At 36.1% G+C, this 72,089-nt stretch overlaps 3 protein-coding genes and 1 non-coding gene across 5 annotated transcripts; 3 read left to right on the top strand and 1 right to left on the bottom strand.

The window, feature by feature from the left end:
- The first annotated feature begins 17,782 nt into the window (after nucleotides 1–17,782).
- LOC127128673 (protein DETOXIFICATION 54) lies at nucleotides 17,783–21,981 on the top strand. Of its 2 annotated transcripts, XM_051058048.1 has the most exons (4): nucleotides 17,783–17,931; nucleotides 18,081–18,154; nucleotides 18,282–19,178; nucleotides 21,209–21,981. In XM_051058048.1, the coding sequence occupies exons 2-4, from the start codon at nucleotides 18,098–18,100 to the stop codon at nucleotides 21,785–21,787; spliced, it is 1,533 nt and encodes a 510-aa protein (XP_050914005.1). In that variant the 5' UTR covers nucleotides 17,783–17,931; nucleotides 18,081–18,097; the 3' UTR covers nucleotides 21,788–21,981. The 2 variants fall into 2 exon arrangements, with proteins under 2 accessions (XP_050914005.1, XP_050914011.1); XM_051058054.1 differs by having other exon boundaries at nucleotides 17,889–18,154.
- Nucleotides 21,982–26,808: 4,827 nt separating this feature from the next.
- Nucleotides 26,809–31,418, top strand: LOC127128666 (uncharacterized). The gene is made up of 2 exons (XM_051058037.1): nucleotides 26,809–27,349; nucleotides 30,657–31,418. The coding sequence occupies exons 1-2, from the start codon at nucleotides 26,964–26,966 to the stop codon at nucleotides 31,291–31,293; spliced, it is 1,023 nt and encodes a 340-aa protein (XP_050913994.1). The 5' UTR covers nucleotides 26,809–26,963; the 3' UTR covers nucleotides 31,294–31,418.
- A 20,245-nt stretch (nucleotides 31,419–51,663) lies between these two features.
- Nucleotides 51,664–51,770, bottom strand: LOC127116211 (small nucleolar RNA R71). The gene has a single exon (XR_007801182.1). It is a non-coding gene; the product is annotated as a small nucleolar RNA R71 (small nucleolar RNA).
- Nucleotides 51,771–61,816: 10,046 nt separating this feature from the next.
- Nucleotides 61,817–63,646, top strand: LOC127100994 (uncharacterized). Its single transcript, XM_051038306.1, has 2 exons — nucleotides 61,817–62,698; nucleotides 62,744–63,646. The coding sequence occupies exons 1-2, from the start codon at nucleotides 61,817–61,819 to the stop codon at nucleotides 63,644–63,646; spliced, it is 1,785 nt and encodes a 594-aa protein (XP_050894263.1).
- The last annotated feature ends 8,443 nt before the right edge of the window (nucleotides 63,647–72,089 follow it).

The raw sequence follows: 72,089 nt of genomic DNA, 5'->3' as shown, positions 1-72,089 counted from the left end.
GCCATAATGTGTTTCAACAAAACTGGATCTTTTACTGACACAGTAAAATGTTTGATATAAAATGATCAATAACAAAACCAGAGCTCTGATTCCAATTGAAGGTTCAAGAAACACAAGAAAAAGGGGTTTGAATTAGATTTCTAGATAAAAAACTTTTTCTCAACCCAAAGACACAAACAACAAATGAACAACAAAAAGAAAGAACACAAATATTTTTATCCTAGTTCGTTGTTAACGAAGTTACGTCCAGTCCACCCGTCTGAGTGATTTGTCCTTCAACAAGGACTTAATCCACTAATCAAAGAATTTATTACAACCTCAATGACAAACTATCAAAGACCATTTGAGAATTTTGACTATACCCTAGTCTCTCAATGAATTTAACCAAAGGTTAATAATAAAGATTTATATTTACAAGATGCTTCTAAAAGAGCAGATACACAAGTTAAAATCAAATAATACACTTAAGAAAAAATATTCAAAGAAGATGTTCTTGGTGTATGAGTGTGAGTAACACTTCTTTTCTTTTTCTTTTTCACGTATGATTTTTGTGTGTATGTGTTGTTATGCAAATCAATAGTTTTCCAATCTTCCAATACCTCTTTATATATGTGAAATAAATTTATTGGAGGGTGAAATTGGAATATCCTTAAATATCTTAGTTCTAAGTAGGTAACTTGTTTCTACAACAATAGAGTGGCACTTGCAGAAGATAGTGGGTGAGGATGAGACGTCAGGAATGACATTGATAGAATAGTACACTCTTATTCCTGATCTTCAGGGTAGTGGAAAGGATATTTTCTTTTTGTACTGATTATACCTTCCAAGTGTTCGTTTACTTTAGATCAATAAATTTTAGTCAGAGGCTTCACATTAAAGTTGATGAAGCTTTAGTAGAGTTTAGAGCCAATCTATAGAAGCTGGTGACAATGAGACTTTAGAGTCTTTGGAGTTCAGTCTTCGGAGATTTCATAGGCTTGAATTATCATAATCTTTATCAGAGTCATTTTGGATGGTTTCTTTGCATAAGCGTTTGACTTGGTAATCCATAAGCTTGACTTTCATGTAAACACGCTTTTTATAGTTCATTTGGTTCATAATGTGTCTTTAGTTCATAGTCTGGCTTGCTCAGAATTGACTTCTTCAGAGTCATAATCTGTTTTCTATAGTTTGCACACTTAACAAAAATAGTTAGAGTATAAAAGTGTTCTCTACACATATTAAGCTTTGTTATCATCAAAACTAAAGAATAATTGCAAAACTAAACTTGTTCCGACAACATTGATTTCCATAGTTGTTCCTTCCCCTCGATCCCTCTAGAGCGCATGATCTATCTTTTTTGCTGCTTCAAGGTCGACACACAAGACATATGGTTCTCCATGTAGGTTTGATTTTTGAGCTTTAAGTCCACGGGTGAGGCTACGACACCCAATGTGGAAAAGAAGGTCCTACCCAAGATGCAATTATAAAGGGTCTTGCACGGGATGACCAATAATTGAGTGTTGATGGATTGGAGGTCTATTCTCTATCCTATAAATACCATGAAATTCATATATCCTCAAGGATGAGTGGTCATTCCAATGAACACTTGTAGATCTGAACCATCATATGGTATTAAGCTCCCTTTGTCTTAACCCGTTTTTTTCAAATAGATATGAGTAAAGGATATTATCACATGAACTTCCCCCATGAATTAAAATTCACGAGAAGTTGAACTATCATATGATAGCCATGATTACCATGGTAAACAATTCATTAGAGATGCCATCAACCTTATCAGGCTGTCAGAATCCCAACATAGGTCGGTCGGGGACCTTCGATGATGAACTATCTTTGTTTATATAGACATCCATCATTTTGGAGATTTTCCTTTTGACTGTCCCTTGGAATGGAGGTTCATCCATGTCGATGATGGCAACAATATACATGTGTTTGCCTTTGTCAATTTCCCTTCTTTTGTTGTTGGGTCCGGCTTCGGAGGTCTTTGTAAAGGACTTGGTTTTTGGAGATTCCTCTCGCTCTCATTTTCCCTCCTTGACATATTCGGACAACCATCCTTTTTTTATCAGTGCTTCAATCGTTTCTTTAAGTTTGATGCAATCATCTCTATTATGATCGTGTCCTTCGTGGAAGCAACAATACTTTGATTTATCCATCCGAGCTGACTCCCTGATAGGGTAAGGAGATTAAATCTCGACTTTCCTGAACTTAGTGTTATAACATTCTTGGTAAAAAAATTCCCAGTAAGTGTTTAAAGGCGTGTATTTATTGCATCTATTGTATGCCTTCCTAGAAATGTTCTTTTTTTCCTACAGGATTCCTTCCCTGGAGTACGGTCAAAACTTGCTTTGGCAACTGAGGTTGGGTTGTTGAAGCAAGTATTTAGCTTCTCTTCCAACATGATGTAAGTTTGGGCCAGGTTAAGCATCTCCTAAGTCATTATTACCTTCTTGTTTCCTAGATTGGTGTGGAAAGGATGGTCGCCGAGGAGGCCATTTTTGAAGATCTAGCACTGTAGGGATTCTTCGCCTCCCTTTACCTCTAGCGCATCCTGAGTGAATCGATCGATGTAGGACTGTATGATTTCATTCTCTCCTTACATGAGTCTACTCACGACTGCTATAGTATTTGGTTGCCTCTTCCGGGCGGTGAGGCGATCACAAAAATTCGCCCATGATTCGATAAAACCATTGAAGATACCATTAAACCATAATCTAGATGGTATGACCAAGGTTAACACTAACATCTTGCACTTGGAAGTGTCATCAGCATTGTATTAATTGAGTCAGTCATTGACAAGTTAGATGTGTTCGTCGGGGTCTTCCTTTCCATTGTACTCTTCCAATTTGGGAGGTTTTTGCATTGACTTGGGGATCTTTCTTTCTAAGATCTGGGCATATAAGGGATCTTTAGACTCACCTTGATCAACTAGTGTTCGTCACATAAGGGATTATATATCATATAGGTTAAACTATGCTTATAATGATTTAATGTATAAGCTTAGGTCGTTGGTGTATTAAATCTTAAGGAATCATCATGAAGTCAATTATGCATTATTAAGAACATCCAAGTAATTTGTTTTTAAATTGCCTTGTTTAAAGCGACTTTGGTTGTCATGTAAATGATTTGCACTAGAAGTGATCTATCTCATGGTTACTTCATGTATCATTTCATGTGGCTTGATTCATTGAGATGCTTCCAAGTTCTCGTTTTAATGTATTGCTTACACTCCTTTTTTTTTTAAATCTCTGATTTCGTTATTGTTAGTTCTAAGAGTTGACAGTAATTTTGGTAAAACAAAGAGTGTTCACAAGATGTTGCATGTGATGTCTTAACATAAGATACCCTTGTACCTGCTAGAGGTTTAAAAACATAATTATGCAGGATTGTTTCAGGATGTCATACACGATGTCATGACATCTAATATTATGTATCTGCTGAATATTTAAAATGGAATTATGCAGGATTGTTCCAGGATGTCAGACCCGATGTCATGACATCTGTACACATAACATTCAGTGTGAATGTTATGTGTTATGTGATTGCGCTTTTAATGGCAATCTATGTATGATTGAAGATCTAATTTGCAAACGCATTCAATCATTAATTACAACGTGATTTAACTTATTTTCCAAAAAGATCTAACCAGCTGTCGTAAGAAGATTTGATTGGAAGATAGTTTTAGGGTTTTATGATGTCCAAGCCCAGCTGAATGCTTCTATAAAAAAGGACATGGAAAACCTGATTTGATACACAAGAAATACTGAGCGAAATATTGAGAGAGAATAAGGGTTTGTGTCTTGTGTGGTCGTGTGACTTGTAAGCCATTCAATTCATCCATAGATGATTGAATTAGTTTGATTTTTGAGTTGTAATTTGTCACTCAAAGCTTTTAAGCATGAGTGTGTGTCTACTTGATTGAAGCTGCTAAGTAAGATCAAGTGTGTGTCTACTTGATTGAAGTTGCTAAGTAAAATCAAGTGTGTGTCTTTGAAGAGTGTCTTCTTTTCATAAGGAATTATTGTTTAATATCACTGGTGTGATTGAGGGGGAGTGAGTGGGATCTCATATCTAAGAGTTCTTAGGTAGAAGTCATACGGGTAGAGATTAGGTGAAAAAGACTGTAACTTGTGGAGTTTACTAAAAGTCTTTGAACTGATTCTATTTAGTGGAATTCCTTCCTGACTTGGTAGCCCCCAGACGTAGGTGAGTTGCACCGAACTGGGTTAACAATTGCTTGTGTCTTGCTTTACTATTATTTATCTTTATCCTGTTTGTATTATTCAGATATTAGTGTCGTGACATTACCTTCGACATCTCATATCTGATACCAGAATTTCAATTGGTATCAGAGCAGGCATCCTGCTCTGGTTCTGGGTGAGATCTAGGGACAATACTTTCTGGTACTATGGAGAGAGATGGAGGATCTATTCACAGGACACCAATTTTGGATGGATCTAACTATGACTATTGGAAACCTCGAATGGTAGCTTTCCTAAAATCTCTTGATAATAAGGCTTGGAAGGTTGTGTTAACAGGCTGGGAACCTCCAGTAATTACTAAGGAAGGAGAAGCCACAACTGATAAGAAGCTTGAAGAACAATGGTCCAAGGAGGAGGATGATCTAGACCTTGGTAATTCTAAAGCATTGAATGCCATATTCAATGGAGTAGACAAGAATATCTTCAGATTGGTAAACAACTGTGAGGTGGCTAAAGATGCTTGGGACATTCTCAAAACCACTCATGAAGGCACCTCTAGAGTGAAGATGTCTAGACTACAGCTGCTCACCACCAAGTTTGAAAATTTAAGGATGCAAGAAGATGAAAATATTCATGAATTCCATATGAGTATCCTTGAAATTGCTAATGCCTCAGGAGCCCTGGGAGAGAAGATGTCAGATGAAAAATTAGTAAGAAAAATACTCAGGTCACTCCCTAAGAGATTTGCTATAAAGGTGACAAACATAGAAGAGTCTCGAGACATCTCCAATATGAGAGTTGATGAGCTAATTGGTTCCCTCCAAACATTTGAGATGGGAATGTGTGATGGATATGAAAAGAAAACCAAAAGCATAGCCTTCATGTCAAACACAGAGGAGGAAAGTAGTCAGGAGGTTGATGAAGATCTGGCAAATGATGTAGCAAGGCTGGGAAGGCAGTTCAACAGACTGTTGAAAAAGATGGATGTAAGTTCTAAGGCTAATGTCAAGAACATTTCATCTGACATCAGTAAATCCAATAATGCTGGAAGAAGAACAAGGCCAGATGATAAGCCCAAAGAAGGAAAAGGAGTACAGTGCCATGAATGTGATAGGTATGGACACATTAGAACTGAATGTGGAACCTACCTCAAGAAACAGAAGATGAGTCTTGATGCCACTTGGTCTGATGAGAGTGAAACAAAAGAGTCTGCAAATCTGGTGACTGCCTTGACAGGAAGATGGGATTCTGATGAAGACTCAAGTGATGATGAAGTAACCTTTGAAGAGTTGTCCACTACCTATAGAAAGTTGTGTCACAAAAATGCAGAGGTGTGTAAATAGGTTGAAAGCCAGAAGAAGGTAATAACTCAACTTGAGAATGAGAAGGCAGAACATGTGGAAACCATCTCCAAGTTAAAAACTGAAGCTGTGTTCTTGAATTCTAAACTGGAAGAGATGACCAAGTATGTAAGAATGTTAAACAATGGATCTGACTCCTTAGACAAGATTCTCCAGACTGGACAAATAACATGAGACAAATCGGGTATTGGGTTTAATGAATCTAAGCCTGAGTGCAGTTACACTGGTGGCAAACCTAAATCCAAACTTAAGTGCAGCCATATTAAAAGCAAACCTGAGATGTCACATCATATGTCACAACATCAAAAAGGAAGACAACAGAAAGGGAAACACCAAAGATGGAGATGCCATTACTGTGGAAGATTTGGCCACCTGAAGCCCTTCTGCTATAAGCTGTATGGTTATCCTAGCCATGTTCATCATCAGACTCACTATCAAACTAGACCCAAACATCACAGGCCTGTCAACAAAAAGCAATGGGTTCCCAAGACTAATGTTGCAAGTTTAATAGCTCACACTTCCTTTAGAGTTTCAGCCAAAGAAGATTGGTATTTTGACAGTGGTTTTCTCCAGACACATGACTGGAAACAAAAACCTACTAACTGGCCTTCATCCTCATGCCATAAGTTATGTAACCTTTGGTGATGGAGCAAAGGGTAAAACCAAGGGGATTGGTAAGCTTGATTACCCTAGAGTTCCTGACCTTGACAATGTCTTACTGGTTAAGGGATTAACTGCTAATCTAATAAGCACCAGTCAACTGTGTGACCAAGGTCTAAATGTTAACTTCACTAAAACTGAATGTCTGATTACTAACAAAGAAAGTGAAGTGATCATGAAAGGAGTCAGGACCAAAGACAATTGTTACATGTGGAGTTCTCAAATTGGTTATTCTTCAAAGGGTACCTTAGTCAAAGAAGAAGGAGTAAAGACATGGCATCAAAGAATGAGCCATCTGCATCTTAAAGGTATGAAGATGATTATAGCTGCTGAAGTTATTAGAGGAACTCCCAAATTGAAGATTAATGAAAGAAAAGTCTGTGGGAAATGTCAGACAAGGATGTCACACCAGAAACTCAGACATGACATCACTTCCAAGGGTTTGAAACTTCTCCATATGAATTTGATGGGACCCATGCAGGTGGAAAGCCTTGGTGGAAAGAAGTATGCAGTGGTGGATGACTTCTCCAGATACACCTGGACCAAAAATAAACCTGATGTGGTTGAAATCTTCAAAGATTTTTGTCTGAAACCTCAAGGAGAAAAGCTCATGGTGGCTCAAACAGATGTGGATAATATTGGGTTTGGTAGGAAGTCAGATTAGATGGTAGAACATGTTGCTAGTCAAAAGCAGTCTGAAGTTGGGAAGAGCTTTGTTGGACTTGGGCTACAAGTCAAGCAGATAGAAGAGTCTATTTGTCTATCTCAAAGCAAATGTGCCAAGAACAATGTTAAGAAGATTGGCATGGAGAGTGCAAGGACTCCTTCTCCTACACATTCGGAAGTATTCAAAGATGAAAATGGTGTTTGTGCTATATATCAAGCTGAATACATAGCAGCTGGAAGTAGCTGTTCTCAACAAGGTCAGTTGAAACTAATGTTGACTGAATATAATCTCACACACGATGTCATGATATTGTACTATGAAAACCTGAGTGCTATAACTATTTCCAAAAATCCTATTCAGCACAGCAGGACTAAGCACATTGATATTTGTCATCACTTCATTAGAGAATTTGTGGAAGAAAAAATCATAGCACTAAAGCATGAAATGCAATTAGCTGACAAATTTGCAAGGGCTCTGAATGTTAATCAGTTTAAATATTTAAGAGGGAAATTGGGGATTGTTATTCATGAGAAGTTATAGCAATTAAAGTGGAGTGGAAAAGGTAATAAAAATATTGTCTGTCCACTTAAAAGAAAGTGCCACATTTATGGTAAATCATTACCTAGTATTGGAACTAGTATCTATGTCATTTCCACACGCTACCTCAACACAACCATTTCCATCTTCATCCAACTTCTCAGACAACCTCTGTTAGGGCAAAAAGATTTCTTTCAAAAGTCCAACAAAATGTCATAACATCCCTCATCCTCAGGATCAAAACCCACTCACAAGGCCAGGACTCCCTCCATGGAGTTTCTAGATGAAGATATTTTGGAGGTCATTCCCCTCTCTGTTATTCCAGGCGACGCCCCTGGCCCTTCTTTCACGACTGGAAATAATCAAGGTAACATTCCTGATAACCCTCCTCCTAAGGATGACATGCACTATACAGATCGTGTCATTAGGAACCCGGTAACTAGGATTCTTAATGAAGGTCATGCAGTCAAGGGTGTTTCAACCCCTCTGTCTAGAAGGTACCCCTCTCTTGAGGTGGAACCTCAAACTAAGAAAGATGATGATTCATCTAGATCAGAAAAAGACATTGCTGCTGAGGGACTATGCTCTCTAAGAAAAAACATGTCTAGCAAAGATCCTATAGATGTTTCTCATTCTAAGAAGCCTAACACTGCTGAGAGAGTAATTGATTTGGAGGAAGAGAGTTCAGAAGAAGAAGATGACACCTTGGTTCATCATTTGAAACCAAGTGTTGCAAGGAAAATGAAGACCAGGAAAGGTAAGACTGTGGTTGAGATGTTGACAGCCAGAACTAGGAAGATGACTGCTGGTGTAGGACCCTTTAAATCATGGAGTAAAGTAGAGGTCAAGAAGAGGAAGATCAGAGAAAGCTCTGATTCTGAAGATGATGTCGAAGACGATGTCCCAGACATCTCTCCTGCTAAAAGGCATACTGTTAAAAAGTCTCCAGCTAAGGTTGCAGCTGTACATTTGGACAACATTTCTTTCCATCTGGAAGATGGTGCTTCCAAGTGGAAGTTTGTTATGCAAAAGAGAGTTGCTGTTGAGAGGGAGCTAGGGAAGGAGGCTGTAGAAGTGAAGGAAGTCATGGAACTAATCAAGATTGCTGGTCTGATGAAAACTGTTGTTGCTTTGCCCCAATGTTTTGAAGGATTAGTAAAAGAGTTTGTGGTTAATATCTCAGAGGATATTTCTGACAAGAGTAGCAAGGAATTGTGCAAGGTCTTTGTGAGAGGTAGATGTGTAAGGTTTTCCCTAACCATAATCAATAAGTTCCTAGGGAGAGGAACTGAAGGAGGTGTGGGGTTAGAGGCTACGGACAATGAAGTCTGTAGGCCTATTACTGCTGGCCAAGTCAAGGAATGGCCTAGCAAGAAGCATCTTTCAGCTGGCAAATTAATTATTAAATATGCCATCTTGCATAAGATTGGTTCAGCCAACTGGGTGCCAATAAACCATATCTCAACCATCTCTAATGGTCTTCGAAGAATCATCTATGCTATTGGAACCAGGCTCAACTTTGATTTTGGAAGGTTCATGTTTAAACAAATTGTTAGACATGCCTCCACTAATGCAGTAAAGATGCCTATTGCCTTTCCATCTATCATTTGTGGAATTATTTTAAGCTAGCAACCTGGCATTCTCAACACAAGTGATATTCCCAGCAGAAGGAAGTCTCCACTGTCCATTCACTACAAGTTATTTGAAGGGAGCCATGTCAATGATGTTGTCATGACATCTGCAAGGAAAGAGCCAGCCTCTCAAGGTGGCTTGATTTCTCAATTGAAGGAAACTTGTAAGGAGCTGGATACTGGTATTAGGGTTGCCAAGGCTAGGAAGGAGGCTTTAGAGGTTCTCATTAGTAGCTTGGAGCAGGAAGAGATGGATAAGGTTAGTACAACCAAGGAGTCAGATGCCCATACCTCAAGTGAGAGGTCCAATTCTCAATCTAGTGGCAGTTCTGAATCTGAAGGTGAAGAAGATGCTACTTCCTCAGACTAAGCTGTGATGGTCCCCCTGTTATGAAGATTGTGTGTGATGTGTGCCGTTATGAAGACGGGTCCCCCTGTTGGTTTGGCTGTTCTGGATGCTGTTATGGATGTTTTGGAAGCTTGGATGTTTTGTTGTGTTTCTGTTGAAATGTTTGTATTTTGTGGCAGTCCTTACTGATGCCTTGATGTAATATTTGGGCTCTTTATGAGTTCCATGGATTTCTAATTATCTCAGCTATTGCACCTGTGTATAATTATGGTTTGTATCTCTTAACATTTATGTTTTAACATTTTATATGTTATAATATCTCTTGTGACATTCTCTGCTAGGGTGATTGACATTTATTTTGTCTAATTGGTCACCTTTGGTCTATTTTGACTAAAAAGGGGGAGAAGTGAATATGTGGAGAGTTGCAGTTAAATATGTGGAGTTGTGTGGAGATGTATGTATGTGCTGGTGTACAGCTAATGTTGAAGGAGATGTTTGATGTAAGACAGAATGTTGTTTTGTTTACAGATGTTGGAGGAGATGTCTGATGTGGTGCACAGGTGATGTTGAAGCAGATGTCAGAGGGTGACTCTGATTGTTATAGGTGTTGTTATTACAAATGCTGTTATTGTTAAAGGAGATGTATGTGTTGTACAAACTTAGGGGGAGAAGAAGTACCCTCATGTGCATTTGTGTGTTTTACTAGTTGCTAATATAGCTAGTAATTCTGTTTGCTTCTGCTGCTTCTTAAACACTGTTATGTTGTTTAACTACTAATGTGTTTTTCTTGTGAACAAAATGGACAGATATATGTTTTAGTCAAAACTTTGCCAAAGGGGGAGTTTGTTGGTTCTAAGAGTTGGCAGTAATTTTGGTAAAACAAAGAGTGTTCACAAGATGTTGCGTGTGATGTCTTAACATAAGATATCCTTGTATCTGCTGGAGGTTTAAAAACATAATTATGCAGGATTGTTTCAAGATGTCATACACGATGTCATGACATCTGATATTATGTACCTGCTGGATATTTAAAATGGAATTATGCAGGATTGTTCCAGGATGTCAGACCCGATGTCATGACATCTGTACACAGAACATTCAGTGTGAATGTTATGTGTTATGTGATTGCGCTTTTAATGGCAATCTATGTATGATTGAAGATCTGATTTGCAAACGCATTCAATCATTAATTACAACGTGATTTAACTTATTTTCCAAAGAGATCTAACCAGCTGTCATAAGAAGATTTGAATGGAAAATAGTTTTAGGGTTTTATGATGTCCAAGCCCAGCCGAATGATTCTATAAAAAGGGACATGGAAAACCTGATTTGATACACAAGAAATACTGAGCAAAATATTGAGAGAGAATAAGGGTTTGTGTCTTGTGTGGTCGTGTGACTTGTAAGCCATTCAATTCATCCATAGATGATTGAATTGGTTTGATTTTTGAGTTGTAATTTGTCACTCAAAGCTTTTAAGCATGAGTTTGTGTCTACTTGATTGAAGCTGCTAAGTAAGATCAAGTGTGTGTCTACTTGATTAAAGTTGCTAAGTAAAATCAAGTGTGTATCTTTGAAGAGTGTCTTCTTTTCATAAGGAATTATTGTTTAATATCACTGGTGTGATTGATGGGGAGTGAGTGGGATCTCATATCTAAGAGTTCTTAGGTAGAAGTCACACGGGTAGAGATTAGGTGAAAAAGACTGTAACTTGTGGAGTTTACTGAGAGTCTTTGAACTGATTCTATTTAGTGGATTTCCTTCCTGGCTTGGTAGCCTCCAGACGTAGGTGAGTTGCACCGAATTGGGTTAACAATTGCTTGTGTCTCTTGCTTTACTATTCTTTATCTTTATCCTGTTTGTATTATTCAGATATTAGTGTCGTGACATTACCTTCGACATCTCATATCTGATACCAAAATTTCAGTTATATGGGACCTAAAAAGTTTTCAAATTATCTAAAAGGATTTTGGGTCTATTCAACCCCTCTTCTAGACATTGTTGTTTCCATATTATCACCAAAAACCTCAAGGTTAGCACTCCAACACTCAAGTCAGTATGTGAAAGAGTAGAGAGTATTCAAATTGTGTTTGAAATTTGTTACTTGAAATTGAGTCATTGCCTCTATATAGAAGGAAGAATAACGACATCGCTATCTTTCATACGTGGAATATGGAGGACTATTAGATGTGCCTGAGTCGTAGATCCCCTACAATGAGGTGAAAAATAGTCTTGTGGTAAGGAGAAATTTATATAACAAAACAGTATGGTCAGTTGATATGTTATAGCCCCAAGGTGGCCTATCTTTAGATGGTCGGTCCTAGTGAGATGTGGTCAGCCCAAAACATAATCCAACAGAGTAAAATCAAGTTCATCTTCTAAGTGCTAATCAAGAAAAATCTAGCTACTCATATCGATACAAATAATTACCATGAGTTTAGATGAAAACTACATAAACATCAATGAAGAATATGGTCTCCAATGCCTCCAAAACTCTAAAAAAACATTGTTGTAGAACTCCTTGCCGCCACTTTCTATGCAGAAATCAAGAACCCTTTGAAAAATGGCCTCCTTTTCTATTTAAACAGCAAAAAACATGTATGACAAGTGAGCCATTGCAGCAACTATCAACAGCTTCGCGGTCGTGATAACTCTTTATTGCAACCATGATAGTGGCATCGCAAACTCGAGAAATCCAAGGGGTAATTGCTTAATTTTACTTATGTTTCTTCTTTTTTTTTTATTAGTCCATAATTCCTTTCTCTTCTTCTATTATTATCATTTCTTTTTCACTTTAGCTCATGTTTTGGTTGAAATTACATCCATTCTATCGAAAATGCTCGTAAACATTATGAAATAACAGAGTGTTATCATAGGTCCACACCGTGCCGCTGTAAAGGAGATCGTCACCACAGTTCAAGATCTTCAAATCTCCAACTGTATCCATTTCTGGTTCTTGGATGGAAAACCATGGTATGACAAAACTTAGCATCTGAATAACGATGTATGAATATCATCCTAATGGATGGATTACCCCAAAGTATTGTATTGTGTGAATGATCACATGTATTTTACCTTTTCCATGTATAGGAATTTTACGGCTTCCCACACCTTGTATAGCCCAAGATCAGATGTAAGTCTTACCTTGTACTAGTAGGGTCAAATATCTCATAATACTAGACATAATTTGTGTGGTTCTAAGAGTTCATTAACTATATCATGATACTAGACTTGACTTGACCTAAGAGGTACTAGTAGGATGTTAACAGGCCTGGTGTTAGACATTAGTAGAGGTGTACATAGGTGTAGGAGATAGCCCTTAGAATATCATATGCATGTACTATGTGGATGATCACATATATGAGATAAAAATGAGAATTGGGCACTGTTAGGGAAAACTTGGATTATTTCAAGATAGGAAAATCATGAGTGATGAGTTATGAGGACATGTATTGTCATGGAAAACCTAAATTAAGCATATCAAATATAGGCAAATCTTGATAAATCGGTCAACGAGATAGGCTATTGTATCTCCTTATTTATTCTAGTCTGCCTAAGTCCCATAACTACGTTGGGTTATAGTTGAGGTGAATCAAATATGTGAAGTGTAGTAAATCTTATCTTGGACTAGTTGTTGTTTATCTAACCATGTGTGAGACCATAGAACTACGCTAGATGTTCATTGATTAGATAAACAGTAGCTAGTGGCTATGTTGTGGCATCAAAGAGTTGTCACTTTTTGGTTTTCAGTTCAAGATGTTAAGTATCTCTGATACCCTTAGGACTTCTTAGCAACTTGAGAATACTTTTATGGTCAGTGAGATGTTTCGAGCTAGTTAGCTGATACTCTTCTGTATGGGATGGGTGTGAGGTACCATAATGAACATTTCAAGTAGACCTTGACCTAGGTATAAGGGTAACGAGAGACTAAATGGTTTAGATTGGGAAGCTCACTAATATTAGTATCTCATCCTACATAGTTGTTTATATTTTCAAGCAAACATGTACTTGGATTGAATTTGTAGTGATTGATCTGGCACTAAAGACTAGATGAAACGTCCTTCTTCTATGTTGAAAATTTTGTCTAGATGTTGATACATTAGTTTATTTGTTATATTATTCTGAATTTTAATCTGGCCCACTTTCATATATTTGCATTGATGTATCAATATATGTAATCTTATATTTGTGAAAGTCACCAATCAAGGGAGACACAAGGGTTCCCACCCCCATAAAATGATGGCTGGCACTACCTTTATAATATGGGGGCTCGCCTTCCTAATAAGACACGTGTAAAATGCCATTATCTCTCTATCAGATATGCATATTAAGTCATACCACGACTCTTGAAGAATAGGTATCATCAACTTTCCTCAGTCAAAGGGGAGCAATTACCACTTTTAAGGGTTTCCCAAGTATTAGGCTCAAAGACCTCTATAAATACCTATTCCCATAACGGGAGACCAAGATCTCATAACTTACACAAAATACCTAAAGTAACATGCTTGTATAAATAGCCTCTCACCTCACGTAATTTTTTCTCTCATATCACTGTAAACACTATAACACCACCTTACAGGGCTTTCCGCTGCTGTGGGCAAGTCCTTACCACCCTAAAATTTTACATACCTACTAAGGCTTATGACTATCCCCTACCCTTGTAGAGATACCTCACATAACTGTAATTGTTTTCCAGTATAGTGGCGCCCACCATGGGCCCCAATGAAACTAACATGGGCTACACCTTCTTCTACAATCATCATACTCAGTGTTACCCTCCATTCATGTACCTAGCATTCTCATCCATGGTCAACAAGAGATCCACATTACCTACGCTAGACGGTACCGGTGGTAGTGATGGCTCTAATTCCTTGGCGGAGATGCATGCTACCATGGACAAATTAGACTGTCATAACAAATCCTGAAAGACAGCGTCTTCAACATCCAACATCACCAACAAGAGACCAATCCCATATAGGAGATGAAAGTGATGAATCCTTAGACACTCTCAAATGAAATATGGGAAGGACCTGCCTCTGAAGCATTCAATCCCCCCTCTTTGGAAAAGTTTGATGAGCGAACTACCTCATACGAGCATGTCACATCCATTAACACTCAAACGACCATCATTGGAGCGTCTGACTCCTTGAAGTGCAAATTACTATCCGACACCTATGTGGATGCCGCTCGACGCTGGTATATGGGTCTACCCCGATCTTCCATCACCAATTATCAGGAGTTGGCGAGGAAACTAGTACACCAGTTCGCTGTTAGCCGCCACAGAAAAATGTCTACCACCAAATTGTTCAACATAAGATAGGGTCCCTTAGAATCATTGAGAGACTATCTCGCACATTCTAATGAAGCCACCATGAAGGTTGTCCCACCAAACCAAGAAATGTTTATGGGAGTATTTCATAGTGGAGTTAAGGCGGGATAATTTAATAAGTCTCTCACCTAGAAGACAACATTATCGCCAGTAGATGTGATCACTAGGGCATAATGTTACATAAAAGGATATGAGAGTAACATTTAGAAGAATGCACGAGACATCAAATAACGTGTCCCTAATGCCAAAGGTCCACACCACGAAAGGAAGAGTAATTATACATCTCCCGTCATGGACAATATTATGTTCAACAGAATATGCAATACGATGGAGGGCTTCACGCCTCTGAACAGTCACTACGAACAGATCAGACACGAGGTTCTTCACCTGCACAACATCCATGTGCCTTCAACTCCGAAAACTGATATAATGGGTCCCGAACATGGTAGATGGTGCAATTTACAAAGAGTTAAAGGACACCACATTGAGGATTGTTACCAACTCAAGAAAGAGATAGAGAGGTTGATCTAGAAGGGACATCTCAAGAAGTATGCGAAACAAGATATGTGATTCTCATCGATTTCAAACTTCAATTCAACGTAAATTTCAGAAAGGAAATCAATCACACACCTCACTACACTCGTATTTCCATGAAAATTTAATCGGAGCTTTGGATACCAATTGTTGGAATTCAACAATGAACATCCGTTAACAATGAATAAGAAGATAAAAAAGATGAAGAATAATTGCAGAGGAGAGAGAATGAAATGTAACTACCTTTCAAAGCTTTCTCAAAATGCAAGATTGTGTTACAAATCCAAATAACATTTGGTTTTATACATTAACCAAATGAAACTAAAATCAAATGCAAACTTAATATAAACTTAAATGCAAATGAAATTCAAAACTAAACTAACTTGAATGTTGAATTACATTCAACAGTTTTGCATTTAGGTATGTTTTATGCTTATGTTTAGTTTTAATTTTCTTACTTGTTAAAAAATTTATAGATGAGAATTTAGAAATTAATTTAATTTTTTAAGTATTTTTAAATTATTATTATTTATTCCTTCAATATCAAAATAGGTGTTCTCTTTATGATTTTTATATTTTTTAATATAATAATTAATTATGTTGATTTTAATGATAAAACAAATTATTATTTATTAAAATAATTTTATCAATAATATATAGTAGAATAATTATATGATTTAAAATATACTCCCTCCGTTCCTTTTTAAGTGTCTCTTTTTTGAAAAAAAATTGTTCTTTTTTAAGTGTCACTTACAAAATTCAAGATAGTATTAATTGCATTTTGTCAAAATTACCCCTAGCTAATTATTACAGAGAAATAAAAAGTAAAATGAATGTAATAAATAGTTAAGGGTATTATAGATAAAATGAGAATTGTTGTTGAAAAAGTAACAATAATCATTAACTTTCTTGGTATGTGTAAAAAATAAAAAAGTGTCACTTAAAAAGGAACAGAGGGAGTAATAAATTAAAATAAGTTAATAGAAAAAATAATAAATAGCATATCAATATTATAAATGTTAATTTTTTAAAGAGACAAATAATAAGAGAAAAATAAAAATAAAAAAGACGAAATCGTAAGTCAAGAGGAAGTATACTTAAAATGTCAACTCGGATCCCATATTTTTTTAGTCACAAACGACTTTGAGTCTTCCCTATATTTTTCAAACTTTGAATAAACATGTCATTAAATTTGCGTCTTTAAATTTTAAACTAAACAAAGAGAGAGAATAACCCACCACCTTCTTGGAACCCAAAACTGACCCGTAAATTGTAATTATCTCTAATTTTACCGTTCATTCTCTCTCTCTCTAGAATCACTGTTAACAAAAAAAAAAAAAAAAAGTAAAAATACACTTTTCGTGTTACAATTGATTATGATAATAAAGTTTTAATTAAGTTTTGAACCCTTTCAACTTCTTGTTCCTTAACCTTTCTTACGGCCGTCACCAGCAAATTCGTAGAAAATTAGTACTCCACACTATTATTTCGTAATCATGAAATTTGAATATTAAAAATAGTTTGATTTTTTATTTTAAAAATTTATAAAATAATATAAATGGGTGATGATAATGAATGGACAGTGTAAATTCTTTTACATTGACAGTACATAATAATTAATCTCTATTAAAATTCTTTTAGAATTATGCTTTTGTAAATATAGCATTTCATCAAAATTATTTTAAATTTTTTAATAAATATAACATTTCATCGAAATTTACAAATGAATGGACTAGGATTTTTTTATAGTAAGTTATTCGTTCTTGCATTAAAAAATAAATGATTATTCGATAAAAATTAAATAATTCAAAATTAAAATTAATAATTTAAAAAAGTCAAATTTATTTTTTACCATGCGATCAAAATTAGAGTTGATATAGTTTCACAGCAAAAATACAATAATGATTAGACCATAAATGATTCAATTTTAAAATAAATAACATGAAAATGATAATAAAATTTAAATATGATTCGATATTATTAATATTTTATTTATAATAAGTTGTAATGTCATGTCATATCATCATCATTAACACAATTTATGCAGCAAAACATAAACTAGTTAATATCATCATTAACACAATATTTTATTGAGTAAAATGACTTTGTGCAGCAAACATAAACTAGTTAATAAAAATGAAATGAAATAAAAAACCTATTTTATTAATATTTAAACTAATTAATAAAGATAAAAATAACACAAATAACCTATTTAATTAACATTTTTTAATTATAATAAAAGATGTAAAATTGATAAGTTCTCAACTTTAAACTACTTAAAATAACATATAAAAAATACTATAATTTAATTTTTAAAAACTACAAATTCAAAATAGAATAATTATTACTATCAAAAGTATTTTTTATCGAGTAATCTAATAATTAAATTGAGTTAGATTATTTAAAAATATTTTTTAATCATATGAACTTATAAGTTACTCCTAGAGTACTTTGTCTTACTAAAAATACACTTACACATTTTATTATTACTAGTTTCTTTTGGGTGCTTTTCAATTGGTATTCTACTTGAACCTTTTAGAATGTTATTGTAATTGGTTTCTCTACTTAAATGTCTCTTTTTCCTAAATAACCTTTTTTTTCTTCTCAGACATTCTTTGCCTTACCCTTTTCCGGTTCTCTCTAAAACCGGAATAAGAAAAGGTTTGTTTTTCCTTACCCTTTTCACTTCTTAGCTATTATAGCTAGCTAGATTATCTATTATCAATTCTTTTCAAACAAACTCTAACTTCTTTTCATAAGCTCTTTTCATCTTCCCCTCACTGTTTGATTAACTCACCACTCTATTGCAGAGTTGATCATCACAGAAATGGAAGATAATAATGACCATGATTTCTTTTCACACAAATTCCCAACAACCACCCAGGTAAATTTTGTTTTGTTTTTCATATTAAAAAACCAAAACCTTAAACTATGTCTATGTTTGAAAAATATTTGTTAAGTGTTTTATTTTTTCTGTACTAAATTTGTTTGATGAAAACTAAATTACTAAGGTGGTGGAAGAGTTGAAGGAGCTATGGAGCATGGCGTTACCGATAACAGCTATGAACATGCTGGTTTTCGTGAGAGCTGTTGTTTCTGTTCTTTTCCTTGGTAGACTCGGTAGTTTAGAGCTAGCTGGTGGTGCACTCTCCATAGGCTTCACAAACATAACAGGGTACTCTGTTCTTGTCGGTCTTGCATCTGGTCTTGAACCTGTTTGTAGCCAAGCTTTTGGCAGCAAAAACTGGGACCTTCTTTCCCTTTCACTACAACGAATGGTGTTCATACTTTTAATGGCCATAATACCGATTAGTCTTCTTTGGGTTAACCTTGAAAGAATCATGCTGTTCATGGGTCAAGACATTGGGATAACTGAAATGGCGGCGGTGTATTGTTTCTATTCTCTGCCGGATCTTTTGACAAACACGTTGTTACAGCCTCTAAGGGTTTTTTTACGGTCGCAGAAAGTGACAAAACCGATGATGTATTGTTCGTTGGTGGCGGTTGTATTTCATGTTCCTTTGAATTATTTGTTGGTGGTGGTGATGGGGCTGGGTGTGCCGGGTGTGGCTATGGCGTCGGTGTTCACGAATATGAATATGGTGGTTTTGATGGCGGTATATGTGGGGATGTTTAGGAAGAAGGAGATGAAGTTGAGATGGAGTTGTGGTGGTGGTGGCGGTGGCGGTGGCGGCGTTGTTGGTGGTGGTTTGGGTGAGTTGATGAAATTGGCAGTTCCGAGTTGTTTGATGATATGTTTGGAATGGTGGTGGTACGAGATTGTAACTGTTATGGCTGGTTATTTGGAGAATCCAACGTTGGCGGTTGCTGCTACTGGGATTTTGATTCAGACAACAAGTATGATGTATACTGTTCCTATGGCTCTTGCTGGTTGTGTCTCTGCTAGGGTATGTTTCTCTTCTCTTTACTTCCATTTTCTAATTTATTTTTCGATTCAATTAGTATTCATAGTAATGCAGAAATATTCAATTATATGATTTACCTTGTTAGATCAATTTAGTTGATAGTAGTGCGGCGGAGACATTTAATATTTGTTGGAAGAATGAATCCTAACTTTGTGATAACTCTTAAATTACTATATCAAATAATCTATAGTCCATTTAAAATTGGATGAAATGATAATTTTAATATCATATCATATTATTAAAATATAAATATTATTCAGATGAAAAAAATATTAAATTTTAACTTTTTAAAAATAAATAAGTAGAGTAACACATAAGACATATGTTTGTGTCTTCTATTAACTAATTTGATATTGGTCCATCAAATTATTATAACCAAAATAATACTAAAAATTATTTTTATTATTGTTTGGATATATTCAGGTACCACTATATCTAGTAACTAAAATGATTATTTTAACATTTTAAAGGTCTCCATATTGAAATCTTTGTTTGGAGGGAATATATAATGTGTATTCAACCTTATTTTATTTTAAGGTTTTACTTTAGAAGCCAAAAGGATTTGATAGCAATAACGAATATTTTTGTATATTTTCCACTTGGAATAATATTGAGTGGGGTGACATGAAGAATTATATAGAAAATAGTGAGAGTAATGGAGTGACTTTGATTTTTATACTCTATATGTGACTAGATCTTTTTACTTGCACTCCGAAAGTATATATTTTTCTTAATTGAAGGAATATATAGATAATAAATAAAGTTTGAATTTTTTTTTTAAATAAAGTCAAAATATCTCCACATAAGACTAAATCACATTTGCACACTGACTTGATTCCTAACATGCTTGAAGAGGCAAAATAATGACTTTTTCCTTGATATGCTTGTAGATTCTACAAAAGTTGTTATATTTTCAAAAATAGATTTGGTTTGAATTTATTTATTAATTTAATCATATTTTTATTCTATGCAATTTTTGTTTTTTATTCTTTTATTCCCTGTAGCTAGTCAACTAAAAATGGAATTAAATGTCAACCTCAAACCCTGATTTTCTTGATATTGTTTTTGTCTTACGAATCACTGTCCTTTAGTTGTTTCCAACTACTAGAAAATCTAAATTTTAAATTGTTTTCTTCTATAAATAAATAATTTGAAACAAAAATTAAAGAATTAATAGTTTGTATAAAAAAATTAAAAGATTAGTGCTAAAACAAAAGTAATTATTTCCAAATTTTTTCTCTATCTTATCATACCAAATACACGTGTGAAGATTTTATGTTGTTATTTTTTTTAAGTTATCGTCTTCAATCATTCAACTTTTTCCTTTGCTTTTTCTTATATTCCTTTTGAGCTAATCATAATATTTGGTTTCTGCTTAATGAGGTATAAATTAAATTTGTTATATGATTGCGTAAAGTACAAGGACCCATTTGAGTTAAGTCACACTTGTAATGTGATTCCACAAAACTAGAAGTAATTAATCACTTATAAGTGGAATTCTGTTTGGCTTGCACAGGAACTCCATCATCATGCATTTCTATTTTACCAAATATTCTAACTATCAAATCTAAAAAAGCATCCCATTTTCTTTGTGGGACTCATTCAATGATATTTTATCATGTATTACACTTTAGATTTTAGTTTAGTATATTTTAAATTACATCTTAATTTTATTAGTTTTTAATGTAGTGTTTGTAAAATTGTGATGTGATGTTAATCATGTTTGCTATATTATTTTTAATTAAAATAATCATACTATTTTTTATTCGTTTTTAACATATTTTCAAACAATAATCTTTTATGATTATTTTTTTGAGTTATAATTTGTCATATCACTGTTTTGAATAGCTTTTTTTTTTTTTAAAATCGATACAATAAAATAGAGAATTTTTTTTATATAAATTTTTTATAAATGATTGAATATAAACAACAATTTTTTTTAGAATCAATAACATATTCTCTTTAATTTATAATTAGAGTAATTAATAAAATTTTCTATTTAATAAATGCAGGTAGGGAATGAGCTTGGAGCAGGTAAACCATATAAAGCAAAGCTAGCAGCCATGGTTGCATTAGGATGTGCATTTGTGATGGGCTTCATCAATGTAACATGGACCGTCGTCCTTCGATACGGTTGGGCCAGACTTTTCACAACCGATGAACCCGTCAAAGCCTTGGTTGCATCCGTCATGCCAATAATGGGCCTATGCGAGCTCGCAAACTGCCCACAAACCACCGGTTGTGGCATCCTCCGAGGCACTGCCCGACCCGTCATAGGCGTGAACATCAACCTAGGAGCATTCTACTTTGTCGGTACCCCGGTGGCGGTAGGGTTGGCATTTTGGTTCAGGATTGGGTTTAGTGGGCTTTGGTTTGGGCTTTTATCAGCCCAAGTGGCATGTGCTTTATCAATTCTATATGTTGTGATTGTACGTACGGATTGGGAAGCTGAGGCATTGAAGGCAGAGAAACTAACAAAGGTTGAGATGGTAACTTATAATGGAAGTAAGAATAAAGACGTAGTAACAAAAGAGGAAGAATGCAAGGGTTTGTTGGAAAATGTAAATGGGAACAAAATTGACATTTGCTAAAAAGACATCACAACCTAGAATAGAATGATATCTATTATGAGATTTGGATTTTGTTTGTTGGTGATAAAGATCATATACTGTCACCTAGTATATTGGATAGTGAGGTTTATGAGTGGTGCGTGCATCTATGTTATGGGTTGGTTACTTTTGAAGAGTATATGTTGTTTTCTTTAATCTATCGTATTTTCTTTTCATTTTTTGAAAAGTTCTCATGAGGAACAATGTCTCACTTTATGTACTAACATGGTTTCAATTATCGCATGAATTTTTTTGGACGAGATTTGGACACTTCATATAATACTTACCCTATTCATTCTGAAGTGTCGTTCACGGTTTTTAAGGAAATAATTAGACGTGTTGGTTTTGATCATAAAACTATTAACATTTTTTAGAATATTTCTATTAATTTTAATTAAAAAAGTGGTTGGATAAAGTGAAAGTTAATAAAAGGAATATGATATGAAAAAATAATAATAAATATTATATTGATATGGTAAAAGAGGTGAAAATAAGACATTTTTTACGAGAAGGAGGGAGTGATCATTATTATTGCTTTTCAGATAATTCTTTTATCTATAATACTCTTAATTATTTATTAGATTTATTTTACTCTTTTTTTTTGTAATAATTATTTAGGATAATTTTGACAAAAATATAATTAATACTATTTTGAACTTTGGAAGTGATAATTAAAAAAAAATATTTTTCTTCAAGAAAATGATACTTAAAAAGAAACGGAAAGAATAGATATTCAATATTTTTATTTAATTTTAATTTTTTTCAATTTAGTCTAGTAATAGATATTGAAAGTTGGGATACACCCCCTCCCCTCCCATCCCATGACTGTAACTATTATAAATATTTTTTTTAATATATTTGATAATTAATATATATAATTTATATATGAATTAGATAGATTAACTATCCAATGAATTAAAAAAGTCAAATTTACTTATAATAATAATTAGAGGATATATGATTAAGATATTTAAAAATTTTAAATTTTATTAATAACTTTTTTTAGAAACAAATTTGTTTTGTTGACGTGAAAATTGTATCTAAATGAAAGATTTTTTCATTTGTCAATAACGAATTTTATTTTAAAAAATTGACTTTTAAAAAAAAACAAAGTTAAAAGAAAGAAAATGAGAGTAAGGATTAATCTCTCCTGTTTGAAAAATTGTTCATTGAATTTTTATAAAAACAAATTGGGTGATTCATACCGGTTCTCATCGATTTGATTGCATGGCGGATTTAATAGTCGGTTTGGATCGGTTACTCTTTCCTTACTTCGACTGAATCAACAATCGGTTGATTAGAGGTTAATTAAATAAAAAATTTGAATGAGTTATTCATAAGTTCTCGGATCGATCGATTCAACGGATGCGAGCCGATATTTAAAACTCTATATTTCTAATTATTGAATATCTATTCTTTGTAATTTATCTTTTAATTTTAATCATTTTATTTCTATTTATATAAATAAAAAATTGATTATATATATATTTTTTATTTCATTTTTTTCAAATTATTAATTTATAAATTTTAATAAATATTTTTATATTAATACATTAATACAAATAAATAGTCTCTTAAATCAATAATTTATATTTATTTAATTCAATTATCATATGTGTTACTTATCATGTTTTGTCATATTTCCATTAACTAGTATCAAATATAAACCATGATTTAGTTTATCAATATAAAGTCATACTAGTAATATTTTGGGAAGATGAGAAATATTTGTGGCGTGAAAAAGTAGCTTATATTATGTGTTGTGTGACAATTGCATGAAGATATAGGTGAAATGTGAAAATCTGCGTTCTGACATTTGATAATTTTGAGATATACGGCTGAGACGTAGAGATCAAACAGAAGACAGCTTTTATGCTAAAGCTGTTCTACAAAAGCAGGACTTAATTATAATGCCAGCGGCGTAACAATTCGTAGATCAGAGTAGGGAGGGTGGCTCATGCAGCCTTACATATTGTTCACTCCTTTTTAAGATACTAGTATCTGATATGATTGCTGTTGTTTCACTATTTTTATATATAGATACAATATAAAAATAATAATTTAATAAAAATAAAGTTATATCTATATTATATACATAAACCTTGTTAGACTAATTTATATATTTTAAAAAATATTGATTTATAAAATTAATAATTTATTTATATTGTAATATTTTTTATATTTTAAAATGTCTTGTCATTTAAATTTTTTAGATAGATTAAAAATTGAATAATATTATCCTAAGACATTATAATTTTATTAAAATATTAAAAATAATATAAAGAATAATAATTAAAGATGCAATTGAAAAAATTATACACGCCTTATCATTATTATAAACCAGAATTTTTTTTTAGATTTATTAAATAATTAATATATCTGATATATAATAATGATCAGATACATTATTTATTCAATGAATTAATTTTTTTTTACTTTCTTATAATAGTGATCAATGATATAATCATTACTATATTCAAAAGTGAGATTAATAATTATTTTAAAATAAATTTTATTTACTAAAATAATTATTACAGAAAATAATTTAAAATACATTATTTTATAGGTTAACTTTACCGTTTACTTTGATCTCTTAATTTAAAATAAGAAATTATATTGATTTCTTAAATTTAAAATATACAAATTAATTATTTTTGTCCAAGTAACAATGACTTTTTTTATATTAATCATAAAATTTATTATTAATTAAATAAAAAAGATAAACATAAAATATTTTAAAAATTTAAGAGATCACATTTTTTTTAGTTAGAAGACTAAAAATAACCTACAAGATTAACGTAGAGATCTACAAAATATTAAAGCTTTTTAAAATAAATATTCTGTTTAAAAAGAGATTAATTACTATATACTGTCAGTTTAAAAAGTTTTACATAATCGATTCATCACCATCACCCGAGGGGTCTAGGTTAGTTAAGGGTATATTATATGTTGTAATAATTTTCACATAGTGTTATTCTCTGGTTGTCTATTAACAATAGTCCTGGGTTTTTCTCCGATTTTGGAGTTTCCACGTTACGTTCTTGTGTTGTGATTATGTTTCTTTTTTCTCTATGCTTTGTTTTTTCCCCAACAACTGGTATTAGAGCCCGGTTCGATCCGGAGATACGTGTTCTTAGTATGCTTTATGGTTGCAGTTTTGTCTGATCTTCCACATAAGAAAAGAATCATACCATAGTCAAAACATCCAAGGAACATATAACACCAACATTTCCTCATACCATAGCCAAAACACTCAAACATCATACCATAGCCAAAACACCCAAACACCGCACCATAGCCAAAACACCTAAACATCACAACAACCATATGACTATCAAACACCACAATAACCATTTCAACATTTCTCTAACGAACCATTCACACCAATGCTCCCTCCAATCGTCCAGGTCGCACACCAATGACCTCATGAACACATCCAGACTACTCTGACATAGGTCGCAAACTAAGTTACGATAGTGTGTCGCTTCATACACAAGACTTCTTAGAAATTCAAGAACTTCTTAGGGATTCTGGTGATGTTCATAAGACCTAAAATCCTCAAACACATAGAGTGAATCAACAATGAGTGCAACAAGTTACGATAGCTAGGGGGTATGGAACCGATGACCGGTATAACCAACCTGATCGTCATCGTTAGTTTCTGTAAAAGTATTTTTAATTAAATATTAATTTTTATTATTTATACTAAAATAATTCACAATGTACACGGGTGTTAGGCCAATTGACACCTCCATTTAAAATATGTACATTGACGCCAATTGAATTGTCAACACCATGTAATCCAATTGGCACATCCATTATAAAATATGGAGTTGCCGCCAATTCGTCTGCCAACAACACTTCGTCCCAAAAATTCTTTGTTTGAAAGTGGGGTACTTTAAGAGTTTGTTTGAAACATGTGTTACTTTGTGAATTAATTTTAAAAATGGGTTATTTGGGTAAAAAATGGACTCTTCCGACCCATAATTGAGTGATCAATTTGCAAGAAAAAAAGTTTCAAAATGAATGATTCATTTCAATATGTAATACAAATTATTATTTTTTTCAATTATACTATTTAATTATTATTATTTTCATAAGTTTCAATAGTTAATAATAGACACTTTAGTAAAACTATTGTTTTCTCTCTTTTATTTATTTAATTTTTTTAATATGTGTGAACTAATTCGTTGAGTCATTTATCGTGAGACAGAGAGAATTACAAATAGTATAATAAATTAATGATAATTATAAAATTTTAAATTATATTTTAAATCATAGTATTTGAATACATCAATTTGATGAGACGTGTCAGAAGAAACAATGCTAAAAGAAAATACAACTCTTTTTATCTGTTTTTCTAATTGTTATTATTAAAGTTTAATGTTATTTTTTAGTTATTTATTGTGGTAACTTTTATTTTATTTTTACTACATTATTCTGTTTTATATGTTTTTAGGGATTAATTACTATACATTGTCCGTGTAAAAGGTTTTACACTGTCGATTCATCACCATCACCCGTTTGTATTACTCTATAGGTTTTTAAAATAAAAGTTAAGATTATTTTAATATCCAATGTCTATGATTAACTGTAAAATCCTTTTAAATTGTCAGTGTATATCAATTAAATTATTTTTTTAAATTCAAATTGAAGTTATATTTGAAATATTGAACTTTGTCAATATAATTTTAATTTAATAAAATACTATATCAAATATTAACTTGAGTGTATATTTCAAATATTACACCATTATAAACTTCATTATGTATAAATACCTTATATTAATATTACTTTATATTCTAAACACTATATTAATATTTATATGATGATAATTATATTTTAAATATTTTTTTCTCATGACTTTATTCTACTGGAAGGGTCTCTTACTAGTATAATTGCAATAATAAACGAGTGCATAACAATTAAATTGATTTGATACAAATCTGTAATTTATTAATGTAAATTGGTTTAGACATGGACGAAGAATGTAAGTTAAAATTTTCATTTTACGAAACAAACCCTGAAGTTTAGGAGTCCACCCGAGTGAAAACTCTTGTCCCTTGAAAGAGAGTAAAAATACAGAGAGAGATGAAAAATTGAGAATAATCCTAGGAAGAAAGACGAGATAGATTAACAATTTCGTTTCGAGAAAAAAATGGAAGAAGCAAAGGCAATGCAGCAGCAGCAGTTGATCCAAGAACAACATCGACAACAACAACAACAACAACATTTTCTGCTCTTACAGCAATTGCAAAAGCAACAGCAATCATCCGCAATTTCTCGCTTCCCTTCCAACATTGACGCTCACTTGCGTCCCATAAGACCCCTCAATCTTCAACAAAACCCTAACCCTAACCCTAATCCCATTCTCAATTTACACCACAACCCTAATTCAAACCATCTACCTCAGCAACAGCACCAAAAGATTATTCGACCCCCCGGGAATCAAATCGAGCTCCAGATGGCTTACCAAGACGCCTGGCGGGTCTGCCATCCGGATTTCAAGCGACCCTTTTCTTCTCTAGAAGATGCCTGCGACAGGTTCTTTCTCTCATCTCTATTCAGTGCCGTGATTCGTGGAAAATGCTAAACAACTTAGCATGACCCATCTTTCGCTATAACTACCTTTTCAAATTCCAACTATATTTTCTACTTTTTTTCATACTTCCATTTTCTATAAAATTTATGCAATGTGGTTATGGCTCTTTTCTTCAAGTTAAATGACAAGTCAAACTGTCAATTGTATTTCATTAGTATTAGTATTAGGAGTATAGACTAGTATCAGGGCTACCTATAGCAGCTGGTTGTCAGGTGTTTCACACCGGTCATTGGGTCACTACAGCTTGTTCAAACTCATCCTTTGCGTCGTCAAATTCATGCTTCTGAATAGATTTCCCTGTTGCGTTGCCCAACAAGTAAAAATGTTTATTCAGAATTGTCAAGAGTCCCATATTGGATGAGATAAGGCCCAAAAGCATTTTTATATAAGTCTGAGCTATTCCTCATCTTACAAGTTTTCGTTAGGTTGAATTCTAAGATTTTACTTTTCTCCAAACTGATTTATATTTGGAAACTTTTACTTAATGATATTGAATTTTGTGCTAGCAAAATGTAAGTATGGGATGTTATTGCTAGTTTTTCTTACTGTATGTTTGGTTCTGCGGTGAGTGGTTCTGCGGTGAGGAGAATTGATTCTAAGTGAATTAATTTTGTAGAATTGATTTTGATTAAAAGTGAATTGGATGTAAAGTGATTTATGTTTGGATACATTTCTATAAAACTGAGTTGAACAATAAATTTCAATGTAAAAATCACGTTTAAAGTCAAAAGCTACAAATTGTAGTTTCAAGGAGAATCAATCATGGAGGCCGAACAATTCTACTTTAGAAAAACCAAACACCTCAGAATCATTAAAGAATCAATTTTGCACCTCTAGAATTGCTTTTGCCTATTCCAAAAGCCAAACCAAACATACACTCAACCTTATTGGGATAAAAACTATGTTGTCAATCTCGGATAGTGAAGCGGAGCAGATGATCTCAAAACTGGGATAGCAGGGAGATGGGTGGCCATTATTTAATAAATTTTGGAATTATTATAAATTAACACTAATAAACACATAACTTCTGAAAAATGAAACACTTTACTCAAATCATGAAATAGTAAGAATTAAAAATAAAAGTCACAGCTCTTAATCAAAAGATACTTGTAAATAACAACCTATGAAGCTCCGACACGCCATTCACACGACGTGTCGCCGTGTCCGACACGTGTACGACACGTATCAGACACGTTTTTGAAGTGTCCAACGAGAAAAAAATATTTAATTGTTGTGGACACGGATACGGCACCTTATTTAAAATAAAGGACATGACCCAATTCAGAAAATTCCAGAATTAAAAAAAAAAAAACTCAACTCAATTTTTCAAAATTTAAAAAATAAATAAGTTTTTTAGCTTTCATATTCCACTTTTTTACTATAAAAACAACACAATTAGAATTTCTTATTTTTTTATATTTCACTTTCACTGCTTTTGTCTCCACAAAATTCTTTTATCTTCTCCGGTTATTTTCATCTTTGCACACCATTGCTTCGGTTTTCACAAGGAATATATGAATATCAATTATCATGTTTGAAAGTATTGAAAGAATTTTTTATTGTTTTATCTTAAATAAATATAAATTTTGCTTCTCATTTTAAATTCTTTACAAATTTTGCCCATAAATTATATTATTATATTAATATATAAAATATATATAGCCGTGTCCGTGTCCTATAATTTGTACATTAGTGGGGTCCCCGTGTCCGTGTCCGTGTCGTGTCCCGTGTCCGTTCCGGGCTTCATATTAACAACAAAGTTCAAGGAAACATGCAGGTGAAGCCAAGCTTAAATTAACTAAACATCAAAACTCAAATAAAAGTTCTCATCAACAAAGCCAATTATCAGCATCATGACATAACTTCAATCAAATTTCAAAACAAAAATGAAACACGGGCTGAAAAACTGTTAACAGTGCCAAAACCAAAAATGGAACAGAAATAGAGGGAGGGAGATCTGCAAACCAAACCAGAAAAAGCAACGAACCAGAAACAGAGACAAACAAAGGCATGTGCGGAGGAGGTGGGAACCTGGAAAAGAGGAACTAGAAAGAATGAGGGGGTGCAAAAGTGGCAGACAGAGGCATGTACAACAGCGAGGGTGAGGATGGTGGGGCCTAGAAGTGGTGGTTCGCGCTCAGTGAGTAGAAAGAGAAGAGAAGGACTTTTTAGCATGAGATGAAAAAAAAGGGTTCTTGATTGGGGGTTAGGGTTTTATTGGGAGGGAAAACTGAAAATAGCCCCATAACTTATCAATTTTAAGGGTAATTTGTACTTCTTCTTTTGTCTTCTTCCTGCATACGTAGCATTGCAAATCGTGTGAGCTTTTCTGCGATATACCGCCGCTAATGCAGCCACTGTGACTGCCACTCGTTTTTGGTACGGAACAACACGTTTAGGGGTGGCCACCTTTTGCCGCATTTAAGCCGGAGGCAGTCAAAACATGTAGGGTGCATTTGGGAAACACAACTTGAAGTGTTTATTGGACTGGTATTTTTCATTTTATAATACAAGCTCTTAAGAATAAATTATCTCAATAGTCAGAGGAAATGTGGTTAAAGTGTTTTTTATGCAGGTTGTATACGCTTTCTTTTTTTTCATATCATGAGTAGCTTATTGAAATAAGTTGAACACAACTTATGAACATGTCATAAGCTATTTCATAAACTCTCTGAAACTCTTTCACAAGTGCTTATGTCGTAAGATAAGTTCAAATAAGTCTTAAATAAGCTATTTCAATGCACCTCTAGTTAGTGTTTTTGTTATATCCCAATTCCCAATCAGTTCTATGCATCTAAATATTATTCAGTATCTGTTTTGTGGACCGAATACCAAGTCTATCTCTTCACTTGCAGCTTTTTATTTGTATTTTCTACTCATCTGCGTTGCAGTACTCTTTCATGTTGGTTTCCCCATTTAATTTTATTTCAAGTTCTCTTTTCCGTATTATATATTCAATTTTCAGCCTTTGATTTCTGTATTTGAAGTTGAACCAGTGATAGGTTATTTTCTCTGTTCTTAGAATTGTTCAGAACATGTTATCTAATGTTCAAACTTTACTTTCTCTGTTCTTGAACCTCTAGTTGATTTATTTATCATAATGTATTATAAATCATTCTGGAATTCTACTGGTTTATCAATATACTGCAAATGTAGGTATTTTTACAACTAAAAAATTGTTTTGTTTGGATTCTAATGCAAATGAAAAGTTTGCTCTTACATTTATTTCCCTAAATTTTCTGGCTGCAGATTATTGCCATATCATGTTGTGGCAGATTATGAAGCAGAAGAGGATGATAGGATACTTGATTCTGATACAACTGGCCAGATGCTTTCGAGGTCCCAACAGTGGGATAATAATATTGCTGCTAAAATTGCTGAATTTACTGCAACTTTTGAGAAGCAAACACTTGCCTTCAACATAATATCGCAGAAGAGAAGTTTGGGGGAATTTCGGTCCGAGGAGAGACTGATGATTGAACAGGCACTTCTTCAAGAGGAAAAACGGGCTCTGATAGACTTAAGAGCTGAATTAGAATCCAGGGAGAAAGCTGGTCGTGAAGCCCACGAGGCTAAACTACGAATGGCTGCAATGTATCAAGCTGAGCAGCAGGCAAGGGCTGATTCACAATCTCATGCTGAAATGATGTCTCGAGCCCCCATAAGAGGGAGTGCACTTGGTTCCCAAGGCAGTGACATTGTGATTGGTGGCCATGACCTAGGAGATCAGGATCACAGTGAAATGATGAATGGGTGGGGAAACAATGCACAGAGAGATGAGAAGGAGCCGTCTGAGGATTTCTTGAATGACGAAGCTGAGAATGGTGAAACTGGCACGCCCGATGGCTGGCGTGAGGTTGGTGAATTTGATTTAAATGCTAGGTGAGATGTTTGAATAAAACCATTTGAGATAGTTTTAATTATGTGTAAGGATAGCTATCCATTTCAAAAAAGCATTTTCCTATGTATGTATCTACAAGTTAATATTCTCGAGATTACTGTTTTCTCAAATTTACAGGGGCTAAAACAAGAAAACTATTGAACAAGTATTAGATTGGATGAATAGCCTAGTGTTAGCGCACATGGTTGGATCATTATGTCCAAAGCAGTGTTATATAAACTCAAGTTTTTGTTCTTTAATTTTTCTGGGAAACTCTACTTTTATTTATCGTTTAATAACGCCATTTGTATTGGTAAAAATGCTATATGAATGGTAGATGGCGGATTTAGATGTATGATTGGTAGGGGGTTGTATAAAGTAAAAGCTTACATTATTTAACTCAACTACTACTGTACTCATCTTTAAAATATTTATTGTTATATAAAATAATATCTTAATAATTATGATGTTGGATTAATATTTTTAGATATATTATTATAATGCTTTTATTTTATTTTTAATCTTTGAAAATATTTTATTTCTATTTCAAAATGAAAATTGTTTAGATTCGTACACTTATATAAAAATGTAACACATAGAAGAAAAAAAAGATATTTATTAAATTATTCCTATTAATTATTAAATATTTTTCACTAATGTAAATTTAAAAGTGAATACAATATTTAGAAAGTGTTTAGAAAATAATTTTAAAAAATATTAAATTTAATTATAATTTTGATCTTTTATTTTAATTGATTCAATGAGCTAATCTTCAATTCAAGCAATTTCTTTTTTGGCATTCAAAGTTTATGAAGTGATTATTTTTAATTGATGTATCACTTGAAAAACATTAAAAACTTATTATATATGAAGTTCTATAAAATTTTATAAATAAAAAGTATAAGTTATACGTCATTAAAATAAATAATTAGTCAATTTAAAGTGAAGTAATGTGAAAAGAAAATAAAAAGAATGTAAAATTTTAAAAATAAAATATATAAATTACACGTAATTAAAAAGTGAATATATCATCTAAATAGAAAGATTAATTTTCTGAATGGATAAAACATAAAAACTAAAAATTTAATAAAATAAAAAAATTAATTAATATTATATTGAAAATTGAGAATAGTGCTTACTTAAAATTATTTATATATAAAAATAATATTTATTTTGAAACAATAAAAATATTTTATTTTAGTCTTTAGATATAATATATTTGAGCGATTAAAATAAAATACTCTACTTATTACATGAATTAGTTAAAAAATATTAACTAAAGTATTCTAGTTTATTTTTGTCGATTTAATGTTTTTATGAAAATTTGTTACCGTTTATTAATATATAACAAACAATTATTTTAATCTCTACCACTATAATTCAAGATTGTATCAATTTTTTTAAAAAGAGTCCTCGGTTTTCATTTTGTTAATAATTTTGTATTACTTATTTGAGCAGTATAAGATTTCTTTAAGACTGAATTAACCAACAAAATTTCCATTTGGATATTTTTTCTTTTTTTTAATAACGTTAACTAAAAAATTAACAGAAAATAACCTTAAATAATTAATTATAAGAAAAAATAAATAAAGTAAACTTTAAAACACCATAAGAAATACGCGAAATTAATTGATAATAGGTAAGATTAAAATTTTCGGTTTGAGTAAAATCAATTCTAAAAAAATGGTTCATTTAAATGAGTAATATTAATTTATTTCTTTTCAAATGTTCATTTTAGTATTTGTGTTTGGATAAAACTCACGTGAGACTGACTACTTTATGAAATTCATTTTTAAAATATGAGACTCATTTAATTTTATCTAACAGAAAAGTTGATTAAAATAAGTTTTTATCATCTCTAGTATTGCTCTTTCTTATCAATATTCAAACAACTTTTTAACATGATCAAACCGCTTTTTCACTCTTAGCACGCGTTAAATTATTTTAAAACATTCTAATATTATTACCATGATCAAATCACTTTTTAATTTGATCAAACATTTTTAAAAAAAAAACTCACGATTAAAACTATTTCGATGTGGATTGGAAATTGATGAGATGCTTATGAAAGTCCATCTAAATTTTTTGATAAGTTGGAATGAATTCGAGTTAGTGAGAGAGGAATCACTGTATCTATAAAATTAACATTCCAATAGTAAGGAAGTGACGTCAAATATATAATTTTGTAAAAATAAATGAAATTGTACTTTGTTATAATGCATGATTGCATTTATATATAAGTGGTAGTTAAAATCGCCCTCGATGAAATATGATAGGCTGTTGGATTTATTCCAACGACTGTGGTGAGCGTAGTTTCGGATTCCAGTGTGCGGCCTTTTAATAAGGGTTTACATGCTCGTCATCTTTAGGCAAGCAAAGCTCTGGATTGGCCCCTCGAATTTGGCCAATTTTATTAGGTCATTTGTCTGATCCAAAACAGCTACCCCCAAGTCTTTGCTACTGAGAAGGGGGCTAAGATTGTTATAGAAGTGTTAGACATGCCTCCAAAATTCTCTTCTTCATCCTTTTGAGGTCCTCGGGTGTCATTCGAGTTGGGGAAGAGACCATTGGCGTATTGAGTGGTAGTATGCAATCTCATGAACACGCGCATTAAATATTGTTCTTGTAACCAAAATATTTTGTAGTGTAAATCTTGTTAGTGTAAGCCCTAGAGGCCAATACTTTTGGTACTTATATCGAATTATTTATTAATAATAAAATGCTTTTTTCTTTATTATGTTTGTTTAATAAAGTCCCTAGAATAACTAGTTCGTTTAATGTATCAAGTGTGACTTAATCATTAGATCCCATTAAACATAAGGATACTATTCCTAAAGTATACATAGTCGAGCTTTGTTGTGAAGTGGGATAACATTAAAGAATTAAGACTATTATGTATATAGACTGATGATCACATCTCATGGATCATGGGTAAGGAGTTATCAAGTCTTAAACATAGGTATGAATATTAAGAGTAATATTCATACTGGATTGACCCGCTATGAGAATACTATATAGAATGTTATGCAAAGTGTCATAAGTTATTCTCATGGTGATAGTGGTGTATACCATCCTTTGACCTGAAACCACTATGGACCCTAGATGTAGAGTCAAGTGCTTTATTGTTGATCAAACATTGTCCGTAACTGGATGACCATAAAGACAGTTGATGGGTACTCCACGGAGCATGCTGAGGCACATGAGTGACCTAGATAGAATTTGCCCATCCCGCGTAACAGGATAAATGTCTAAGGGCCCAATATTGAATTGGACAAGGATGACACGGTCTATGCCTTGTGTTCAATATAGACATAAGGGCAAAAGGGTAATTGTACACATAAGTATTATCACAAAATGATTTATCATATCACATGACATTTTCGTGTCTTGGGTAGCAGTGATGTGTTGCTAGATACCACTCATTGTTTATTATGTTAAACATGTAATTTAATATAATTACCAATGTCGCGAAAACCTACAGGGTCATACACAAAAGGACGGATTGATGAGAGATATAGTAAATAAGGAACACTGTAAGGTACGGTGCACTTAAGTGAATTGTAGAACATTGTAAGTGTAAGACCCTAATTTTGACCCTAAGATCCCTCATGGCATCATATCATTTTTGCTCATTGCATTTTGCCTTAAGGATCATAGCATTGGCTCCTTACCCTTGGGTTGGGACTTGTGTGAGTTGGTTTGAGACCATCAAGCATGCTTGTATTGTATATTATTGTCTTTCTTATTTTGTTTACTAACCAAAAGCACACAAATATGTCACTAACTCTTTTTGTTTTGAAGCTCAAGTGATCACATGTGCCCTTGCTCCTAGGAGGCTCCTATACTCAATGAAGTGGCTAGATGAAGATGAAGGCAAGCATAAAAATGGTTCCTAAAGCTCCTAATAATCATATATGTCTCCCAAGTATATCAATTTGCCAATTTGATCAAGATAAACCAAAGGGCCTGAGGATTGTTTCCCAAGGAAACCCTAATTCAACTGTGCATTGACTGTGCCTTGCTCATGAAGCAACCCCAACCTATGATCAAATTCAATCAAGGGAAGTTCTTTCATTAATTATTTTATGCATATATGAGCCTATGTGATTATCCTCAATCATTCATTCATCAAGATTTGAAGTTTGGCCTTGAGAAGTTGACCAGTTAAGTCATCTGACCAATCTGAGGTCCACTGAGACCTAACTTTTGATGTGTTTGTCAAATTAAGATGACCCCAAGAAAAAACATATTCTTAAGAACCATATGAAAAACTTTAATGTTCATCAAAAATCCATTTGAAACTTGGAAGGTCATCATTCATTTCAAAATATTATAGGTCATTTTGATTGAAACCCTAATTTTGGGTCAACTTCCCAAAGACCTAACTTCTTTTTTTATGATTTTAAGGTGAGACCAATTGCATTGGAAATATTAAGATGTCTAATTCAAATGTTATGTTGGACAAAATTTCATAATCCTAAAAGAAACACATGTGATAATACAAAATATTATAGGTCACTTTGGACCAAAACCATTGAATTTGAAAAATGTCCAACTTCAAGTGCCCATAACTTTCTCATCAAAAATCCAAATGATACAAAATATAAGTCTAAACTGATCATCTTGAAAATATCTATAACTTTGATGTTTGGTTTTTCCATTTGAGGCTTGAATCATTAAGACAAAAGGGCTTGAAGTTGGTCGCTTTTGGGGAAATTTTTTCAAAGGAAAACTATACATGTTTTGTACCTCCAACTTTAAGGCCAGATTTCATAAATTTCCAAACTCCAAATGGATTTTTGCCCAACATAGATTTTGTTCCTTATGTCAAGACCTTTCCAACCATTACTCACATCACCATGTTTGGATTTTCCATATAGGACTTTCGAAGAGATGAATGTGTAGGTCCAAATATGCAATTCACTTTGTATCTTCATGCACAAGCAAGTACCATGCCAACTGCACGTCAATTTCAACTTCAAATGATCTCAACTTGTGATTACACTCAAGTTTGGGCCTCACATGCGCCTGTACAGGCCCATGCATGAAGGACCCAATGATCATGCACACGAGTTTTACCTTGCCTTGGCATCAAGCTCAGCTATAAATAGAAGCCTCCCCTCATTCAAAAATTAACCTTATGGTGATCTGAAGCTCTGCTGAAATCAAAACTCAACCATACTCAAAGGAATTCTGATTTTTATTTCTCAATTTCAAACTTGAATTTCAACACAATCAGTTGATCTTCAAGTTTCAATTCCTAAGCCTTGCATCCTCATCATCTCCTGATCAAATTGGAAGCAAGAGTTTGAGTAGATCGTGCTGCACAAAGCTGCTCTTCAAAGGTATATCATCAAACTGTTTTGATCTAAAGCTTGCTATACAATGTAAATTGCTTGTGTTCAAACTGTTTTCTGAAGTCCTCGAGCAAGAGGCAAACCAGTGGCGGTCTTGATTTCATGTTTTGAAGCATTTCAGTTTGTACACCTTGAATTTCAAGCTCACATTTCTCACTTGATAGAAATCTTGAGGACAATCCAAGGTTACAGGGGTGATGTACATCACCCCAGCTTCATTTTGGTACCTGACTCACGTATTTTGGTTAAGGTTCAAAAACCTGCAACTGGTGGCCGGAATTAGTTGGTCCACCGGAGAAGATGGTGGTTTCCACCACCATTCCCACGTGGATGCATCATGGCCTTCAGATCTCTCTCCAACGTTTTAATCTCAACCATGCGTTTTGTTTACTTGTTTTAAATACATGTGTGATGCATTTGACTCGTGACCATGGTGGGAACGCGCTTCTAGACCGCTTGATGTGTCCACGTCATTTAATGAATCCCATCCAGCGCTCCTGGTTTTTTCATATTTTCTATTTTCCGTTTTATTTTCTTTTAATTCCTTTTAAATTCAAAAATTCATAACTATTTTATTTGAAGTCGTAAAAATATGAGACGAGTGGCAAAAAATTTCTTGAAAAATATAGTTTCATAATCTGATTTTTAATTATTTTTGTGACTTCATTTAATATTTTTTTGTGAATTATTTCATTTTTGATCGTTTTTAATTCATTTTAAATACTTTTTGATACCTGAAAATTCCAAAAATATTTTCTTAACACATATGGATCATGATAAGTCTATGAAAAGTAGTCTCATCAATTTCTTAATTGATTTGAGATTTTAATTCATTTGTGTTATTTTTCTTTGTTTTTAATTGTTTTAAAATAGTTTCTGTTTTCAAAAAATGTTGAGAAAATTTGTCAAATCGTGTTTGACCATGTTAGACCTATGATGATTCAATTGGACTTGTTGAAGTTGATTTGAGGTTAATTTGAGGTTTGACCATATTTGTTCATTTTTATTTTATGTTTTATTTTAATTCCAAAAATACCAAAAAAATGTATTGACTTTGTTGACTTCTAATCTTCATTTCTCTTCTGTTTTACATTGGTTGATGATGATTTGATTCACATTTGATCATTGTGTTATGATTATGACATTTGAATTCTCCTTTTATCCATTTCATTTCATCTTCATCTTCTTCTTTTTATTTTGGCCAATGAGTTAATGATTTGTGGTTAGTCTTGACATATGAGAGGCTTAACCTTGTTTGATTCAAATCAAACTCAACTTGATCAAAGATCAAGTGAGTTGCTTTGTGTCCAAGATAGGTTGCTTCTTGGTCAAGCAAAAAACTTAAAATCCATACAAGGCTTTCCTTCTTTTCTTTTGGCATGACAAGTTGTAGGAGCTTGACTTACTAGTCATGATCTCTAACTTGTGTTTATTTGCCTATAGTTTTATTGACTGACCTCAGATAGGTGTGACTACTACATTAGTCCACTTACGATTGCTTAACATAGCGCTAAATTGTCTTATGACACACTAACATTAACTACTAACTACTAACTTTAATTCAAGCATTTAATTTCTTGCAATTTACTTTAATGCAATTTACTTTCTTGCTCATTAATTCATATTGCTTTTCCCTTTGCTCATTTGAGCTCATATTTTATGTTTATGTCATTTTCCTTTTGCTCATTTGAGCTCACTATTGTATATAAATATATTGTTGTCTTGTGATTGTTTTGTCTTTGTTTGTGTGAATCCAATGCAAAAGGGAGAAAGGACTTAGAATTAGGACCTTACCTATGCTTAAAGGAGTTCAAGAGTAACTAGGCCTCATGCCTTTAGAATGCTAAACTTGTTGAAGAGCAACTAGGCCTCATGCCTTTAGAATGCTAAAATAGAAAAGTTGACCTCAAAGGACCCCAAATCTAAACTCATTCTTTGTCCATTTCTCTTATTGTGTTGTAAACTTTTTGATGTTTGCTATTGTGTGATAGGGATTCCATCTTGAGATAGTAAGAAGGACCATTGTCATGAGTAGCCAAGTTAAGAGAGACAAGCCAAGTGGAGATCCTAGGAGCTTGAATATAATATTTGTTTGATTGCTTGAGTTGTTTGCTAAGTCCAAAGGAAAGGAGCATCTTGAATCATCTTTATGATTTCAAGAAAAGGAACTCCAAGGGTTTTATCTCTTCTCTTTGCATGTTTAAGACTAGCCCTTCTCTTTTTCTCTCCACTCTAACCCAAGCCAAATCCATTTTGTGCAAACTTTGACATTGTTTTCAAAACTAGAAACCTAGACCTTATGCCTTTGAATTTTCAAACTCTTTTCATTAATACTCATTTTAAATGAATCTTAAGTCAACTTTGACCTCATTTTATGAATACTTCTAACTTGTAAATACAACTCACTTCAAGTTGTTTTTGTGGTTCCAATGACCATCTTTGTTAAAACATTTTTGCATAAACATTAGCCATATGTTTGAGTTATCATAGTGGTTGATGTAAACCTCACCTTATCCTTAGTGATTGGACTATAAGTCTTCCATACTTATTATAGGGTGGATCCCTCACTAGTATGTTGAAGCTCTCCTCACATGGTGGATTGTTGATTTAGGTTGAGTTTTCTCCCTTTGATAACAAAAGACCTTAAGGCTTTTGATCAAATCAATTCACCAATTCTTTTTTGAGATTTTTTTACCCCGAACTACGAGGTTTTGATCCTACCTTTGTGATGGTACGTAGGCAACGGGTTTATCCATTCAAACAACAAAATTGTAAATATAATGTATATTCTTTTCTCATCTCCTAAATCTTGTTTGCACAAATCTTTTCACAAATACCAACCTACAATACACATTTGCAAAAAGGGCTCCCTTAGAGTACTAAGGATGTTTTGGGTGCTTAAAACCTTCCCATTTCATAACCAACCCCCTTACCCATATCTCTGATATTTTTATTAGTTTTTGATTTGATAAAACTTCTTACTTGGCTTTTGTTCGCTTTTTAGCCTTTCCTTTGGACAAATAAAAACACGATGGCGACTCGAATTGTATGCTTACTTTTGGTTTAGTCAATAAATCTAAAGGTAACGAATACCCCGCTACAGTAAGGTACGATGCACTTAAGTAGAATACGAAATATGGTAACGTACTACACACTTACGTGATTTTGGTATATCATAAGATATGAGCCACATACACTTAAGTGGACTTTTTATCTTGCAACCCACATAAGTGATTCTATAAATAGAGCCCTTGTGCAGAAGCATTTGACTAGATGAAATTTCATCTCTCTCTCTCTCTCTCTCTCTCTCTCTCTCTCTCTCTCTCTTTCCCTCCCTCTCTCACTCAAAACCTCCATTCATAACAGCTAGCACTGAGATTGAAGGAATCCATTCGTGTGAACTGAGTAGAGGCGTTGTCACAATTCAACGTTCGTGATCACTCCTTAGATTTGCATCAAAGGTTTCAATCGCCACAAGAGGTAACGATTCTATCACTGATCATGCCTATTCATAAGGATCACTAAAGGAGAAATTTTTTAAATTTCCGCTGCATTTTGGATCGCTATTCTCCTTCAAATCTTTCATGTGACCCTAGACTTCTAGGATATGAGATAGTGCTCTTATACTACTTGAGAGTCATTACACAATCGAGGTCAAATCTGGACTGTTGGTCATGTTGGTGTAAGCCCTAGAGGCCAATACTTTTGGTACTTGTATCGAATTATTTATTAATAATAAAAAGCTTTTTCTTTATTATGTTTGTTTAATAAAGTCCCTAGAATAGCTAGTCCGTTTAATGTATCAAGTATGACTTAATCATGAGATCACATTAAACATAGGGACACTATTCTTAAAGTATCTGTAGTCGAGCTTTATTGTGAAGTGGGATAACATTAAAGCATTAAGACTATTATGTATATAGACTGATGATCACATCTCATGGATCATGGATAAGGAGTTATCAAGTCTTAAACATAGGTATGAATATTAAGAGTAATATTTATACTGGATTGAGCTGCTATGAGAATACTATATAGAATGTTATGCAAAGTGTCATAAGTTATTCTCATGGTGATAATGGTGTATACCACCCTTCGACCTGAAACCACTATGGACCCTAAATGTAGATTCGAGTGCCTTATTGTTGATCAAACATTGTCCGTAACTGGATGACCATAAAGACAGTTGATGGGTACTCCACGAAGCATGCTAAGGGACATGAGTGACCTAGATGGAATTTGCACGTCCTGCGTAACAGGATAAATGTCTATAGGCCCAATATTGAACTGGACAAGGATGACACGGTCTTTGCCTTGTGTTCAATATAGACATAAGGGCAAAAGGGTAATTGTACACATAAGTATTATCACAAAAGGATTTGTCAGATTACATGACATTTTCGTGTCTTGGGTAGCAGTGATGTGTTGCTAGATACCGCTCATTGTTTATTATGTTAAATACGTGATTTAATATAATTGCCAGTGCCATGAAAACCTATTGGGTCACACACAAAAGGACAGATTGATGAGAGATAGAGTAACTAAGGAACACCGTAAGGTACGGTGCATTTAAGTGAATTGTAGAACATCATAAGGTACGGTGTACTTAAGTAGAATACAAAATATGGTAAGGTACCACGCGCTTAAGTGATTTTGGCATATTATAAGATATGGGCCACATACACTTAAGTGGGATTTTTAGCTTATAGCCCACACAAGTGGTTCTATAAATAGAACCCTTGTGCAGAAGCATTTGAGAAGTTGCAATTTCGTTTCTCTCTCTCTCTCTCTCACTCAAAGCCTTCATTCGTAGCAGCTAGCACTGAGATTGAAGGAATCCGTTCGTGTGGATTGAGTAGAGGCGTTGTCATCGTTCAACATTCGTGATCGCTCCGTAGATCTGCATCAAAGGTTTCAATCGTCACAAGAGGTAACGATTATATCACTGATTATGCCCATTTGTAAGGATCACTAAAGGAGAAAATTTTAAATTCCGCTGCGTTTTGGATCGCTATTCTCCTTCAGTGGTATCAGAGCCACTTACGAAACCATGCATCTGATAGGTGTTTATTTTCTGTGTTAATATGATTAAAAGACAGAATGAATCAAAGAATAAACGAGTAATTAAATTTGGCATCATGTGTGTACAATTTGGATGATTGATGTTGACTATGCTTCGGAATCCGACATTAGTATGGTGAAGCAGAGATACATCGATCGTCCATAGGTTACGCAATTGAGATCGATCAAGTTATATATATGATATAAGTAATCCTGATGCAAAATACGGTATATATGATATGCTGTTTCTGTTTCATTCATTCAAACACTTAATGGTTATTTTCCTTTGAGCGATCAATGGCAATTTGCTTCTTGATCTGACATTAGTATGGTGAAGCAATGACCTATTGATCAATCATACTGAATCAACAATCGAGGTGTGTTTGACGGTCTGAAATTGGTGCATTAGGGTTAATGACGGCACAAGGGTTGTGCTGTCAAAGAGTTATGAATTGAGGGCCTGTTGGATCGCTTCTGTTGACAGTTTCAAAGCGTTGATTTTGGCCGCATGACATTCGTGACGGGCCTGTGACGGTCGTGACAGGCTAGACGTGACGATCGTGACATGCTTTATGACGGTCATCACATTCACAAAGTCTGTATTCTCTGTTTTTCTGTTTTGTGACCGGGCAGCGGAACCCCGGCTAACTCTACGTAGTGTGATCAGTCGCCGAAATTTAATTTGGTTTTAATTAATTAAAAAAATTAAAATTAATAATAATAATGTGTTTATTATTATTGTCTTGTGGTGATTGGTTATGACCTTAGTTTTCCTTTATTTTGTTTTGGGATTTTAAAATACGATATGCGTGTCGTGCCTCTCTTTTAATCTCTTAATGTAACTTATTTTCTCATCTCACTCCCTCGTATGTAAAACGAGTTTCTTTTATGTAATGTAATGTTATGAAGAAAGAGAAGAATTCAAATCAAAGGAGGACAACCTTGAAGATCTTGCTTGGAGAAGCTTAGATCATTATTAGGTTAGCTTAGGTTCTCTCATTGGCTTGGGAGAATAATTGCGCTAGGGGCCATAACTGTTTCATTATGTATGTTGATGCATGTGAATGTATGTTGATGCATGTGAATGTATGTTGATGCATGTGAGAGACGATTTATATGATAAATAAGCCGGTGAGATTAGAATAATTGCAAATTACCTCAAATTAAATATTAAGTTTATGCTTTCCAAGTTTTAGTACTCATCAAGACTAATATCGGATAATGTAGGTTTCGCCTACGCGAGGTGCATGTTCTATATTAGTAAGGTGCGATGGGATAATTGTAATATCCAATTGCTAAAACAATGGGTCAAACTTAACTAAAAAAATTATAATAAGATTATATATGTTTAGAAGCAAGAGTTGGAAATGATCCATGTGATGGATTGGAATAAGGAGTTATTCACCCAACTAAAGTATTCGAGAGTTGTATTAGATACAATTGGAAGGAGTTCCTACCTAAATAACCTAGTTTTGTGTAATCCTCCTACGCGGACTTAAAACAAAGTGAAATGTGGATCTCGACCCACTAGAAAATCTTCCAATGGGATTTTCTGAATCAAATGATGAGGGTCATTTGTTTTGAGTAAAATAGTGGGAGCATATTTAATTAAAGGCCTAATTAAATATGTTATTGATACTTATATTTTAATTATTTTCATGTAGATTACCATGACAACAAACACCTCTAACAACATTTTGCGATCAATCCTTGACAAGGAAAAATTGTCTAAGACAAATTTTCTGGATTGACACCGCAATTTGAGGATTATCCTCAAACATGATAGAAAGATGTATGTCTTAGAGAAACCTGTTCCTGAAGAGGAACCTCCTAGTTCTGCACCTAAGGCAAAAAGAGATGCTTATAAGAAGCATGTCGATGATGCCAATGAAACTGCTTGTCTCATGCTAGCTACCATGAACTCAGAGTTGCAAAAGCAACATGAGAACATGGCATCGTTCAATATGATCGAACACCTGAAGATGCTCTATCAAGAGCAAGCAAGGCATGAAAGGTTTGAAGTCTCAAAAGCCCTTTTTCAAGGCAAGTTAGCTAAGGGAGCCTATGTAGGTCCCCATATGCTCAAGATGATTAGGTATGTGGAAAACCTTGAGAGGTTAGGTTTTCCCCTCGGAAAGGAACTTGTGACTAATTTGATCTTGCAATCGTTGCCAGATAAATTCAGTCAATTTGTCCTAAATTTCAATATGAATGATATGGACAACTCTCTTCCTGAACTGCTAGCCATGTTAAGAACTGCTGAGCAGAATCTGAAGTCAAAAGGGAAGTCCATTCTGATGATCGGAAATGGAAAGAGACAGAACAAAAGACCCACCAAGCAGGGTGATAAAGGGAAAGGCAAGGAAGTTTCCAAACCCAAACCCACTGTTACTGCTTTAAAGCCTAGTGGAGGCATAGCAAAGGAAGGCACCTGCTTCCATTGCGGTAAGACCGGACACTGGAAGAGAAACTGCCCAAAGTACCTGGAAGATAAGAAGAATGGAGTAGAGACTTCAACTTCAGGTATTTTTGTTATTGAAATTAATTTATCTACTTCTGCATCATGGGTATTAGATATTGGATACGGTTCTCACATTTGTACCAATTTGCAGGGGCTAAAAAGGAGTAGAGATTTGGCAAAAGGTGAAGTTGACCTACGAGTTGGCAATGGAGCAAAGGTTGTTGCTTTAGCCGTAGGAACTTATGTATTCACTTTACCTAGTGGTTTAATAATTCAGTTCGAGAACTGTTATTATGTACCTGCAATTAGCAGGAATATTATTTCCGTTTCTTGTTTGGACAAGTTTGGTTTTTCATTTATAATAAAGAACAATTGTTTCTCAATTTATTTGAATGATATATTCTATGCTACTGCACAAATGAACAATGGACTATATGTCCTTGATATTGAAATGCATATTTATAACATTAATACTAAAAGGATGAAACCTAATGAGTTAAATCCAACTTACCTTTGGCATTGTCGATTAGGCCACATAAATGAGAAACACATTTCCAAACTCCATAAAGATTGACTCTTGGACTCTTTTGATTATGAATCATATGAGACATGCAAATCTTGTTTAATTGGAAAGATGACAAAGTCTCCATTCACAGGAAAAGGTGAAAAAGCTAATAATCTTTTGGCTCTCATACATACTGTAGATGTTTGATTGGCTGCATTTTATGTTAAAACACTAACTGTACTCTGATGTCTTGACTGATGTCATGACATGCTTAAGTAGTGTGCTACAGGTTTAGCTAATACAGGATTTACTGAATGTCAAACTGGATGTTATAACATTCATCCATGATAGCAGATACTGAACTATAGAAGAGTTCAGTCTGTTTTTCTGTTATAGCTCAGTATTAAGTTCAGTCTGTTTTTCAGGAGAGTAACAGACCTGGCACATAGCCTATTGTCTGAATGTCAAACTGAATGTTATGACATTCATTCTTGACAGCAGATACTGAATTATATGCAGGCTGGTTTTTCTGCTACAGTTCAGTATGTATTTCAGTCTGTTTATCAAGTGAATAACAGACCTGGCATAGGGCCTATTGTCTAAATGTCAAACTGAATGTTATGACATTTATCTCTGACAGCTGATACTGAATTATAGACTGGTTGGTCTTTCTGTTACAGTTCAGCATTTAGTACAGTCTGTTTTTCAGGAGAATAATAGACCTAGCATATGGCCTATGTTCTGGACGTCAAACTGAATGTTATGACATTCATTCCTGACAGCATATGCTAAAGTGTATGATGGTTAGTTTTTCTGTTTCAGTATTTTTCTCAGACTATTTTTCAGGAATCTAACAGCTGAGCTAAAATCCAGGAAACTAACAACTGAGCTACAATTAATGGACCTAACAAATAGCCTATTTGTTAGCACCCTAATATGTGGAAATTAGGTTAACTTGCTTAACCTTATTTTTAGGAAATACAAGTACAAGGCCCAAGTGCTGCATTATAAAAGGATGGCAATCCTACTTTCAGCAACTCAGGGGTTTTAAGCGTGAAGCATTCATTGTTCCATCATACTTCACTGCTGTATTTTTATTTGTGTCTTGTATTAGGTTTAACTTGTGAGCCAAGCAATTATCACCTAGATGATTGCATTGGACTAGGGTGTTCATTGAGTTGTAAGTGTTGTGTCACTCTAAGCTTTTAAGCGTGAGTGCTGTGTTTCTTGATTAAAGCCGTGAAGCACAATCAAGAGTTGTTTGAAGTATAACTTCTCCATTTAACTTTAAACTAATTAAAGGTTGTAATCACTGTGGTGATTGTGGGGGAGTGAGTAGGAACTCTGGTCTTAGTTTAGATTGAAATTGCATTGGGTAGGTATTAAGTGATAGGATTAAACAGTTGGTTTAAGGCCTGAATCAATACTGCTAATAGTGGATTTCCTCCCTGGCTTGGTAGCCCCCATACGTAGGTGTGTTTGTCACCGAACTGGGTAAACAATTGTCTGTGTTATTTACTGTCCTTTACATTTAAGTTCTGCATAATTCTTGTCCGCGCAGAATTGGATGTCATAACATTCAGTGTGACATCAAAAGTCTGTTAACTAGAATTTCAATTGGTATCAGAGCAGGCACCCTGCCTGTTAATTTCTGGGTGAGATCTAGGGACGTTACGTTCTAGTACCATGGACAAGGATGTAGGATACTCAAATAGACCACCCATGCTGGATGGTTCTAACTATGATGACTGGAAACCTCGTATGGTAGCCTTCTTGAGGTCTCTGGATAGCAAGGTCTGGAGAGCTGTCAACAAAGGATGGGAACATCCAACGAAGACAGGTAAATATGGAATCATTATGCAAATTCCTGAAGAAGAGTGTGACAAGGAGCAAGAGGCATTAGCCCTTGGAAACTCTAAGGCCTTGAATGCACTATTTAATGGGATAAATAAGAACATCTTCAGACTGGTACATCACTGTGAGCTGGCTAAAGAAGTTTGGGATACTCTCAAAATAACTCATGAAGGTACCTCCAAGGTGAGGATGTCTAAACTTCAGATGCTGACCACCAAGTTTGAAAATCTGAGGATGAAAGAGGATGAGATTATTCATGACTTCCACATGAATATTCTTGAAATTGCCAACACTTCTGGTGGCTTAGGAGAGAAAATGGCTGAAGAAAAACTTGTAAGAAAGATTCTCAGATCATTGCCAAATAGATTTGCCATGAAGGTCACTGCTATAGAAGAGGCTCAAGATATCTGCAATATGAAGGTTGATGAGCTTATTGGTTCTCTCCAAACCTTTGAAATGGGACTGTGTGAGGATGTTGAAAAGAAAAACAAAAGCATAACTTTTGTATCAAATACTGAAGAGGATTCAGAAGCAGGAGATATTGGAGGTGATGAAAGCATTTCAGAAGCTATAGCCATGCTTGGAAGACAGTTCAACAAGTTCATAAAGAAGGTTGATTAAAAGGGCAGACCTAATGTCAAGAACTCTTCATCTGACATCAGTAGAAGATCAAAATATGAAGAAAAGGTCACCAAAGGCAAGGGAATCCAGTGCCATGGATGTGAAGGTTTTGGTCACATTAGAGCTGAATGTCCTAACTTCCTCAAGATACAAAAGAAGGGGCTATCTGTCACCTGGTCTGAAGGAGATTCTGAGAGTGAATCTGAAGGAGAATCTGCTAAACATGTCACTGCACTAACTAGTGTCTGTGCCTCTGATGATGACTCAAGTGGAGATGAACTTACCTTTGATGAACTTGCTGCTTCATATAAAGATCTATGTGTCAAAAGTGCAGAAGTGTGTATCCAAGGAGAAAAACAGAAGAAACTCATCAAGGAGCTGGAAGCTGAGAAACAGAAGCATCTGACAGTCATAGATGGTCTAAATGGTGAGATATCATTGCTGACATCTAAGCTAGAACAAATGACAAAATCCATCAGAATGCTGAATAAAGGAACTGACACCCTGGAAGAGATTCTAAAGGTGGGACAGAAGTCAGGAACCATGTCTGGTTTAAGCTTTGTTAAGAGATCCTCAACTGAACTCAAAAGCTCAAAGGCTGAAGTTCAGAAACTCAAGCAGAAGTCACAACCAATGTCACAACATCAGGGAACCAGGAGGAGTAACCATCAGAAGAAGAAATTTCAGAGATGGAGATGTCACTACTGTGGTAGATTTGGTCACATAAAACCCTTCTGCTACAGGTTGCATGGTTATCCTTACCAGACCCCTCAAGTCAGACCTAAGCAGAAGGCATCTAAGTAGAATTCCCCCATCAAGAAACAACAATGGGTTGCTAGACTAGCTCACACATCTCTAAGGGAATCTACCAGAGAAGACTGGTATTTTGATAGTGGCTGCTCAAGACATATGACTGGGATGATTAACTTATTGGTGGATATACAACCCCATACTACCAGGTATGTGACATTTGGTGATGGAGATAAAGGAGAAATCAAAGGTGTTGGTAAGCTGGACTGTCCTGGAGTTCCAAAACTAAGTAATGTGCTGTTAGTAAAAGGACTAACTGCTAATCTCATAAGCATAAGCCAGCTATATGATCAAGGCTTCAATGTACAGTTCACTAAAGAAGTATGTGTGGTGATGAATGGAGGCAATCAGGAAGTTATGAGAGGTTCCAGATCCAAAGATAATTGTTATCTGTGGGAATCTAAAGTCTCAAACTACTCCTCAAAGTGCCCCTTAGCCAAGGAAGAGCAGGAAGTGAAGCTGTGGCATGGAAGACTTGGACAACTTCATTTAAGAGGAATGAAGAAGATCATATCCAAGGAAGTAGTTAGAGGAATCCCAAATCTGCTTATGGATGAAAGAAAAGGCTGTGGAAAATGTCAGGTGGGCAAGCTAACCAAGATGTCACATCCCAAGATTGGACATCCAAAAACATCCAAACTTCTGGAACTTGTGCCCATGGACTTAATGGTACCTATGCAGATTGAAAGTCATGAGTTGTCCTCACCTATTAATCCTCATCAAAATGGTGTAGTTGCAAGGGAGAAACATAATTGTGTATCATTATCCACTGCAGAAGCTAAGTACCTAGCATCTGGTAGCAGGTGTTCCCCACTGGTATGGATGAACCAGATGCAGACTGAGTACAATGTCACTCAGAATGTCATGACATTGGATGTTACTCAGTTTGACAAATTAAGGGGCAAAGTGGGAATGTGTCCTTCTGAGGAATTATAGCAACTAATGATGTTAGCTATTTCCTGTTTAATAATTCAAATTATTAAACATTTGAGAGTATGCTCTGATTGGTCAGCAAATAATAGATACTGCTCGTGCAACAAGCGTTACCTCTTCCATCGTTTCAACTTTCAGTCTCGCAAGCTTTCTCTCAAAGAAACTGTTCATCTCGCCTCTAAGATATTCATCATGTCACACCAATCCAACTCAAATTCCTCCACGACCATGTCTGATTCCACTAGCTCTGAATCATGCAAACCTAACAAGGAAGATCCTGTGGCTGACTCTGCGAATACTTCTCATGCAAGAAGACCTAAAGAAACTGTCTCAGGCTTCTCCTCAGCAATCGCACTTGATGAACAAACCAGAGAAGGCTCCAGGTATGTGCACAATGCCATTGCAACTTGATAACATGAAATAATATCACATTTTTGGACTCGATTTAATTAAATTATATTATTATTTGTTTCGATTTATTTCATTTTATTCGATATTACTTGGTATTTTTCCTTCTATTTGTCTCAGGTAACTTATTTGAAGCATAAGTGAAAAAGGAAGAAAAGGGGGTGCAAAAAGATAATGAGAAGCAAATTCCACTAAAGCCCAGCCTACAATCACAAGCCAGGAGCGCTGAAGCTGTGACGACCGCCACACAAGGTGTGACGAGCGTCACGCCTTGCTACCTTGTGTTACGAGCGTAACACATGGTGTGACGAACGTCACACCCCTCTCCTATATTTTTGGCTTTTAACGCGCAACAGAGGCACGTTGAAGCCTATTCTTCCGCTTGACTCTTGGAACGTGAAGACTACTTACGGAAGGCATTTTCGGAAACCGTTACAAAAGTGGATTAATATAAATAGTTGCTTTTATCCAACCCTGAAGCCCCGTCTCTTTCTGCCGTGCAAGCATATTTTACAGCATTACTTTTCTACAGCTTTCTATTATATTAGCAATTTTTATTTCTTTCTTTTCCAGTCAATCTTTCAAGCACTTAATTAATTTTTCACATAATAGTTTCTACACCGGAAACTATTGTGTATCTTTTACTGGATCTAACCTTACGTTAGATCATAGTATTTTATTCCTTCGCTTTTATTTTCCTGTCCGATTGAAGAGTTCAAGAACAAATCCAACCGGTCTGTGGTGGAGTGTTCAAGATTGCTATTAATTATTCAGGTTCTTTAATTTATTGTTTTAATTTATATATGCTCTACATTGCTGTTTATTTATACTGTTTGCCTGAGATGGTTTTATTTAAGCATGATGATTGTTTAGACCCGTTTAGCATGTCCGGTTAAGTATTTTAGATATCGGTATGTAAAGTAAGCGGAATGAAGGAATCAAAACTAAGTTGGTTTAATTTCATTTAAAAATAAAGTCACTCTTTTTATGGTTTCAATTTACAGGGTTAATCCCAAAGTTTTTGTACGAGAGTAAAAGACATAAAGAAGTTAAAATCAATAGAACGAAAGTTTGAGTTTTTAACTGGACAGTGTAAATTGGACATTAATTCTAAATCAGGGCGAAAGCAATTTTTAGAGTTAATTAAATTCTAATCTTTTTCAAAAAGTATTTTTAAAGGTTAAATGTGAGGACGAGAGTTAAGCATTTAAGTTTAATTATATAATCTAAGTCAATAGAGCGAGAGTTTGAGACGAGGGTGTTTAAACGGTTAGTGTTTTCTTAAAAAAAAGTTTCTATAGATTCTGTTGTTTTCAAAAAGTGATTTTGGACTTAACTAATAAGTGACAGCTACGTTAATATAAAGTCATGGTCTATTCAACAGAGCGAGAGTTTGAGAAAAGGCTTTTAATCAATAGTGTCTACTGAAAAGATTTATTTTAAAACCAAGAAACCAACGAAGATTTGATTCCCTAATTACGATGAACTACATACCGATATCCGCTTAATTGATATTTAATTTAGATCTAATTTTAGTTTTACTTTTTCCCCAAACAATCAAAGTATCATCCGCCTTAGCTTTACGAAGTAACCTTAGAAAACGGTATATCGATTCATAAGTCCCTGTGGGATCGATATCTTTTAAAACTACGCGATAGAACTGTGCACTTGCAGTTAGTACCCCAAATCGACTCATAAAGTCGCGATCAAGTTTTTGGCGCCGTTGCCGGGGACTTTTATTTAGTCGATATCGTAACTCTTCTGTTACGCTGTAGAGACTAAGGCAATTTTTCTTTTTCTTTTTTTTTCTTTCGTTGATTTGTATGCCACACACTCGCTCACCAGGCGAGCCGTTTTACTTACGAATCAACGACGTTGAACTATATCTCTAAGTCTTACGATGAATTCGGGAATATCGTGCTGCAAACAATCTCCCTCATATCAAAGTGCCCGACCTCAAAAATCTTCTTCCTTCGCCGATACCCGAGATGGCAGAACCAGCTCGTGCTCTTCGAGATTACGCCGCTCCATCGCAAGATGAGCCGCATTCGAGTATTGCTCCACCCGCAATCGAAGCAAACAACTTCGAACTTAAACCTTCGCTGCTACAAGCAGTGCAACAGAATCAATTCTCTGGAAATCCTACCGAGGATCCAAACCTTCATTTATCCGTATTTGTCCAATACGCTGATACTGTTAAAGCTAATGGTGTCACTTCAGAGGCAATTCGACTTCGTCTCTTTCCTTTCTCGTTAAGAGATAAAGCTAGAAGATGGCTTCAGTCTCTTCCTTCCAACTCAGTCACCACATGGAACGAGTTGAAGAAAGTCTTTTTTGCCCGATATTTTCCTCCAAGCAAAACAGCTATGTTGAGAGCCCAGATAAATGGATTTAAATAGAAAGATAACGAGTCTCTTTTCGAAGCATGGGAAAGATACAAAGACATGATGAGACTTTGTCCACACCATGGTTTAGAGGACTGGTTAGTAATTCATACCTTCTATAATGGTCTCTTGTACAATACAAGGTTAACAATAGACGCCGCCGCAGGTGGTGCGCTTATGGATAAACCTTATGCCGATGCTTATCAACTTATCGAAAGCATGGCCCAAAATCATTATCAATGGGGAAGCGATCAAACAATGGTAGAGAAACCTCAAACGAAAAGTGGCATGTACGAGATAAGTAGCCTTGATCATGTTAATGCAAAAGTGGATGCTCTGGCCCAGAAAATTGAAAGTTTAAATGTATCACCTCCAGCCACCGTGGTTGCCGCAACTCAAAATTGCGAAGTCTGTGGAATCCAAGGTCACACTCCTGCAGACTGTCAACTCCTAACAGGAATCCAAGCAGAACAAGTGAATTATGCTCAAGGAAATCCCTACTCGCATACCTATAACTCTAACTGGAAGAACCATCCTAATTTTTCATATAAGAGTAATAATGCTTTATACGCACCAGGACAAGCTCCCAATCAAGCCCCAGCTATACCTCCGGGATATCAAAAGCCGATCCCATCTACACCTAACAATAATGTTCCTAGAAAGTCCAATTTGGAAATCATGATGGAGAACTTCATAGCTTCTCAACAGCAAACCAATAAGGACTTCTTAAACCAGAATGTACACACTAGCGAACAAATTAAACAACTAGCAAGTAAAGTAGATGCCCTGGCTACCCATAACAAAATGCTGGAAACACAAATCTCACAAGTAGCTCAACAACAAGCGCCTACTGCTGCCCCAACTGGTACATTTCCTGGACAGCCCCAACCTAACCCGAAAAGCCACGCTCATGCAATCATATTAAGAAGTGGAACGGAAGTAGAAGGACCGTCGGATCCAAGGATGGAAAACCAAAACTCTAAAAAGTCAACTGAGGAAGAAAGTAAACCTAAGGAAAAGGAAGAGAGTAATAAGGAAATCGTAGAAAAGAAAGAACCTTATGTACCTCCACCACCATATAAACCACCTATCCCTTACCCTCAAAGGCTTATTAAAACCAAAGATGCGGGCCAATTTAAAAAATTTGTTGACCTACTGAAACAATTAAACGTCACAATCCCGTTTACAGAAGCTATTACGCAGATGCCCTCATATGCTAAGTTCTTAAAAGAAATTCTCTCTAATAAAAGGAAACTTGAAGATAGCGAAACCGTTACACTCACTGCTGAGTGTAGCGCAATAATCCAGAATATGCCTCCAAAACTTAAGGATCCTGGTAGTTTCTCTATACCCTGTCACATAGGAAAATTTGTCATAGATAAAGCCTTATGCGATTTAGGAGCCGGTATCAGTGTTATGCCTTTATCCATATGCAAGAAACTGGAAATGGGAGAATTAAGACCAACTAAAATGTCTGTGCAACTAGCAGATCGTTCCGTTAGATATCCCGTAGGAATTCTTGAAAACGTTCCCGTGCACATAGGACAATTCTACATTCCAACCGATTTTATAATTATGGACATTAGAGAAGATGAAGTTACACCCATTATATTGGGAAGACCATTCTTAGCAACCGCCGGTGCGATCATAGACGTAAAACGAGGACGACTCACTTTCGAAGTAGGAGAAGAGAAAATTGAGTTCATTCTTTCCAATTTTTTTAAAGCACCTGCAATAGAAGACACATGTTACTTCATGGATATCATCGATGAATGCATAAAAGAAACAAAGTTAGAGAATGACAAATTGTCTGACTATCGTGTAGAAGACAAACTTAACCAATGCTTAGCAATAACACCGGAGCCTACGCAATGCCTTAAGAAACCAGCCCTCGACCTGAAAACACTTCCCAAAAATCTGAGATATGAATTCCTAGACTTAGAACTTGAACGACCAGTGATAGTTAATGCAGACCTAGGAAAACTCGAAACCGAAAAACTCCTACATATCTTAAGAAAATATCCAACCGCACTAGGATACAACATCACCGATCTTAAAGGAATAAGTTCTTCTATTTGTATGCACCACATCATGCTAGAAGAAGACTGTAAAACCTCTAGGGAACATCAGAGGAGACTAAACCCGATCCTGAGTGAGGTAGTGAAGAAGGAAGTAACAAAGTTATTAGAGGCAGGTATCATATATCCTATATCTGATAGCAAATGGGTTAGTCCTGTACACGTAGTACCAAAGAAAGGAGGTATAACAGTTATTGAAAATGAAAAAGGAGAAACTATAACCAAACGAATCGAATCGGGATGGAGAATGTGCATTGACTATAGGAAACTAAACAAAGCAACCCGAAAAGATCATTTCCCTTTACCATTCATAGACCAGATGTTAGAACGATTAGCAAAACATTCTCATTTCTGCTATCTAGACGGTTACTCAGGCTTCTTTCAAATACCAATCCATCCTGATGACCAAGAAAAGACAACATTCACATGTCCTTTTGGTACCTTCGCTTATCGACGAATTCCGTTTGGCTTGTGCAATGCTCCCGCAACCTTCCAAAGGTGCATGATGGCAATATTCGCCGATTTTCTCGAAAATATAATGGAAGTATTTATGGATGATTTTTCCGTATGCGGACAAAGCTTTGAAGAATGTCTTGAAAACCTAGAAAGAGTTCTAGAGCGATGTGTAAAAGTAAACCTAGTACTTAATTGGGAAAAATGTCACTTTATGGTACAAGAAGGAATTGTTTTAGGACACATCATATCAAATAGAGGAATTGAAGTAGACAAAGCCAAAATAGAAGTAATCGAAAACCTTCAACCTCCGAAAACTGTGAGAGAAGTACGAAGCTTTTTAGGACACGCCGGTTTTTACCGACGATTCATTAAAGATTTCTCTAAAATAACTAAACCTTTGACCGGATTATTAATGAAAGATGCTGAATTCATCTTTGACAATAAATGTTTAGAAGCATTTCAAACGCTTAAACAAGCATTGATCTCCGCACCCATAATGCAGACCCCGGATTGGAATGAACCATTCGAAATAATGTGTGACGCAAGTGATTACACCGTGGGCGTTGTTTTAGGACAACGAAAGGATAAAAAGCTTCACGTCATATATTACGCAAGTAGAACCCTAGATGAAGCACAAATGAATTACGCCACAACCGAGAAAGAACTTCTAGCAGTAGTGTTTGCACTACATAAATTTCGTTCTTACTTGGTCGGAGCTAAAATAATCGTTTACACTGACCACGCCGCCATTAAGTACCTCTTAACAAAAAAAGATGCTAAACCTAGACTCCTAAGGTGGATATTGCTGCTACAAGAATTCGATCTGGAAATCAAAGATAAGAAAGGAACTGAAAACGTAGTAGCATATCACCTCTCTAGACTCGAAAACCTGGAACCGGAAAGAACTTCGATCAACGATGATTTCTCGTACGATAAACTTATAGCTACTTTGGAAGAAAATAAAGCTAATAAACAGGTAGAGACCACCTTAGCTATATGTGTTACACCATGGTACGCTGACTTTGTCAATTATTTAGCTGCCGGAATAGTTCCACCTAATTTATCTTACCAACAAAAGAAACGATTCTTCCATGACATAAAACATTATTACTGGGATGACCCTTTAATTTTCAAAAGAGGCCCCGATGGTATTTTCCGTCGGTGTATACCTGAAGAAGAGATGTCATACCCCGATTTTGGTCCTGAATTTTTTATTTTTGTTTGGCACTTGGCCTAAAGTTCATTTGCATACATTCATTCCCAAATCCATATTTTTGTTACACCTTGATCATTGTCTATGCCTCTTTGATCATGGTGCTTTTGATTATAAAATGGATTTTAATATCTTATTTTTTTTATTTTTTATTTTTTCAATTTGATTTTAATTTCGAATTAAGTTTAATTCCAATTGTCAATTTAATCTTAATTGTTTATTTTACTAATGATTCAAACTCTAATCGATTTTAATTTCCAAATGAATGTTAGAGTTGATATCCAAGTGATTTTAAATGAATTATAGATTAATTTGTTTTTAATTTGGTTTTTTGCTGATTTGTTATTATTAATTAAATTGATATTCAAACTAATATTGGATTATTCCTAAAAAATCCACATCCATTTTTATAACCAAACTGATCCATTTAGCAATCGGGGGTGTCAAGCTAAAGCAAATGATGGAAATATTTCTTCTTTGAACTCAAAAAGAATAGTTGATGTAAAGCCTAAAACAAATCATTTGGTTGCTACTTCGAGTTCTGATTGTCTCTACTGATGACAAATGCCAAGCAACCTTCTCTGATAGCTATTTCAAAAGAAAAAATCAATTGGCTAGGAATACGTTTGAAAACCACACGGTTGCAATGCCCAATAACATTGGGAATTCTGACGTTCAAGAAGCTAGTAGAGTACTTTGCACCCTGAGGTTTACCAAGAGGCGGTCACATAAAGTTGCTGGGTTGTCAAGTAAATCTTCAAGAGCCTCATTGGTGTGGACACTTAGTAGCAAAAATTCTTCTAGAAATGATAGGAACTCGTGGCATTATCAAAAGGTTTCCATGGAAAAGAACAACATATTACAAATGCATGAAATAAATACAAGTTGCCAACTGCAGGTACAGTAAGCATAAACCGAAGGTGTGCATATACTACGTAAAAGAGGAAATCCACAGCCAACCAATTTTCACAATTGCAAAACTTTCTCGAAAAAAAACATTATTTTATACTTCGCCTATGAGTCACCATTTCTATATATCTCAAGAAATGCAATTTGTTTTCTCTACATTATCCTTTGCTACCCATGGTACATTTTCCAGGTTGGGTTCAATATCTAAGGTCTCGTATTCAGGAGTTTTGGTTGGTGGGCTTCGTTGAATCGGCAGCAACAGCCTGATTAAATGAGTTTGGAAGCTCAGTTCCGAACCTGTCATGGTGTCGGTTTGCAAGGCTATCACATCGTTGTGGGGTTATGCCGTCGCACTTCCTGCAGCCGGACATCATGTTATCCATAGATGTTGATGATGATTCACCTTCAAGTTTTGGTTTCTTCAAGTTCAAGACACCACCATCAGCTGCAACGGAACCACAGATGGTAAGTCCAAAACAACAAGCTGCTATCTAATCAATCCTGCACCAAAACTAGTCCTACATCAAAATTACTTGCGAAACTTCCATGACAGAAAAACGTAGCATAACAGCAGCAATCCAAATGGAATCACTCAAATTACCGTAAGTGAATGTCGGCATTGTCATTACAGCAAACATAAACCATAACCCTTGAGACCAATATATTTGGATGGATTGTTAGTCATCAACTTCATAGATTGAACATCCAGATCCCTCAGTATCTGCAAAAATAGTAGCATTTCAAATTCCATAACAATTGTGATCAGCATGTATTAAAACAGTTCAAATGTTATTGCAAGAGATTCATCATCGAACCAATAAGTGTATATCTATTACCCGCGCAACAATGCCATACTCCCTAGAGTCAACAGGCAATCCCAACTCCTCTTTGGCTTTTGCTTTATCAACGACAAATTCCTCAAATTCTAGCAGCTGGCTCTCCATGTTTGCTGTTATCTGTTAAATACAAGTGAATATAAGAGTTTATTATTGATGTAACATTTTACATGGCTAGCTCAAAAGTGGAGGCATACTCTGGCACCAGCTTCATCTAATCCTTTGAGGGCATCTACCTTCGTTCCCTTGCACAAAAAAGTTCAGCACCAGGATTGTAAAGATGTTTCTTCTACATCTAGCAGTTCATTTGCTCCTAATTATGTTGATTCCCACTCCAATGCAATTGATTTGAGTTCTCTTCATCCCCCTCCAGTTCCTAAAAGAATTTATTATTCAGAAAAAACTCCGAGGGAGCAAGTAGAGGTCCTGAATCGGTCCTCAAAGTCAGATGATACACCACAGCAATCAACGCATCAAATCTTCCATTGCCAAACCTATCAAATAAAAAAGAATACAACAACAACACACAAATCAGTATGAATTTCGAAGAAAGAAAAAAGAAGAAATAAGTCCTATTTTCGTCTAAACAGGTTCACAGTGGTGAAACCTTTCTCACCGGCGGTAAAATTTCACAAACAACCCAAAAGAGGAATTAAGACAAATTCAAGAGGAAAGTACGTGGTTCATATTACCATTTCTATATCAAACGCCAAATTGAGGCAAACAAGCTGAGCACCTTAAAGCACTCCCAAGAGCATGCCCTTTTGATCTCCATAAGCTGAATCAAAAACCCTAACCAGATGAGTACAAGAGGAGAGAGCGGCGAAAAACAAAAGAACCGGGAGAGGAGAGCGGCTACTGTTCAAGAGTAAAAACCCTAAAGTTTTTCTTTCGACGGAAAAACGGCAAAGACCTAACGCTAAAAAGAAGGGAGCGAGATAACCTAGAGCCGACATTTTTGGAAGGAACACCAGGGCTTCATTTCGACGCTGCTTTTAAGAACCCTACTGACACCCAAGCGGACGATCCAACGCACACCGAAGTGGATTCGCCGGAAGAGAGAGCATTCTGAAAGAGGATCCAACACGACCAATTCAATCACCGTCGATCAGGTAAATATCGGTTCCCCTTTGGGTTGATCTTCTTGCTTTCTTTTCACTTGGATTCACGCTTCACCATTGTCCTCTTCACTGCTTTGGCTTAGTTTGTTGTTGCTTGTTCCACCTTCTGTTTTGATATTCTTGTTTCTCTGTGACCGTCTACCACGGCTTGAGAGAAGAGGCATTTCTCTTCAACTGTGTTACGTTGTTCTTTTTAAAGGATAGTAATAAGTACTGTTAACGTTTTTTTGTTTTTTGATGATTAAAGCAAATAAAATATTCCCTTTGTTGGGAAGAAGAACCGTGTCTGGGAATTGACACCACCAATGCTATTGCTGACATTTCGTTTTTTCATTGCCTACCCTCCATTAATTACGCCGACAGCTGGCATTAAGGGTCTTCATTGCTTTTGTTCCGTCACCCAACAGCCATGCGGCTAGGGTGACTGTTGGGTTTCTCCTATTCATTTGGGGCCACTCCCGGAGTGGGACTCCTTCGACCCAAGCCCAAATGCTCGGCCCATGCCGGCCTTTTGTTATTTGTTTATTTTTATTTTATTTTATCTATTTATTTTATTTTGTTTTTTATATATTTGGGCCACTGCAAGTCTAACAGTAAGTTAGTCATGGCCTGGCGGAAATGGAGCTAGCTTAGCTACCCTTTGGTCCTGGGTTCGATACCCAGTTGTGTTGTGTGGGGTTTTCTTCAATATTTTTTTACTGTCCCATCTTTTCCCTCAATTCTCACATATATATAATTACTTTCCTTCAATTCTCACATTTAATTAAATAGTCTTACTAGTAACATGTTTCTATTGTTTATTCATTTTTATTATTTTATTTTTAATATAACTTAAGTGATTATTCTTTCTTTGGGATTTATGTGAAATATATATTTTTATGTGTGAGGTATGTTTAAATCATGATAAATCATCTCAATTTCATTGATAAAAAGAAAGAAAAACCATTCAAAAAATAATGATAGATATCACTAAATTCTCGATTCAATGTCGAGCCCCATTTCCACACCCTTGTAAGTCGATTGCTTTTTAAGCATCGCCATCAACCTCACTTGGCTTACTCTTGGGCTTTCTTACAATGAGCTCTTAAGCAACATCAACTTAACTTTTAATAATTTCAAACCTCGGTACTTTAATTGTTTTAATTTAATATTCAAATCATTTTCTAAATAAAGCGTGAAAGAAAAAGATTATCCTGGAGGGAATATCCAGTTATAATCCCGAATATTAGGCTCAAGCTGTAAGAGCTTGCAAGCCATAAATATTCGTCTTCTCTTTAACACTCCAATATTCAAAATCATTTTCTTAATAAAGTTGGAAGAAAAAGGTTACCTGGATGGAATGTCCAGTCGTAATCCCGAATATTAGGCTCAAGCTGTAAGAGCTTGCAAACCATAAATATTCGTCTTCTCTCCAAAACACCTGTAAATATCTCAAACCATCTTCTTAATAAAGTTGGAAGAAAAAGATTACCTGGAGGGAATATCCAGTTGTAATCCCGAATATTAGGCTCAAGCTGTAAGAGCTTGTAAGTCATAAATATTCGTCTTCTCGCCAAAATATCCGTAAATATCCCAAATCACCTTCTAAATAAAACATGAAGAAAAAGGTTACCTGGATGGAATGTCCAGTCGTAATCCCGAATATTAGGCTCAAGCTGTAAGAGCTTGCAAGCCATTAATATTCGTCTTCTCTTTAACACTTTAATATTCAAAAATCATCTTCTTAATAAAGTTGGAAGAAAAAGATTACCTGGAGGGAATATCCAGTTGTAATCCCGAATATTAGGCTCAAGCTGTAAGAGCTTGCAAGCCATAAATATTCTTCTTCCCTCCAAAACATTCATAAATATTCGAATCATTTTCTTAGCAATATTGGAAAGAAACAGACTGCCTGGGTGGAATGTCCAGACGTAGTCCCGAGTATTAGACCCAAGCTGTAAGAGCTTGTAGGTCACAAGTACTCATCTTTCAAACTTCAAAATACCTAATTCCTACCTTAATACTTTTTCAATAAAGATGGAAATGGAACATGGTGTATACCGTGTACTCCTGAGACTAGGATTCGAGATGTATATCTCGCTCATCCAAGCTCTCGCCATCACTCAAAATACATCCAACCAATCAAACTCTTTTTTTTGCCGCCGTGCGATTAATCGAAAACCTTTTTCATAAACGAAAGGTACCTTGTCTTAAGTGATACAAAACAATGTTTCGGCCACGATTGTTGAGTCGAGATAAGTGACGCTTTTCCGAATGTAGATTTATAAATCCGTTCGATGTGTGGTATGCGTCCACTCCTCATCTGTTTTGGGTAAAACAATGTTTTCGTCGATTAATACAGTATAGCTTTCGCTAAAATCGACCAACAAACAAACATTTTTCTACCCAGAACTACGTAAGCCTTGATTTCTCTTTTGAGATATGTAGGAGCAGGATTTGTAAATCTTGTCAGGCCCACTAATAAAAAAACTTAGGTTTAGTCCTTCGTTAAAAATCCAAAAACATTTCTTCTCTCTTCTATTCTTTCTTTCTCACCTAATAATTCGAAAAGCCTAATATTTTAACTAACACTAATGCACACAACTGACCTAATGGTTCCCGTTGAGTACAACGGACGTGAGGGGTGCTAATACCTTCCCCTTGCGTAATCGACTCCCGAACCCTGATATTGGTTGTGATGACCATATCTTATCCTTTCTTTTGTCTTGGGTTTTATCTATATTTCCCCTTTCCTTTTTAGGAATAAATAAAGTTCGGTGGCGACTCTGTTCAATCCATCATTGCGAGCGTGCGATCGCGCTTCGCTTTGAAGTCGTATCCCCATTTTTTACGAGGTGCGACAGATGGCGACTCTGCTGGGGAATACAAAACCCCTAAGTGAGTCAAGCCTAGTTAGGTCGTTTGTGTGCCTTTGTGTGTTTACTTATGTGGCTTTTCTTTATTGATTTTACTATCTCTATTGTCATATTGATATAAATCTGTTGTATTGGTTCGATTATGGTTTGGTACTTGGATATTCTGATTGCAAACCTTGTGGGAAAGACTTTTTACCCGAGTCTTGAGTAAAAACATAAGATAGGACGAGGTTGAGTAGTGCGGGTCCGTGAGATATATTTCTCGTTGGGTCGGTACGAGAACCTCACTTAGAGTAGATTCTTGAGAGGATGTTGTCGCTCGGCAAGTAAGTTGCCGTAAGCTTCGATGTTTTCTTTAGGATCCATGACTCTGAGAACCATTTGTAGAACCTTAGTTCTTTGCCCCACTAGGAAAGATGGTTGCGTAGTGTGGGTCTGCGAGATGTATTTCTCGTTAGATCAATGCGAGAACCTCACTTAGAGTAGATTCTTTAGATGGAGTTGATGCCCGGCAAGTAAGTTGCCGCAGGTAGCAAACAGTCTAATGGATCCATGACTCTAGGAACTTTTTCAAGAAAAAACCTTAGACCATACCTGGTGAGAACCATGTTCTATACAAAGCAATCAGACTTATCCATGCTTTAAGCCTATTGAACCTATACAAAAAATGCATTACATTCATACATTGCATCAACATCATAAAAAGCAAACTCTTAGTTACCTCTTATTTGTTTCAGGAATTGAGAACTTGAAAATGACAACTTCAGTGAGACACACTTTCACGCTTAAGTACAAGGAACCTAAGTTGGATAGTCTGAAGGGTTTGATCTCTGATTTGTCTCTCAGCAGACGTGATGAGTTTGGAAAAAGCTATGGGAAAATTTTGAGCCTTCTAAATAAGAAAGTTGACTATGGAGTTATCGGCTCTCTGGCACAATATTATGATCCACCTCTGTGTTGTTTCACATTCGCTGATTTCCAACTAGCTCCTACTTTGGAAGAAGTTGAGAGGATCGTAGGACTCAAGTTGAAAGATTTTAATCCGTTTCCAAAGCTCGAAGAAGATATGGGCCCAAAGAAGATAGCTTCGGCCCTAAGTATCAATGTCCCGACTGTTCGAGACAATTGGGCTGAAAAAGGGGGTTGCAAAGGTTTTGCCGCGATGTTTTTGGAGGATTTAGCTCTAAAGTTCAAGAAAAGTGGAAACTGGAATGCATTCTATGCTGTGGTGGCTTTATTGATTCATGGGATTGTGTTATTCCCAAATGTTGAAAAATTTGTGGATCAAGTGGCCATAGAAGTCTTTCTCTCTGGCAATCCAGTACCATTTCTCTTAGCTGATATTTACTATGCCCTTCACGCTCGACATGAAAAGAGGGGTGGAGTGTTGTTGTGTTGTGCTCCGTTGCTTTACACTTGGTTCATGCAACACATGCCCGAAGAAGGTCCTTTTGTGGTAAAAGAACTTAAGTCTCCTCAGAAATTAGCTTCTCTCACCGCAAGTTCCATCAGATGGTATATCCGAGAGTGGGAAACCCCAAACATTATAGTCAGTTGTGGGGAATTTCCTAATGTACCGTTGTTGGGCACCAAGGGTTGCATCAACTATAATCCTATGTTATCTCGATTACAACACGGTTACCCCATGGATGGTCCTCCTGACGCAAAGGACTTACAGCCATTTGTGCTCTCTGACATCCAAGCAAGCAATCCTGATGTAAGAGCAGTACGAAAGGCTTGGTTAAAGGTTGTAAGAATGGGTAAAGAGTTTGGAAAGAGAAATATTCTTGCCAAAGAACCTTACACGCAATGGGTGAAAGAAAGAGTTGAGAAAATCCAGTTGCCATATATCTTAAAGGCTCCAGCTTTTCCTAAAACTCTTGAGCCCGAGCCTATACTCCCTGAGGACATGGAGAAACTCGTTACTAAGGTTAAAGAGCTCGAAGTGGAGAATGCCGAATTACGAATTCAGATGAACCGAGTTATCTTGGAAAATCAGAATTTGAAAGAGGAACGTAAGGGAAAAGCCCAAGAACTTGAGGATAGCAACAAGAGAGCTAGGCTTTTGGAAGACCAGAAAGATGATCTTGATCATATCCTATTGGGTTCCACATCAGTGATCCGAACCAGGAAGGAGGAGCTCAAGAAAGCTGAGTATAGGATCTGTGAGCTAGGGAGATTGTTGGATAAATCTCTTATGGATAAAAAGGAAATTAAGCTTGACTTTGAGGCACAGATCCGTGACTTAAGGGACGCTCTGAAGAAGTGCGAGGAAAAGTTATCTCGCGAGATCCTCCAAAAGGAAGAAGCTGAAAGAAACTGTCACCATCTCAGGTACCAGTTAGAAGAAGCTACTAGGAGGTTCGCAGTTTTGGAGAGCCAAGAAGGTGACGCGGCCTATTTACTCCTGAAGAACGATTGTGTGTACTGGAAGAGGTTGTACAGAGAAGCTAGAGCAACCTTAGATGAAGATCAAAAGGTCATCCAGAAACTCTAAGAGCTCTATGTTGAATGGAATGGCAAGTTCCGCAACTTAGCTAGGTTTGTTAACCTCAACATGTTGGAACTCCCAGAAAAACTCCAGGAAGCGGATTGGTGTATGTGTCCAGAAAACACGCCTCCTCAAGTTTTCAACTTCGTCAAGTTTATCAAGAAGATGATGAATGAGCTCACCACAGATCTGGCTACGATCATAAGAGCTGAGACAGAACTTAAGTTCACTTGTACTTGAATTTGAATTATTGATGTTTAAGTCTTTTTGTATTCGAATCGTGTATACTTGAAGTTAAATCTCTTTGTATTTGAATCTGATTTTAATTAATGGAAGTTGTCATTTTAGTTCTCAATTATTACATGTTATTCTCTAACGTTGCTTGAATAAATAATAAAGATAACTAAGAGTTTTGCAAACAAATGCATCCATACATGCATTCATACATTTTCAAAAAAAAGAGTCTCACTCCGCCCTTTCTTCCATCAGTTTCACGCTGAATTTTCAACACCAGTATAACACTCGTGCCAGAGCTCGTCAAAGAATGGCAGATCAGGAGCATGAATTGGAGCGAGTGAGCTCAGAGCTCGAGGACCTGCGTGGAAACATGGGTCAGGTCATGGAGATATTGCAGGTCATCAGGGCAAAGCTAGACACCCAAACAACGGTTGTTTCTGAAATCACAGGTCCATCGATTGAACCCCAACCTGCGAGAGCGGTACCAACAACCTGGCCAACCTATGGTTTACCTCCCGGTTTCACGCCTACAGTTGAAGGCGCCCCTGGCTTTGCACCATCTGCTCAGCAGACAGCTCCTCTACCGACCATCAATGAAAACCATCCAGTGGTTCACACGTTCGCACCTCCTCTCGTTCGGGAACATGTGCAACCTTACTTTGAGGATCATCAACATGCTCCAGACTTTTCAGATGAAGATGAGGAAAGGCAGGAAGACCTAAGAGGGATGAAGGAGAATTACCAGATGCTGGAGAAGAGATTGAGGGCTATGGAGGGCGACCAAGTTTTTGGTGCTACAGCTAAGGAGATGTGTTTGGTGTCGGGTCTTGTGATTCCTGCGAAGTTCAAGACCCCAGATTTCGATAAGTATGAGGGCCACTCGTGTCCTAAGAGTCACCTTATTATGTACTATCGAAAAATGGCTGCGCATGTAGAGGACGACAAGCTTATGATACATTGCTTCCAAGACAGCTTGAGGGGTGCTCCCTCCAAGTGGCACTTAAGCCTTGATCAAAGCAGGATTCGTTGCTTCCAGGACTTATCTGATGCCTTCATCCAACACTACAAGTATAACATGGATATGGCCCCAGATAGGAGACAACTGCTCAGCATGTCCCAGAAAGACAAGGAGTCTTTTAAGGAGTATGCGCAACGATGGAGGGAAGTGGCTTCGCAGGTCGAACCACCTCTGGCTGAGAAGGAATTAGCGGATTGGTTCATGGATACAGTTAAACCTGTGTTTTATGAAAGAATGGTAAGTAGTGTATCTGCAAGTTTCTCTGACCTGGTCGCTGTAGGCATAAAGGTCGAACTTGGATTAAAGAATGGAAAGATGACGACTACCTCTGAAACATCTGGTAGTAATGCCAAAAAGTTTCCTGGAGGATTTCAAAGAAAGAAGGAGGGGGATACGAATGCAGTGTCAACCAGTCAAAGAAGGAGTCAGTCATGGAAGAAACAACACCAATTTACTCAACAACACCAATTTTCTCAACAACAACCAATTTATCCAGTACAATATGTCCAACAACCGTATGTGGCAGCTGTCACACCAAATTTTAACCAATCACCAGCTTCAGTTTATCAACCTGTTCCTACTCAACAAGCACCGATATACCAGCAAGCGCCCGCGCCACCTGCTTATCAACAACCAAGGGCACAGGCTCCTCGTCCACAAAATCCTCCAAATCAAAATAGGGTACAGAGAAGTAGAGTTCCGTTTGCTTCAATCCCTATGACATACACTGAATTGTACCCGTCATTGCTACAGAAAGGGTTGGTGACGCCCAGATCTTTGGGTCCTCCACCAAATCCTTTACCTCCATGGTACAATCCAGATGCTCATTGTCCTTTCCATGGGGGTGCCCCGGGACATGATTTAGAAGGATGTTATGCTTTAAAGCATATTGTGCGAGACCTGGTTGAAAAGAAGATTCTGTCGTTTCGAGACGTCGGACCCAATGTCAAGAACAACCCTTTGCCAGCACATGGTGATGTTAATGCCATCGAAGATGCTTCTGATGTGTGTGTAATCAAGAATGTGGAAGATGTTAAAACTCCATTGCTAGCGCTTCATGCAGGATTGGTGAGGGCTAGATTGATTGATACTTGTCACGATAGCTGTGAGGAATGTGCCATTCAGCCGAAAGGATGTAAAGTGGTACGAAATGACATTCAGAATTTGATGAATCAAGGTGTTTTACAAATTTCTGGTCCGACAACGAATGAGGAAGTTTCGGTCATTGAACCTGTCTTTAACATACCAAAACCGTTTGAGGTGACTTATCACAGGAGAGACGTTGTTCACCCATCACCTGTAGTAGTTTGCATGCCTACACCATTCCCTTTTGAAAGTACCAAGGCAGTACCCTGGAAGTACGGCATAACGGTGGTAGATGGAGTGGTAGATGGAAAACCTGAGGCCACTGAAAGTAAGAAAGGTGTGGAGAATGTTGACGCCGACATCACCAACATCGCAGGAACAAGCAGAATGACCCGCAGTGGTCGGATTTATACTCCCAATTTTGATGTGAACCCTCAAGAGCCAACAAGGGGAGCTGCAAATGTAAATCCTACCCCAGAACATGGAGGGGCACAGCCGGCTGTGCAAACAGATGAAGCAAGTGAGTTCCTAAGGATAATAAAGAAATCTGACTACAAGATAGTTGATCAGTTACATCAAACGCCATCAAAAATATCTATCTTGTCCTTGCTTCTGAATTCCGAAGCTCATAGGGAGGCTCTGCTAAAAGTGCTTGCTCAGGCTCATGTTACCCAAGATATAACGGTCGGCCAATTCAATGGAGTGGTCGCCAATATCACAGCCTGCAACACTCTAAGTTTCAGCAATGAAGAGTTACCTAAAGAGGGGAAGAATCACAACCGCGCCTTTCATGTATCCATAAAGTGCCAAGAAGATGCCCTGGCTAGAGTTTTAGTTGACACTGGATCATCCCTCAATGTTCTACCAAAGAGGGCACTTGCTAAATTGTCTTACCAAGGTTCAGAGTTGAAACCTAGTGCGCTTGTGGTGAAAGCTTTTGATGGTTCTCGAAGGACAGTAGTTGGGGAGGTAGAGTTACCGATACAGATTGGACCGCATGTATTCCCCATCAATTTCCAAGTCATGGACATAAATCCAGCTTATAGCTGCCTTTTGGGACGTCCATGGATACATGCTGCTGGGGCAGTAACTTCTACTCTGCATCAAAAGATGAAGTTCGTTGTCGATAACAAGCTCGTCATTGTCTCAGGTGAAGAAGATTTTATCATCAGTCAACTCTCCTCTTTCCGTTATATTGAGGCCGATGAGGATGCCTTAGAAAGCTCTTTTCAAGCACTTGAAATATCCAATGCCACACTTGAAGAAGTTAAGGATCCTGTTGAGAAAACCAGTTTGTCATTCGCCTCTTTGAAGAGTGCAAAATCATCAATTGAAAGTGGAGGCCCTGCAGGTTGGGGGCAAGTCATCAACGTCAATGAGAAAAATGACCGTTTTGGTATGGGGTACAAGTCTTCTGCTAATGGAGGAGCCCTGATACCTGCAAATGACCGTGTGCGGAGCATACAAGAGGTTTTCCTGAGCAAAGGATTTATCCATGGAGATCAAGTTGGTGCAGTGGAAGATGACACTGAAGATGGAGGAACATCAAATCTGATATACCGGTGTGAAGCAGCCCTGACAAATTGGGAAGCAGTTGAGATTCCAGAAGTTTTTCCTGTGTCAAAGTAATTGTTGTTTTCCTTTATGTTTTTGAAAATCCTTAGCTCTGCCCAAGGCTAATGGATCATTTGTAGGGCCCCTTTTGAATTTAAAAAAAAAATCATTATGACAAATAAAGAGCGTTTTGTTCAAATTCTTGTCGTTCATTTATCTGTTGTTTTTCTTAAAATGGCAATCCTTTCAAAAACTACAAAAATATTTTTTACTTCTTTTGCATTTTATTTCCATTTTTCTAAAAAAAAAACCATCATTAAAAAACATGCAGAATAATCAATAAACCAGTTGAATTCGATGACGCCGCTACTTCCTATAATTTTGAACTCCCCATCTACCAAGCGGAAGAGGAGAGTGAGGAAGATTGTGATTTCCCTGAAGAACTGGAAAGGATGCTCGAGCACGAGTCAAAGGCCCTTCAGCCACATCAAGAACCAGTGGAAACAATCAACCTTGGCACTGAAGAGGACAAGAAAGAGGTCAAAGTTGGGACTACACTTGAGGCAAGCATCAAGGAAAGATTGATCAAGTTGCTACATGAATATGTAGATGTATTTGCTTGGTCGTATCAGGATATGCCAGGTTTAGATACTGACATTGTTGTCCACAAGCTACCACTACAGCCAGATTGTCCGCCAGTGAAGCAGAAGCTCCGAAGAGCAAGACCCGACATGGCTCTAAAGATTTGTGACGAGGTGAAACGTCAATTTGATGCCGGTTTTCTAGCAGTTGCAAAGTACCCTCAATGGGTAGCCAACATTGTGCCAGTACCCAAAAAGGATGGCAAGGTCAGGATATGTGTTGATTACAGGGATCTAAACAAAGCTAGTCCAAAGGACGATTTCCCCCTGCCACATATTGACACTCTGGTAGACAACACTGCTAAGTTCGCAGTCTTCTCCTTTATGGACGGATTCTCGGGTTATAATCAAATCAAGATGGATCCAGAAGACATGGAAAAGACCACATTCATCACCCCTTGGGGAACATTTTGCTACAAGGTAATGCCATTTGGTCTCAAAAATGCTGGGGCAACTTATCAAAGAGCAATGGTCACTCTTTTCCATGACATGATGCATAAGGAAATTGAGGTTTATGTGGATGATATGATTGCAAAATCCCAAAGTGAAGAGGATCACATAGACCACTTGCAAAAGCTATTTGAGCGTCTTCGGAAATTCCGACTACGACTAAATCCTGCTGAATGCACCTTTGGTGTCCGGTCTGGAAAGTTGCTTGGTTTCATTGTTAGTCAACGAGGAATTGAGGTAGATCCAGACAAGGTTAGGGCAATACAAGAAATGCCTGCTCCACGCACCGAGCGAGAGGTTAGAGGCTTCCTGGGACGTTTGAACTATATCTCAAGGTTTATCTCACATATGACGGCCACATGTGAGCCTATCTTCAAATTGCTCAGAAAAGATCAAGCAGTTGAATGGAACTCTGACTGTCAAATGGCTTTTGATAAGATCGGACAATACCTGCAAGAGCCCCCTATTCTAATTCCACCTGTCCAGGGGAAACCACTCTTTATGTACTTAACTGTGCTTGAAAAGTCAATGGGATGTGTGCTGGGACAACATGACGAAACCGGTCGAAAGGAACATGCTATCTACTATCTAAGTAAGAGATTTACCGATTGTGAATCCCGATACTCACTCTTGGAGAAAACTTGTTGTGCTTTAGCATGGGCCGCTCGTCGTCTAAGACAATACATGATTTGCCACACTACTTTGTTGATCTCCAAAATGGATCCAATAAAGTATATCTTTGAAAAGCCTGCTCTGACTGGAAGACTCGCCCGTTGGCAGATGTTACTATCTGAGTATGACATCCAATATGTATCTCAAAAAGCCATTAAGGGAAGCGTGTTGTCTGATTACCTGGCAAACCAGCCCGTTGAAGACTACCAGTCGTTGAAGTTTGACTTCCCTGATGAAGACATTATGGTAGTAAAAGATTGTGAGATCCCAGAACTTGATGAAGGACCTGAACCCGGATCTCGGTGGAAGCTCATGTTTCATGGTTCCTCCAATTACATGGGGCATGGCGTAGGAGCTGTCCTGTTGAATCCAAATGGTGGATACACTCCTTTCACAGCAAAGTTGTGTTTTGATTGCACGAACAATATAGCAGAATATGAGGCGTGCATCCTAGGCATTGAAGCAGCAATTGATCTCCGAATCAAAATCCTCGAAGTATGTGGAGACTCAGCCTTGGTGATATACCAAGTCAAGGGCGAATGGGAAACCCGTGATACCAAGTTGATCCCATATCGTGCCTATGTCATGGAATTAATAAAATACTTTGACGAAATCACTTTCCGTCATATCCCTAGAACTGGGAATCAAATTGCTGATGCTTTGGCTATGTTGGCTTCAATGTATCAAGTTAGATTCCATAATGAAGCACCTCTCATTCAGATCGAGCGGAAAGTTGAGCCGGCCTACTGCCAGTCAGTTGAAGAGGAAGCCGATGGTAAACCATGGTTTCATGACATCAAATGTTTTTTGCAAAATCAAGAATATCCAACAGATGCCACAACCCTTGACAAGAAAACATTGAGGAGGTTAGCATCCAAATTCTTCTTGAGCAATGGTGTGTTGTACAAGAGAAATCACGACATGATTCTGCTCAGATGCGTGGATGGACGTGAAACGAACATGTTGATCAAGGAGATTCATGAAGGATCCTTTGGAACTCATGCCAATGGGCATGCCATGGCCAAGAAGATTTTGAGAGCTGGTTATTACTGGTTGACCATGGAATCCGACTGTTTCAATTATGCTAGAAAATGTCATAAATGCCAAATATATGCCGACAAGGTACACGTGCCTCCGACCCTACTGAATGTTTTGACGTCACCTTGGCCTTTCTCAATGTGGGGCATCGACATGATTGGCGCCATCGAGCCTAAAGCTTCCAATGGTCACCGCTTCATCCTGGTTGCAATTGATTACTTTACCAAATGGGTAGAAGCCGCCTCTTACGCTAATGTGACAAAACAAGTGGTTGCACGGTTTCTCAAGAAAGAGATCATTTGCCGTTATGGAATTCCAAGCCGGATCATCACAGATAATGGGACGAATCTGAACAATAAGACCATGAAAGAATTATGCGAGAGCTTCAAGATTGAGCACCATAACTCTTCACCATATCGTCCAAAGATGAATGGCGCTGTTGAAGCCGCTAATAAAAACATCAAGAAGATCCTGCACAAAATGGTAAAAACCTATAAGGATTGGCACGAAATGCTACCCTTTGCACTGCATGGATATCGGACTTCCGTCCGCACCTCAACAGGGGCAACCCCGTTCTCTTTGGTATATGGGATGGAAGCATTTCTCCCAATTGAAGTAGAGATACCTTCAATGAGAATCTTGATGGAAACCAAGCTAGAAGAGGCTGAGTGGATTCAAAATAGATTTGATCAGTTGAACCTCATAGATGAGAAGCGATTGACTTCTTTGTGCCATGGACAATTATACCAGAAACGGCTTAAAAGGGCTTTTGACAAGAAAGTATGTGTTCGGGAATTCAGAGAAGGAGACCTCGTGCTTAAGAATATCTTGCCAATACACAAGGATTCACGTGGGAAGTGGACTCCCAATTATGAAGGCCCATATGTTGTGAAGAAAGCTTTCTCCGGAGGTGCCTTGATTCTCACAACTATGGACGATGAAGAGCTCTCACACCCCGTGAACTCTGATGCAGTTAAAAAATACTATGCCTAACAAAAACCCGCTAAATCGAAAACCTGAAAGGGCGATTTAGGCAAAAAAGGGTATCCCGGTGGACTGAAAACCCGAAAGGGCGGTCCAGGCAAAAGTTAGGGATGAATAAAAATGGTAGCTCGCTAAGTTGAAAACCTGAAAAGGCGACTTAGGCAAAAAGGAGCGTCCCGGTGGATCGAAAACCCGAAAGGGCGATCCAGGCAAAAGTTAGGGGCATAAAGGCATAAAATGCATCAGTTGTTACTGATTAACGCCTAAGAATTTGAAGTGGAATATTAATCCAGTCACTCCCCTTAGGAGCAAGATTTTTGGGGGATCATATCTATTAAGGATGTTAGGGGTCACTGAATTCAATGTAAACCTTTCCTTATTGCCATTTTCAAAAAATTTGTAACACTCTATGGAGCTACGCCATTTGTGTGCTACCATTCTTGAATAAAATACAAGTTTTTCCCAATCATTGTTAGTCTGTGTTCATCTATGCTTTTCTTTGTTATGCAAAATGTCATTTATTTGTTAATAATGAAGTTTTGAAACTTGGAAAAAGAATTTGAAACTTAGAACAAATTTACTTTGATACATGTGAAAATCGAAGGAAAAACATTTGTTTCCCCGAAAGGCTCAAAGTTTGCATAAATACTCCAGGATCACCAACAAAAGTCTCCATGGAGTACAACTTATGAATCCTCTAGAAGGATGGACCTTTGATTATTTATAACTGTCAGTCATGATAGTTTCTCCTCTGGATGCGCCTGTTAAT

The sequence above is a fragment of the Lathyrus oleraceus genome, chromosome 1, assembly GCF_024323335.1.
Source record: "Lathyrus oleraceus cultivar Zhongwan6 chromosome 1, CAAS_Psat_ZW6_1.0, whole genome shotgun sequence".
Classification (NCBI taxonomy): Eukaryota; Viridiplantae; Streptophyta; class Magnoliopsida; order Fabales; family Fabaceae; genus Lathyrus; species Lathyrus oleraceus.
Note: the sequence above shows the minus strand (reverse complement) of the source record. Positions and strands in the feature narration are given on the sequence as shown.

Excerpts from the sequence above, each read along its gene's own strand:
- LOC127128666 (XM_051058037.1), top strand. The coding sequence starts at position 26,964 with ATGGAAGAAGCAAAGGCAATGCAGCAGCAGCAGTTGATCCAAGAACAA. Across the intron at positions 27,350-30,656 it reads CTAGAAGATGCCTGCGACAG|ATTATTGCCATATCATGTTG; the intron begins GTTCTTTCTCTC and ends TTCTGGCTGCAG.
- LOC127128673 (XM_051058048.1), top strand. The coding sequence starts at position 18,098 with ATGGAAGATAATAATGACCATGATTTCTTTTCACACAAATTCCCAACA. Across the intron at positions 18,155-18,281 it reads AATTCCCAACAACCACCCAG|GTGGTGGAAGAGTTGAAGGA; the intron begins GTAAATTTTGTT and ends TAAATTACTAAG. Across the intron at positions 19,179-21,208 it reads CTGGTTGTGTCTCTGCTAGG|GTAGGGAATGAGCTTGGAGC; the intron begins GTATGTTTCTCT and ends TAATAAATGCAG.
- LOC127100994 (XM_051038306.1), top strand. The coding sequence starts at position 61,817 with ATGCATTACATTCATACATTGCATCAACATCATAAAAAGCAAACTCTT. Across the intron at positions 62,699-62,743 it reads GGGAAACCCCAAACATTATA|GGTTGCATCAACTATAATCC; the intron begins GTCAGTTGTGGG and ends TTGGGCACCAAG.